This window comes from Camellia sinensis, chromosome 1 (genome assembly GCF_055761805.1).
Source record: "Camellia sinensis isolate YWXY chromosome 1, ASM5576180v1, whole genome shotgun sequence".
Taxonomy (NCBI): domain Eukaryota; kingdom Viridiplantae; phylum Streptophyta; class Magnoliopsida; order Ericales; family Theaceae; genus Camellia; species Camellia sinensis.
This window is the reverse complement of record NC_138961.1, coordinates 2,826,787-2,878,592: the sequence shown is the minus strand read 5'-3', so window position 1 is coordinate 2,878,592 and position 51,806 is coordinate 2,826,787. Positions and strand designations below refer to the sequence as shown.

The following is a 51,806-nucleotide window of genomic DNA, read 5'->3' as shown; positions in this document are numbered from 1 at the left end:
TGTTTCTCTTCAGCATTTTCAAATGGCACTTGATAATTTAATGATGATTACTCAGACACTCAATTGAACTATTAATTTTAGGTTGCTGGGTTATAACTCCTCATGTAAAAAAATGGTAACAATCCTAAAATCTTACTTATTTCTTTTTTTTATAACCAAAATTTTATGTTTACGTTATTACATACCTATTGTTTGTTAGGGAAAATATGCGATTCCCCACAAGTAAATCAATCAATGAGAATAAAAACTAATGCGGAAAAATTAAAACAAAGGCAACACAAGAATTTTTACGTGGTTCCCTCAATGTGAGGTACGTCCACGGGATCGAAATCCGATTCCACTATCAACCAAATAAATTCCAAACGAGTACAAACGAGACACCAATGGTCTCACAAAATCACCCTTAGGTGAATTCCAAATAATCACAAATAAACAAGAGGAAAGACGTCACCAAATAGATGAACCAAAGTCTTCAGAATCAGAATTGAAGAAGACCCAAAATCATTAACCCAAACAGCCGAATCCAAAACAGCCCACCGAACCAACACAGCAACAAGGCATTGAATTTGACCAAGTCAACTTACACAATCAACACCAATTGACAAACCCACCAAATTTGTTTTCAATGTTGTTCTGTATCAACGGCACAGCACACTAAAACAATATATATATTGTTAATCTAGGGTTTTGTAATCAAGCCCTAATTGTATCCAAATTGGATTGGGTCTCCTCAAATATAATATATAAAAATATATTATACCTAAACCAAGTCAAATTAAAATTCTTTAACAAACCAATTGGGTCCCACACTCCAATAAAGAGGTATACCCAACAATTCTCCCCCTACCGACTTAGGTGGAGATATCAACCATACCCACCAAAGTTCGACACTTCAAATGTTTATCCCTCGACAAAGTCTTTGTCAACATATCTGAAATATTATCATCTGTGTGAACCTTTTCGAGTTGTAATAACTTCGAATCTAACACATCACAAATCCAATGGTATCTCACATCAATGTGTTTCGATCTCGAATGAAAAGTAGAATTTTTATTCAAGTGAATAGCACTTTAACTATCACAATAAAGCACATACTTTTCTTGCTTCAAACCTAACTCTTACAAAAATTTATTCAACCATAACTCTTCTTTGCAAGCTTCTGTAATAGCAATAAATTCAGCTTCGGTAGTTGAGAGAGCAACACATTTTTTGTAATTTAGATTGCCATGCCACAGCTCCCCCTGCAAAAGTCATCAAATACCCCGAAGTAGATTTCCTAGAATCAACATCACCAGCCATGTCAGAATATGTGAACCCATCAAGCATCGGTTTACCATCCCCAAAACACAAACACACCTTCGAAGTCCCTCGAAGATACCTTAGAATCCACTTTACCGCTGCCCAATGTTCTTTACCCGAATTAGAGAGAAAACGACTCACCACACCAACGGCGTGAGCAATATCCGGCCTTGTACAAACCATGGCATACATCAAAGAACCAACTGCTGAAGCATAAGGAACTTTCAACATCTCTTCTTTGTCTTTCTCACTTGTAGGACATTGATTCAAACTAAGCTTGAAGTGACCCGCAAGTGGACAACCAACCGGCTTCACTTTATCCATATTGAACCTCTCAAGAACTTTCTCAATGTAGCTTTCTTGAGACAACCAAATCAACCCCTCTTTGCGATCACGAACAATTTTTATACCAAGTATTTGCTTTGCCGGTCCCAAATCTTTCATAGCAAAAGACTTGCTCAACTCCAATTTCAACCTGTTTATCATGGTAGAATCTTGACCCACAATTAACATGTCATCAACACAAAGCAAAAGAATAATAAATTTACCATCTGGAAAATTTTTCACAAACACACAATAGTCCGAAGTGGTTTTAGAAAAACCATTATTCATCATGAAAGAGTCAAATTTTTTGTACCATTGCCGCGGGACTTGCTTGAGACCATACAAACTTTTCTTCAATTTGTAAACAAATTTCTCTTTCCCTTTCTCTACAAAACCTTCCAGTTGCTCCATGTAAATTTCTTTGTCAAGATCACCATGAAGAAATGCGGTCTTCACATCAAGTTGCTCAACTTCAAGGTTCATACTTGTAGCCATGCCAAGTACAACCTGAATAGAAGACATCTTTACAACCGGTGAGAAAATCTCATCAAAGTCAATTCCTTTCTTTTGCCCAAAGCCTTTCACTACAAGACGTGCCTTGTACCTCAGATTCTTGCTATCATTCTTCAATTTGAAAACCCACTTATTTTTCAAAATCTTCCTCCCTTTAGGCAACTTCACTAAATCATAAGTGTGATTTTTAAGTAAGGAATTCATCTCATCTTCCATGGCCTTTTTCCAATCATCTTTCTTTGCATGCTCAATTGCTTCTTGGTAGCTCTCAAGCTCCCCTTGATCGGAAATCAACACAAATTCATTGGGAGGATACTTTCTTGAAGGTTGTCGGTCCCTTGTAAATTTCCTAAACTCAAGTTGTGGTGACGGTACTTGAGTTGGATGCTCTTCCTCAATTTCTGGCTCAACTTCTTTAGGATTAGCATCACCCTCCACATCTTCAATAGGTGGCTGCACATCTCCCCCATTTTCATCATCAACTGAAGATGAAGGAGATGGATCCATGTCAATGAGATCACTAGTTTTTGGCTCCGATTGATCACCTTTGCCAAAGTCTTTAATTGTTTGGTCTTCAAGAAACACAACATCACGGCTTCGAATAACTTTCTTGTCGACCGGATCCCACAATCTATACCCAAATTCATCATGTCCATAGCCAAGAAAAATGCATTGTCTTGACTTACTATCAAGCTTGGACCTCTCATCTTTTGGAATATGAACAAAGGCTCGGCAACCAAACACTCTCAAGTGCTCATAAGACACATCTTTGCCGGTCCAAACTCTTTCTGGAACATCACCATTCAAAGGATAGGAATGAGACAAATTGATCACGTCAACCGTTGTCTTCAATGCCTCACCCCAAAAGGATCTTGGCAATTTAGCTTGTGAAAGCAAACACCTTGTTCTTTCCACAATGGTGCGGTTCATCCTCTCGACAACTCCATTTTGTTGAGGAGTCTTCTTAACTGTCTTTTGATGCCGAATACCTTGGCTGCGACAATACTCATCAAATGGCCCAATGTATTCACCACCATTGTCTGATCGGATGCACTTCAATTTCTGCCCTGTTTCTCTTTCAGCCATGGCCTGAAAATGCTTAAATACTTCTAGAACTTGATCTTTAGTTTTTAGTAGAAAAGCCCAAACTTTTCTTGAATAATTATCAATGAAAGTGACAAAATAAAGTGCACCACCATGTGTTCTAACTTTTAAAGGACCACAAACATCCGAGTGAATCAACTCCAAAATATTTTCTTTTCTAGAAGCAACATTTTTATGAAAAGAAACTCTATGTTGTTTACCCGCCAAACAATGAACACAAGTTTTAAGATGTGTACCTTTCAAACCGGGTAGAAGCTCTTTCTTGAACAAAACTTGCAGCCCCTTTTCACTCATGTGGCCAAGCCGCTTGTGCCACAATTCGGTAGAAGTATCATCTTGAAGTGTATTGACAACACCTTTAAAAAATTTTCCTTGCATCGAATAAAGTGTATGAGTCTTCTTACACTTAGCCACCACCAAATAACCCTTTGTGAGCTTCCATATTCCATCACCAAATTTGTTGTTGAATCCTTCATCATCTAGCTTTCCAGTAGAGATCAAATTGAGGCGAATGTCGGGAACATGCCTCACATCTTTAAGCAACAACTTGCAGCCCAAATTTGTTTCCAAGCAAACATCACCCATGCCGATAATTTTGGACAAACCTTCATTACCCATTCGAACAGAACCATAATCTCCTTTGATGTAGGTAATGAAGAAATCAACTCGAGAAGTCACATGAAAAGAAGCATCGGAATCAATCACCCAATTGCTCTCTTGGCCCACAAAATTGATACAATCATCTTCACAAACGACCATGAGATCACCATTGGTAGTAACTGCCGTTGTGTCTTCTTGCTTCTTGTCCACACTTATGTCACGCCTTTTCTCCTTATTCTTGAGCTTTCAGCATTCTCGCTTCATGTGCCCTTTCTCATGGCAATAATAGCACTCAATGTCTTTCTTTGAAAAAGAACCATCTTTTGATTTATCACGGCTTTGATCACGACCATGAGGAGTTTTACTCTTCCCTCTTGTTTTGCTTCGGCCTCTCACAACGAATGCTTCCGAATGAGAGGAACCTGCTGATTTTCTTCTAGTTTCTTCATTCAACAGGCTACTAGTGACTTGGCCCATTGTGACAACTCCATCGGGCGCTGAATTACTAGGTCCCTCATTTTAGTTTTCCAAGTTACCCAATTGCTTCCATTGAAGCTAGACATACGACCCACATTCCCCTCCATTGATTTACACAAATAAATAAACTCAAATAGACCGTAAGCTTTGATACCAGTTGTTAGGGAAAATATGTGATTCCCCACAAGTAAATCAATCAATGAGAATAAAAACTAATGCGAAAAAATTAAAACAAAGGCAACACAAGAATTTTTACGTGGTTCCCTCAATGTAAGGTACATCCACGGGATCGAAATCCGATTCCACTATCAACCAAATAAGTTCCAAACGAGTACAAACGAGACACCAATGGTCTCACAAAATCACCCTTAGGTGAATTCCAAATAATCACAAATAAACAAGAGGAAAGATGTCACCAAATAGATGAACCAAAGTCTTCAAAATCAGAGTTGAAGAAGACCCAAAATCATTAACCCAAACAGCCGAATCCAAAACAGCCCACCGAACCAACACAGCAACAAGGCATTGAATTTGACCAAGTCAACTTACACAATCAACACCAATTGACAAACCCACCAAATTTGTTTTCAATGTTGTTCTGTATCAACGGCACAGCACACTAAAACAATATATATATATTGTTAATCTAGGGTTTTGTAATCAAGCCCTAATTGTATCCAAATTGGATTGGGTCTCCTCAAATATAATATATAAAAATATATTACACCTAAACCAAGTCAAATTAAAATTCTTTAACAAACCAATTAGGTCCCACACTCCAATAAGGAGGTATACCCAACATTGTTCACTAAGTTTCTTGTTTCTACCCCTAAAGATGTTTTTAGCATAAGTAGAATTCTCGTGGAAGTCAAAAAAGTTGCATCATGTTTATATGTACAAGAGCTATTCAATTAATATCTTTCTTCTTTTTCATTTATTATTTTATTGGCGTGGAAGGGCGGGTGGATTGCATTTGGAGGTGGTGTGTGGAGTATTAGCTATTGACATTAATGTAGTTCTTGATTTCCTTGCATTGTTTTGGCGATGTTCTGGCACAATTTGTTTGTTTGTTTGTTTGTTTGTTTTTATTACAAGTAAAATTTTATTGAAAAAAGCATCAAGAGATGCAGCCTGCATACAAATGCAAAAGCAAATTAAAGAACCAAATCTTTCTTAAATGCATACCAATTGTTCCAGTTCTAAGCTAACCGAAAACATTTACAAAAAATGAATGGTGCTCTGCGCATTGATCCGTTTGTGATCTTTACTGCCTTAGATAGGTATTTGACCTTGTAGGTGAAAAATGAGTGTCAAATTTGAGCAAGTAGGAGAAATTCAAAGCAAGCCCTTCCATTTCGTTGGATTTTCTTTTGTTTCTTCCTTGAACTGTATTTACAAATCAGGTAAATTACAATTAGCTCTTGTAAGGTTTTTGAAAAATACATTTGACAGCTTGAGATTCTAGAAATTACCTCCTACCCTAGGGAAATTCTATGTTCACACCCTTCCATCCCTGTGCACATCATATCTCAGTTCACACACTTATGAATTTGGTTATATGTTATTATTCTCATTCCACACACCACATGTTCCAATTATACCCCTAACTTACATCTTGTACACACACCACCTAAATAGGTTTTCCACACACCTTCCAACCCTTCAGAGGCCCACACATTACTTTTCCACCCACCCACCCACCCACGGTGACTGTTCCAGCAAAACACAACTCCATTGAAGACCCCTCTTCTAGCAAAACACAACTCCATTGAAGACCTATAGTGAACTCCATTGCATTGTTGTAGGTAATTAATGTGTATCTCCCTCCCATTTCGTAGTTATTAGAACAAATTTGGTTTTTCCCAGTTCATATCTTCCTTCCATTTCGTAAGCAATGTGTATCTATCTCTCATTTTCGATAATCGGTTGATTTTTTCCAAATAAAATTGGTTTTGCTCCTTCGATATTGGTTTTCCGAATAAAATAGGCTTATTCAGTTGTTTACTTTCGATTTTTTTTTGAACATTTCAATTCTATACTTCCAAATTGGTTATAGGTTTTCGGTTTTGTACCTTCGAATTGTTTATAGGTTTTCGGTACTTAATTTCTAAATTTTTTACATTTATTCGGTTTTGTACTTTTGAATTTTTTATATTTTGCAAATCTTCCATCAATAAAATCAAGAATGATAGTGGATTCTAATGGGAAAAACGGTATAAACAACGGAGAACGAACCTAGAGAGCAATTCAAAGTATTTTATGCAAGCAATGGAGGACAATAGAGCGTAACAATGGAGTGTAGCAAGCAATGGAGGACAATAGAGTAAGTGAGAAACAATGGAGGAACTAGGTTGTAGTTTTTTGTTTTTCCAAAAAATGTGCACTGAGAATTGTTGTTTTAAAAGATGTGTACAGAGAAAACTTGGATTTTATATTTAGTGTGTGTATTGATGTCCATTATGGTCATTTTACTTCATGGTAAAATTGTCGTTAAAAGTGTCTTTCATTAAATGTGTACACAAAGACAAAAGGATGTGTAGAAATAGAATTTCCCCCTACCCCATGAAGTTTCCAATTGCATTACAAATGCCCCCTTCTGTTAGTCAACTGTTAAGCTAAATGAATGGATTGTGTGATGTCAGCAATTTTTATTTTTTGAAATATCAATTTTAACCTTGTAACTGGAAAACTAGTGTTTCTTTTTCATTTTTTCACTTCTTTTTCATTTCCCAATCTCTTTCAGCTCCTTCCGTCATCATCCTCTGTTTCTCGCACCAACACATGCACACACATAAATATCAAACTACCATCATTAGAAAGAAATTCAGAATTCTATGTTTCTAGCTTCCTTTATCAAATTATTTGTTTACTTAATTAGCACAAGAATTTTTTTTTATAAAAAAAACCTCTTACAAATATTTAATTTCAATTATTTTGTTACTTCTATTAACCAACAAAAACTAACTGAGGGGGAATCTATAGTTTTAGAACCTAATGGGGAACCCCTTAAGAACACAATCCTACTAGGGCTTGTGACAATCAGAAGTGTCAGGGGCATGTCAAAATCATGGCTTGCTCGAAGATTGCGAGAGTGAGATCTGAAAGCAAAAAATACCTCCTCATAGATGAAATCACTCCGACAAAGTGAGTCTGCCTCGGTTGAGACGGTGGGACTCAGGAAGCCCCTCAAGTTTGTTGTGCGGCTACAGTGTGGTTGGTACAAGACTATACTATGACACACACGGGGACATTGAGGATCATGTGGCTTGGTGGCTAAGAGTAGGGATTGCCCAAGTAGTCTTCCTGAGAAGGCCGATCCGAGGGACCTATGAAGTACCTACTCACCACGACTTAGCAGTTAGGGGAAGGAATATTCCCATGTGATCCTTGTGACACATGGCATCACCCTATTGACTATTTGACCTCCTTGTGAACCAAGAATGCCTATAACTATGATACAATTCCCACAACTCGAAAGAGAGCATTTGGGAAAGGAGTCGTCCTTGCCACTTTGAATACCGCCATATCCTTTTGTGATTTGCTAGCCCTGCTCTCACCCAGACAGCTAATCCCCTTCCCTCCAGCTTACTATCTACATCTTCTCGCCTCTTCAGTGATACAAATTCTCGCACTCTGTTTTCAGACCTCTTACACTTGATTTACAGTACTATGCTAGTCATTCTTAGCTCTGTAAATCCATTTGGACCTGTCCTTGTGTCCAAAAGCTAAATAGCATTACTCTACTCATTGGGTTACTCAAACATACAATTTGTGAATGATTGTCTGCACCCACCATTGGTGGTCAAGTTATATGGCTGGTGTTAAAGGTTTACATGAGAAAAATGTTTCCACGAGGATCACTTGGGAAAACCATTCTCACACGTCTACAAAACCAACTCTCTGATTTTCAGGTTACAGAAACATGCTCTGAATGAATCCGAAGCTTATCAGTACTTTGTCCTGCGGGCTCCGAAAATAGCATTGTCCCATGGATATGAAATTATCAACTGGTAAAAATCTTAGGTAGTGTTTGGTTTAGTTTTTAAATTAACATTTGAATCAAAAAATCAAAAAACATGTTTGGTTAATAAATTTTCAAAACTCTTTTCAAAATTATTTTTTCTCTCTCCTCTCTTGTTCTCTTTTTATTTTTTATTTTTATTATTAATAAATAAATCAATCTTTTTTTTTTCTCTCATCTCTCTTCTTTCATTCTCTCACATTTTACACATCAATCAATCAAATTTTCTTTCATACACATTTATTCAACTACAAAAAATAAAAATAAAAAAAAGCACCGCTACATGCACTAAGGCCTCGTTTGGCAAGAGGTTATTTTAGCCAAGTAGCCAAAAAGTTACTAAATTAGCTAAAAAGCCAACAACTCATACTAAAAAGTCAAAGATTCTCTTTTCTCTCTACTTTTTGCACATCTTTTCGTAATTAGCCAAAAAGTCATCCCAAACATACAAGTTTTTTTTACCTACCTTTTTAGCCAAATAGCCAAAAAGTTACTAAATTAGCCTGTTCCCAAATGAGGCCTAAATTTATTTAGCCCAATTCGCCTGAATGAGTCATTCGGGCAAATTTGGGCTAAATAAATTTGGTGAACGAATTATTAATCAAAATAAAACTAGAAATCATCCTAAAATTATTTTCAATACTCATAATCAAACAAATTTTCAAATTTCAAAACTCTTTCAACAACTTGTCTTTCAAAATACAACTCAAAACTCAAAACTCAAAACACTTTTCAAAATTTAAACCAAACGGAGCCTTAAGTTTGAGATTTTGTGTTCTATTTTGTGTTTTGTGTGTAAATTATGCTCACAAAAGAATTGCAGGGAAGAGACCTTCAACAACTTTGGAGATAAATTGAGCCGGAAAACTGTGGTGCACAACTGGTATGCCCTAAAGACGTTCATGCCATCTAACTATTGTTGTTAAAATAGTTTCATTGTGCATCCTATTCTAGCTATTGTTGTTAAAGTAGTGGGACAATTAGGTATATCTTAGGGTTGTAGGTGGGCTCTGAGAGTTGGAAGTTATATTAGCACTAAAGGCAAAGCAGCACCTGTATATCTTTCCCTGTGGAGAGGGTTTTACTGGATGTGAACTCAATTGGATTAGATCCATGTTCTTCAGTTGCTTTTTAGTTTTCAGGCATTAGCCTCAGTGAGTTCATTTTCTCAAATGTAGAGAGGTGGCTTTACAAAAAATGGTATCTTATTTTTCTCATTTGAGAATCTGTTAATATCACCTACGTCCCTGATGTTTGGGGAAATGGCACCTGATCTGAAACCTTTTGAAAATAAGCAGAGGCATCCCCTTGGGGGCTTGGAGTGTTCACAACTAAATACCTTCTGCAATGATATATAGAAAAGGTGAACGAGGAAAACCTTGTCCAATGCTATGAGAGGGGGAGAAATCAACTAACTCTTTGATAGTAGAAGAAGAACCATCAATGAACATGATTGTTGAGTTCAAATGAAAACTATCTACAATAATCAAATCGTGTCTCCTGTGTATGATTATTGTCAGAGCTATTGAAATTTGGGTAGAATCTGTTGTGCTTTCTTATAGAACTATTTAAAGGAAATATGATATTGCATTAATGATGGGGTAATATTAATTGCTTTACTACATTATTTCTTCTACCCTGAGATGTCAGGTAGAAGCACACTGAGGCTGGTGTTGCCATATTGTTCACAATTTGCTTACTGTGTGTGTGGCAGGCTTGGGGGTGGTGTTGCAGAGCGAGTGGTTGCAGCTGGATTGAGGTGCATTGTAAGCAACCAAGATAAGTGGTATTTGGATCACTTGGATACCACATGGCCAGAATCCTATATGAATGAACCGCTCACAAATATCACAAACCCCAAACAACAAGAATTGGTTATTGGAGGTGAGGTATGCATGTGGGGTGAATATATTGACGGATCTGATATTGAACAAACAAGATGGCCACGTGCTGCAGCAGCTGCTGGTAATCTTTTGATTAAAGTGAAAGTTAAATTCTGTTCTGCAGTGATACACATGCGATGAATATAGAAACTTAGGTTATACATGTGATGGGGGAATTCAGTGACACCTTAGAGCTTCATAAGTAATGACCAAATTGGACCATTGATCTCTCTATCAAAGTTCAGAATGATAGGAGGAAATAATCCCCATAATCTTTTAATATATTTCCATCATTCACTGAAAAATATGGGGTGTTAATTATACAATTTTCTATTCCTATGAAGTTTTTAGGTTTAGGATAGAAAAAATTGAAGGAGAAAGGAGGATATTAAAGGGGAAGTAGAAAATGGATAAATTTGACAAAAATAATATATTTTACCAGGATTTGATGTTTCCGGTAGTGAATTTCAATTGTCAAAAGACATTTTTTTTTACAAGTTATTTTTGTGGATGTCTTGTGAAAGTTTTATTTATTTTTTGGTTATTGTTTTGCATATAACCTCTTATTTTTTCCCTAGATGAAGAGAGGCTCTGGTCACCTTATGGCAACCTTGCAAAGGATCCTCGGCAAATCACTGGAACACTTTAGGTGTTTGCTGAATCAGAGAGGAGTTGTTGCTGCTCCATTGGCTGGACCTAGTCGAGTTGCCTCACAAGACCCAGGTTCCTGTTATATGCAATAAAGCTGAAGATTATCTCAACTGCATCAGATTATGCTGTTGTATTCAACCATGTCCAATCTGCACCAAATAATATCCACAAAAATAACGAGTCTCCTGATAAAGTCAGGCAGCTCTCTATCTCTGGTGTTCTAGGCTTTTTGAGCCATGTAATCTTTCTTTGTTTTTCCTTTTTGAGTGATGTCTGTTTGCAATGCATTTGTTCTATTTTGCACTAAAGATGAGGAAAGGCTGATTAATTTATACGCCCTCAATTTATCATGCAGTACTCAAAGATCATTGTATCTGTGAAATGCCTACATAATTCTTCTCTCTCTTATGGGAAAAGTGAGAAAATGCCGCAAGCAATAGCTGAGCTTTATATCGCTCAAACATAATGGGGAAAGTTGGAGGTTGATAGGAAGGAAGAAACTAATTCTCAAAGAGAGTAAGTCTCAGTTCTTTCACCCAATGAGGGTTTCGCGGAAGAGGAGGCGCAAGAAGATCCATCTCAAAAGAAGGAGGGAATTGGGGGTTGTTTACGCAGTCAAGCCAGTCAAAAGAGCAAAATTTTGCCCTCTGGGCTAAGAATGATGGGTTGTACCCTTGTGCTTCCTCTAGGCGACGAGTAGCTTGCACAATCTTTGTAGGCATGGAAGACATGTACCATGCTATGAACAAGTTGTCTTCCAAACTGCGTCGGTGATCAATGGATACATATGGGTAAACCACCGAGCTCCGAACGAAATGAGAGAAAGATGGAAGATCAGCGAATTCGATGAAGTGATGATTAATGCGCTCCCTCAACTTGGATTCCTCAGGTTCTGGCCAGCTTCCCCAGCTAGAAGTCTTAGAAGAAAAAAAAGAAGCTGCAGCCTCATCCCACGCAGAAGGTTTTGGGTCAGAAGAAGAGCTTCCAATATCCATGTTTGCAAACTTTTAGGCTAAATAATTATGAACAATAGGTTCGTAATCCAAAGGTCGATAGTTTGCAAAAGCTTCCATGACTTGAATATAGGAAGGTAGATAGGAGCGACTAATAAATGCATGAAAATTCTTTCGAGGGCAAACATCATTATCTAGCAACTCCTCATATGCTCGATCTATGTCAAAGAAAGTTTGTTTCGCCATGCGAGCTATCTCAGTCCTTTCGAATGCTTAGATAATGGGAAATGTTCAAGATGTGGAAAAGAATTTAATGCAGGCGGTTGCAGTTCTAAGAAGATGTGAACCCATGCACGTCCTAGGACGTGGGTGAAGTGTTTTGATCCACTAATATCACCAAGTATTCGGTATATTAGTGCGGAGGGTAATGTTAGCTGTATAAATTGTAAAAGCCAATCATTATTTAACACGTGGCATGAGAAGGGCAATTTGGAAAGGCAATATAAATCGCCAACCATAGTCAGACACGTATCAACCCATACTGGCAATAATAGGTCTGTATAACACTAGAATGATCAAAGGATATAAGGTGATGTGGCCCAATGGTTACTCACAAGGTTCAAATTCAAAATTATGAGGGAAACCTAACTACAGACATGGCGTAGTGGAGCTAACTGTGAGGAAGCATGATCAGCGATCATGGAGGAATGCTTCAATAGTTAGAAGCTTATTTCGACAGTTATCATTGAGAAATATAAATAGCAGAGAAGGTGTCACGACCCAAACCTGCCCCTATGGGTTTAGCACCGTAACTGGCCAGTAATCCGTGGATTACCGAAGGCCTCTGAACAGATTAACAAATAATACGGGGCTGCGGAAGCAATAATACAAAATAGACAAGGTCCAATGAGCTGTGATGACGTACATGGGACAGAACATTTCAAAACTTACTTATAGATATATAAACGTGCCAGTCCAGATATACAATATTTACAAAATATTTATAGAAATGAACTTCCCAAGATCTGACTTTACAAATAGTTACAGAGACTAGCATGAAAACAAAAGAAAACAACTATGGCATTAGACTTCGATCGGAACCTCCTCGGGAGGCACAACGGTTGGCTGACAAAAATAGTACAAAAGGCCGTCAACTCTGGCCCTGGTCATGTGCCGGGTCACCTACATACATAATATAAACTGTGAGCGAAAGCCCAGTGAATAATAACAGGGTAAAGGGGTTATATGAATGATGTCCAGCACAAGTTAGAATCCAGCATTTAAATTAGAGCATAATCAAACTTCAAACAGAAACAGATTCATATACATTTTCATATTCAGATTTTGCATAAGATCATACGTGGTACACCCATTAGCTATCAGATCAGATTGGTCCAGAGACCCACATACATAGTTAGTACCAACGACCATAAAGGTCCATATCTTGCGCGCAAGTAGCTATGGTATCGTTACCCCCAGGCAAAGGCCACGTACAGATTGGCCGCGGTATTGTTACCCCCGGGCGAGGGCCACATGCAGATTGGCCGCGGTATTGTTACCCCCGGGCGAAGGCCACGTGAACTAAGGGTGCCACAAATACTTTTCAGAAAATTGGACATTCATTCATCGTTAGTAAGATAGCATTTCAGAAAACATATTATACCATACCAGTCAGAAAATACTTAGATTAAACATAACTTTACAGAGTTATTACTCACAGTGGGCTTGGAGACAAATAGACAGAGCAGATTGATCAGACAGGACGTGACACGTGACCTACACGACACATAACAGATACACACTTGAAACACACGTTCTAATTGTACAAAACTTATTTCGTTGGCTCTTAGTGTGTTTCTAATCTCTTATCCTCATTATAGAGTCTTAAACATGGCCTAGGAATGCCTAGGATGGAATGAGGATGCAAAGATGCATTTTAAGACACTATTCAAAATTTTGCTGAAACAGGGGTCCCGCTCGATCGTGTCCTTCTACGCTCAAGCGGACATGCAGACAAAAGGAATCTGCTCGAGCGTGGATTACTCCGCTCGAGCGGACTGCAAGCTACGGTAAAAGTACTGGATACATGAAATTCACACCCGATGGGCGCTCGATACCCGTTCGAGTGTGATACACAAGTCCTCGCTCGAGCGTGCATTACCCCGCTCGAGCGGACTGTAAACACATGCAAAGTACTGGATACACGCATTTCCCGCTTGAGAGTCACTTTTCCCGCTCGAGCGAACTGCATGAACTCAGTATGTACGCTCGAGCGTGGAGTTCCCCGCTCGAGCGTGAGTCCAAAATCTAGAATTTTCATATTTGAACCTCAAGCTCAAAACTCAACTACAATGCATCAAATTCGATCCTTTTGAGCTAATTTTCTGGAAAACTCTTGTAAACTCATAGCATGACATGTTTTGAAGATCAATTTTGTAAAATCAAGCCCATGGGTGAGTCAATTAAACACCATTTCCAAATAAAACATCAAGAATATGATGAACATGCAACATGCATGAATTTAATCAACTTCAAAGCTTCCAAAGCATGATCAAGTGAGTTAATTCACTCCCAAACATGATGAATTCATGGACTATAACCCAAATATGGACATGCATGCAATAGTTCCCATGAAAACAACTCTAAACTTCAAGATATGCACATGCATGCATTATTTAAGCTTCAATTCAACTCATTAAGCCAATTCTAGACTCAACTCACTAAACTTCCATGAACCATGCAATATATGACTTAACTTAACAATTAAAATGATGAAATCCTTACCTAGGCTCCTCAATTTCAAGTCTAGAGGCTCAATTATGCAATTAACCATCAATATCTTCAAGTTTCCAAGCTAAATGCCTAAATGAACTCAGGGCTTGTTTGGTTTGTTTTTGAGAGAGTTGTTTTTAAAAAAAATTTGAGAGAGTTGTTTTAGAAATTTTTTTGATTTGTTTGGTTGTATATTTTGAGAGATAAATTTTTTGTGTGAGTTTGGGATGATTTGATATTTTGGAAGAATTTAGTAAATGTGTGTGAGAGAAAAAGTGATTGAGAATGAGAGAGAAGGGAGAAAAAGTGATTGATTGATGTGTAAGAGAGAAAAAGTAATTTTGAAAATTTTTTTAAAAAATTTTCAAACCAAACAATTTTTGAGAAATTTTTTTCTAAAACTCATCTCTCAAATTAAACCAAACAAGCCCTCAATTTCTCTTATCTCTCTCTCTCTAGTCGGCTGAAGCTCTCAAAATGGCTGAAGAAATGTGTTGTATGATCAAGTGTAATAAGGCTTCAACATAGTCTAAGGTAGTGGCCCACTCAAGGGCAATTTCGTAAATAATTTAACTAATGTAATTTAACGTTATTTAATCTAATTTAATCGCTTCGAATTGAATTTTAATTAAACATACTATAAAATTCTATAGATCCTAACTAGCACATAAATCAAGTCAATTTCTGATTCGGACGCCGATAAGGCTTTCAATTCGCAATTTAAAATCAAAGACATGAACAGATCATTTTATGGAAAACAGATAGGAACACATAAATAATGCAATATACATGCAAATAAATCCAAAATCCTTCCTAAATTACTGTTAAGCATAATTAATCATGAATTAACATTAATCTGAGGTCGGGGTCATTACAGAAGGCCCCAGGAAGATAGACCCAGACTCAGATCCATAAATCAGTTTATTTACTTTATTTTCCTTCCAGTTTTTACATTTCTTGTTCTTTACATTTCTATACTTCAAATTCTTGTACTGCACTTTATTCATAGGAGTAGTTTCAAGTATCTTGTTGTTGTAAACCTCTACAAGGCTGGATCAGATCATTGTAAGTTTTTCATTTTTATTTAATGAAATGTTGCAATTGTTCTTCATTAAATTATTGTTTACCAAATTTTCGTAAACAAAGCCACCAGTAAAAGTCCTCTTCATTGGCCCAACAGTACTACAGTTGCATGTGATGCTCAAACTCCCAACCGTTTTGCTCGATGCCAAAGCATCGCCATACCACCTCTACTCGGTACATGGGGATGTCTGCCTCGTAACCCCACAGTTGTCATCCCGTGATACGCACAGGCATCTCCACATACATCATAATATCACCAAAGTCAACCGTCTAAGTATCAATTAGGTTTTGAGGGAGAGGGACTCTTGCTTGAATGTGATCACTTAAGAAGGCATTTCCTCATAGAGCCATAACCTCTGGAGGTAAAGGTGCCACTACATAGTGAGGACTCACCGCGAGCTGACTTCCATTGTGGTTATGTTTGTACGTGGTTGTTGTTGTTGTTTTTTTTTTTTTTTTTTTTTTGGTGTATTTTTCCTTGTTCTCCTATTCATAGCACCTCTCCTCCTTTTATACTAAGCTATCATACTTGCTTAGCACGTTCTAGGGTGACACGTAGCCAACATGTCGCCTCTCTACGCTACAGCCATCATGATACTCTAGAAATGAAACTTATCCCTCATATATGAAACTTAGTTTTAATAGTTGTTTAATTATCCTTGAGTCCAAATTCTAACATAATTAAACCTTCATAATTAGATTGCATTTTAGCACACACCATTTAAATATTTTTCTAGTGTTTTGTTTTACTTTTTTTTTTTATATTTATTTACTTTTATATATATATATATATATTTTAAAAATTAATTAAACAATTAAGGTGTCACAAATACGTTTTCATTATGTTCATTACCATTGTAATAAAAGTAATGTTAAGGTTCACGTCATCATTGTATCAAATTACACAACCGCAAGCCTCAATTTTTAATTTTAATACAGACATAATGTGAATGTTCACAATAAAATATACGAATGTAAATGTTCACATGAATTCTGGAATATAAATAAAGACACTGGGTTCGTTTGGTTTGTATTTCTGAAAAAGTTTTGAGAAATTTTCTCTACAAATAAGTTTTTAAAAGTAATCAAACTAAATAAATTTTTTCAAAAAAATTCTCAAAACTTGTAAACCAAACAAGTTTTTCAAACAAATTTCTCTCTCACACACATCAAATCAATCACTTTTTCCAAAACTCTCTCTCAAAATAATTTTCCAAAACATCTTTTGGAAAAAACCAAACCAAACAACTTTTCGTACTTTTTATCTCTAAAACACATCTCTCAAATACAAACCAAACATACCCACTATGATTTCAAAGTGTTAATTACAAATATGGAATGGTGATATTAAAGTTCACATCGAAATTGTATTGCCCACAAATCACATTAAGCCAATGATTATGTGCACACAATTGTAAAGCAATTAACAAAAATGTGAAGGTTCACATTGATTTTTTAATCTCTAAAAGTATGACTACATCAACATTGCGTTAACCACAAACCATCATTTATGTGTGTACACAAACATAAAGTATAATTTATGCACAATCAAATTATTGATGTGAATATTAACATCACAAATAAAACATCAAATAAATTAATTTAGTCACATTAAACCAATAGCTATGTGTACATAATTATAAAACAACATAAACCAATATGAATATTAACATTGGCTTTGTAGTAGCAAATATTATGACAATATTCTATTGTGTCTTATTAAGCACAATCAAAATAACTAATTATGGTTTTTTTGTCCAATGTATTCTAATGTTTACAAAATCACAAATGATGTGAGATTCATATTCATCTTTTTCTCACCGATGTAAAATATGATTTTGGATGCCTTGCACGTCTCTAGCATGCATACGACGACATCATTGAACTTCATGCATTTGTCGAGGTCAACTTTACCAGTCCTCAAAACATCAAACAACTGCCAAAATGACGTTTTCTTTAAACAATCTAGCTGAGGATCTGAGAACTTGGTGCTTATCATTAGTTTTCCTAATCCGATGATGTTAGATCTATAGTTGACCTTTTTCATGTTCACTTTTTGGAGGGTTGGTAGTTAACACGACGTATGTTGATGTGGATGCTTCTCTCTATTGACACACTATGGTCTTTGACATGGTAATCATCTCTCTTCCTTTTCATGATAAATTTAGGAGCAACATTTGTTACAGGGCATGCACATTAGTGACTGTTTATGTGAACATTCAAATTGGTTTCAATGTAATTGGTGGGATATCTGTACACATTAACATCATCACATCATTACTCAGTGTGAAGATTTACATCACTATACTATCTACACACATGGACAATATATCAACCAATTATTTTATTATTTTCTCGAAAAAAAAAGGCAAAACAAAAAGTGAGGGTTCATATCTTTTGAATACCATCAACAAAAATAACAAAAACAATCACAAAAATGGGGCAAAAACAATGGTTGTGTTTGGTTTAGTTTTGGAATTATTATTATCTTTTTGGAGTTGTGATTTGAGTGTGGAATTGTGAATTGAGTTTTGAAAATAGAAAATTTGTTTGGCTATAAATTTTGAAAAGTGCTTTGAAAGAAATTTTTGAATTTTGAATTTTAAATTTTGAAAAGAGCGGATTGGGTCTACCCGGTCGTCCACCCGAACATCCTCTCGGGCGTTCGGCCGGTTGAACGGAACAATGCAATTCTTTATTTTTATTTTATTTTATTTTATTATATTTGCAATTGCAGCCTGTTATTTAAAAATATATATATATATATATATATTTGTTTTATATATTTTTAAATACAGAAATTATTTTTTTTTAGATTTTTTATAAAAATAATTTGACAATCACATCACTAACCCATCTTTAACACTATATCATCAAAAGAGTTTTGAATTGACTTTGGAGTTGTGTGTTTGGTTATGAGTTTTGAAATTAATTTTTGAATTAAGTTTTGAGTAATTTTGAGTTGTGTGTTTGGTTATGAATTTTGAAAAGTGATTTGAAAATTTTGCCATTTTGCCTTTGGAATCAGGATTCCAAAGGAAAACCAAACACGACTAATAATTATCACCGCTTAAGAATAAGAATGTCCACATAGTGTCAATGTTCACATGATGTGAAACATAATGAACACAATGAAAAAATCGTAAACATATCACATAAAATCATGATTGCCTTGAGCATAACCACAATGTGAATATTCACATGAAACATGCTAAGAACAAATAAAATAATGCAAACATATTACATGAAACCATTATTGCTACACTGTTCATGGTTGACATAAATGTAAATATGAAATAAATTATCAAGAATGGGGATAGCAGAGTGTGAACATTCATATGATACAAACAGTCACAAAACATCATCACAAACAACCAAATATATGTTGTGAACACTCACATGGATAATATATCAGGTTACTATTTCATTTTTTCTTGAAAATAATCAAAAATTTGGGATTCACATCATTTGAACGCCATCAACAACACTAATAAGAACAACAATCACAAAAATAGAGAAAATAACAATATAATAATATGAAATAATAACAAATTACAATCACTTAACAAACATAATGTTTACATGATGCAAATGTTGACATCACTACATTATCATGGAACATGAACAATATATTAGACACCTATTTCTCTGTTTTTGGAGGGAAAAAAAAGGGGTCAAAAATGGATGACTTACACCAACACCAACAAAAACAACAATCACAGAAAAATGAAAAAAACAACAACAATAATATGAACAACACATGCAAAAGTTCACATTGAACCAAACGATTATTCAATGATTATACAAACAAAAAAGGGAAAAATATGGGCGCTTACGTTTGGTCTGCATCTAGTCGACCGATGTAAACTTTCACAGAGTTGATTCTTCACTTTGGAGTAGGGTTTCAATCACCAACAACGACGTGACGGTGGTGGGATGCAGAGATGATGCAAGTCGTGTTGGAGGATTCAAATGATGAGACAATGAGAACTGCTATAGAATATGAGGTTTTTCGAAATCCTTTCCGTAGATTTTGTGATTTGCTCCTATGTTTTTGAGTTGTGACGCTTGACATGGAAATAAATGCTCAAAAATGTCTAGGAGTGTTTTGGACAAATTACTAGGTATGAGACTTAGGGTTCGTTTGGTATGAAGGTTTGCGTTGGGTTGGGTTGGGACGATTTTAGCCATAAAAAAGACAAAACAGGCTAAAAAGCCAATAAGATAAAATCTCATATCCAAATCATAATCATTTCATTTTTTTTTTTACAAAAGTCAAAAAAGCCAAAAAGTCTATCCAAAATGAGACTTTTTAGCCACAGGCTAAAATAACCAAAAAAACCAAAAAGCCAACTCATATCCCAAACAAAGGTTTATTGAAATAATCAAAAACATTTTGAATTAGATGGAACAAAATACTTAATAAATGGAACAAAATACTTAAAAAGGAGATTTAGGCTATGTTTGGCATAGGCTACTTTGGCTATTTTAACTACAAAAAAACAAAATAGGTCAAAAAGTCAATAAGACAAATGTCGCGTCCAAACCATAATCATCTCATTTTTTCTTTCATAAAAATAAAAAAATAAAAAACCAAAAAGTTCATTCCAAACAAGGCTTTTTAGCCTCAAACTAAAATAATCAAAAGACCAACTCATATCTCAAACGAAGACTTATAAAAAAATAAAATAAAAAATGACCCCTTTAAAATAATTCCCACAAAACACCTCGGTATTATTTTTTATTTTTTTATTACAGAAAAATCCTTCCACTCTCCCACAGGTTTAGGAAGGTGTTCCTGTTGTCCGTTCCAAGAATGAGACTAACCTGGGAACTTAGTCTGACCTCCCAAGACAAGCTCCACTTAAGTTAGGACTCGCGCAACGGTGGAGTATTAGGCCCATACCAAGTGTTTTGGTAGCAACAACTTGAGATTAACTTTCTAACCAACTACGTTACGCCTAAGAGATTGGCGCAAAGGGCTTCGAAGACAAGCTCCACTTAAATCAGGACTCGCATAACGGGAGAGCATTAGGCTCACGCCAAGTACTATGGTAGTAACAACTTAACTTGAGACTAACTTTCTAACCAACTGCGCTATGCTTAGGAGATTGGCCCAAAGGGTTTCGAAGACAAGCTCCACTTAAGTCAGAACTCGCACAACGGGAGAGCATTAGGCCCAAACCAAGTACTATAGTAGTAACAACTTAATTTGAGACTAACTTCCTAACCAACTGCACTACGCATATGAGATTGGCCCAAAAGATTTTGAAAATAAATTCCACTTAAGTCAGGACTTGTACAATAGAAAAGCATTAGGCCCACACTAAAATACTATAATAATAATAACTTAAATTTAACATCCTAACTAACTATGCTATGTGGGGAAGATTAGCCTAAGGCCCCGTTTGTTTGGGGTTATAGCAAAGGGATTATGATTACTAATACCTTGGGACTAGTATATGGGGTGTTTGTTTTGAGAGATAGCCTTGGGACTACTAATACTTTGGGACTAACTAATACCTTGGTATTACTAATACCTTGTTTGTTTTGAGAGATGGGGAGGGTACTACTAATACCTTGGTATTACTAATACCCTTGTGGAGGGGATTCATAGTGAGGAGGTAGAGATGGTATTAGAAAAATAGTAAGGGGATTAGAAATTTTTTTATTTTTTATATATTGAGAATTTTTTTTTAAATATTAATGTTTAATTTTTATATTTTTTTATTTGTTTTATTATTTTATATAAAAATAATTTAACAATTCTTCACTATTAATCCCCTCATTATCAATCCTCTCACTATTAATCCCCTCACTATCAATCCCCTCCATTCTATCTCTGAAAACAAACGACCCTCACTAACAATCCCTTCACTATTAATCCCCTCACTATCAATCCACTTCATTCTATCTCTGAAAACAAACATACCTAAAGGTTTCGAAATTGAATCCTAGGGTCTTTAACCCTCAGGCGTCTACCAAGTTGCCAAACACCGTGGTTGACCCCGGTATTGTGCATCGCAAGCTATACGGTATTAGTGCATCGCACGCTATCTGTTGAGACATTTGTACACGGGTCGGATCAGACAACACGATTAGTTCCAATTACAGAGAAGTTTCAGAGAGAGAGAGAGAGAGACAGAGAGAGACAACGCATAACCTAGACCGACGACGGTAAGCGCTCCTCCTTCATTCTCTCTCTCTCTATATATATATATTGTATATGTGCATATAAATTTATATAATTTATGTGATGGGCTTTGTGAAAAATAGGCAATAATCATACAAGTTGTGGGTTTTAGAAGTAGAATGACTTGGGGGAATATCTTTGACAAAAAATGATTATTTATAATAGTAAAATTTGGTCGCAAGAAACTATCTTTCTAAGGGTTTTCCTGAAGAAAAGTTGGTTTTGTTAAGATTTCAAGAATATATATTTAAATTTGTGTTGTGAAAATGCTAAAGTGAAGATTCTGGGTAATCATTTGTTAATGTGTATGTAACTTCTTTTCCCTATTGTGATTGGTGACAACAAATTTTAGTTCATTAGGTAAAATTCGTAACTTTTTATTTTGTCTTTTTTATAAATTTTAGTAGTCAAGACTTTAAGTTGCATGTTATTGAAATGAGAATGTTGAGATCCATAGATGGGTTTACAAGAACATAGAGAATAAGAAATGAATACATTAGGAGGAAGTTACGAGTAACACTGATTAAAGATAATGAAGGAAAGTTGGTATGGCCATGTCATGTGCAATGTAGAACTAATGCTTAGGACTATAAGGAAGAGTGCATTTATCTATCTTGAGGGTTAAAAAAATATAGGAAGGAAAAGGAGAACATGGGTTGAGGTGGCAATTAAGAACATGGATGTGTTATCACTTGTGTGTCTTCTCTGATTCTTTGTTTTCTTGTGATACCTTTAATTTTATTTGAATTACAGGTTTGAAGTAATGGATGAGGAATGTAGCAAAAAACAGCTGAAGGTGAGTAATCATTATTTATTAAAGTTGTATTGGAATCTTATGTTATAGATGCCTGCAAAAGCTAAATATGAAACTCTGCTTACTGATGCTAGATTTGTTTAGACGTTGAACATGCAAAATGCAGCATTTGTTTAAACATTTGGCATGATGTTGTCACTGTTGCCCCCTGCCTTCACAACTTCTGGTTTGTAACTTAATCATGTATTTAATCAAGGCATTATTACTTGAACATGTTTGTAGTACTTAAGCCTTTGCACTTTTATTTTCAGTAACGGATGTTTCTCAGAGTGGCTAAGAAGGTCTCAAGAGAAGCATTCAAGCGTGCTTTGTCCTCAATGTAGAGCAGTGGTACAATTTGTGGGGAGGAACCATTTTCTGCATAACATTGAAGAGGTTGATCCATCTTAGTCTCTACTACTCCTGTGAATCTTGATTTATTCTTTTGCTTTGTTTTGTTTTGCTTTGTTTTTTGACTCTGGAGCATGTCTTAATTATTGATTGGTTTGAATGGTTTTAGGAAGTAAATACTTGTTGTCATTGCATATAATATGTACTTGCAAAACAATATTTTGCTCATGGAATGCCCCCCTAATGCTTTGAATAAGAAGTGTTTGTGAATTAAAATTATTATTTGTACTTGTGAAAAAATGTTGGACGTATGGAAGGCTCTTTAATGGTCCGAACAGGAATTGCTAGCAAAGTTAGATTGTTATGTTGAAAAATATTGAAAATGAATGACTCAAATATAATTTGCTGGAGCATAAGAGAGCATTGGAACTTTAGCTCTAGAGTTAAAGGAGGGCCCATATTAAATCCCTACGGTCATTTTTATCACATGTATGATATAAAAGGATATAATGAAATACTTGCTTAATAATTCAATATTTTTTGCAGCATTTATGTTCAAGATGAAGTTTTAGGAAATTTGTAGTGCGCCAGATAAATGACTATAAGTAAATTATCTTCTTTTTTTTTTTTTTTTTTTTTTTGGATAACTGAAGACTATAAGTAAATTATCTCGAGAATAATCTAAAAGTACAATTTCAATGGCTTATTAGTTTTCAGATTCCAAAAAGGAACAATAAAAGCCAAAGTGAAAGGATAGGGCTTATGTACTGAAAATTTCGAAGTCGGAGAGAATTGGCTGTGGTCTGATATTTAAAATAGTGCGGATTTTCCCTTTAACTAAATTGAAGGAAAAATTTAATGCTAATTCTAAAATTTGGAGTTTGTGGTTTTTCATATAAGAAAGCTTTCAATAAAAAGTCCGTGGTAAGCAACTCATCATTTTTGGAAGGAATAATTACAAACACCATATGAAATATAATATAGTTAATGTTTGAAGATGTTTTAATTTGGGAGACAGGGCTCCCAGCAGCTCCTCTCTTAAATTGCCCTGAGTGTAGTTTACTTATACTCATATCTGTCGGGCTGTTTCTCCATCATATTTTCAAGTTAAATTAAAAATTCTCTTGTATCAATGTTTGTGTCACTATGGTTATAATGCTTTTCTTTTCAATCCATAATCTGCACCATGTGTATGCGTTTTAGTTTTAATTTCGAACATAAGCTTTGATTTCTTATTCTTAATGTTTGTAGAGCATGTCATGCTGTGCTCTTGTTTGGTGTTGGATTTTTGTTTTTTTTTTCTTTTGTTTTGAAATATATGCCTTGTTCTTGCAGGATATTCTGCAAACTGATTCTTCACTAAAGCGTTCTGATGAAGAAATTGCACTTTTAGATTCCTATGCATCAGTAAAGTCGCCTCTTGTGAGTAGTATTATTCTTCGTTCCATAGTAGTTGAATTAATGATTTATTATTGTAGCATAATTATTTTGGTCAGGACCATATGTTTGTTTGCAAAATTTTTTGTACTTATAAGTTTTTGTTGATGATGGATTTTCATATGCTAAAGTGGTGTATGCTTTATAATATGCCTTAAATTCGAATAACTGCTTTGTTCATTCAATATTGCAGTTTGTGGATTTCTTGTGAATGTTAATGTTGCAGTATTCCAACCATGTTTAGTGTTTTGTGCTTTAATTAAGCTATTTGTGTGTTATTTATTTTCTATTTATTTTATTACAATGTGTCAAATTTATGAGTGACTTTTTTGTCCTTTCTTGCATATTTTGATCGCATCAGTGTCTCCAGGAATTGAGTTATTTGTTTATGGCATATCATGATGTATCTTTTTCAGTTTTAGGCAGAAGTAGGAAATTTTTAGCCTTGTTAACGGTCAGCAGACATTTGTATATATTGGTAAACGTGAAATTTTTTTTATAGCTAAGAGTGATTTTTTCACTCAAGAATGTTTTGCCATTGCACTTAATGATTTGAAATCAATGTCATCTTGTATCGTGGGATATTCTAGTTTTTCTTCTACAATTACAATTTTTTTAGAACCTTCAAATATTATAGCATGACTTTGCGTATACTTTTGGTAGGCTCGAGTTGCCTAATGCTTATGTCCAGGCCCAGCTTGAACTTAACTTGGCTGACAAATTTCAGCCCAAGACCAGCCGTTAATGAAAAAAATTTGTCCAAGCCAGAACAGAAATTGGATTGGGCTTGTGTTATTCGAGTTCAACCTGCTTGAGTTGCAACTTTAATAAAATAATTTTAGATGCTTAGTGATTTTTTTTTACTTTTAATTTTGTTAGGTCATTAGCACTGGGAGAAATACTCATCGGAAGAGGGCACGTTTACCACCAGATGAAGAAAGTGATGTTGTAGATCTACCATGCCCTCAATGTGGTAATCAACTGCTTGATCATGTGTTGCTAAATCCTTAACTAGTTCAATTAGCAAAATATGTTATGTGATATCTATATTTCTGTGAAAAATATACTCCCTCCGTCCCAAAATAATGGTCCCTTTTGGGGAATCCAACTTTTTTTGGTAGTACAATTATTGCATTTGAAAAAAGTTGATTTTCCAAAATTATCCTTTTGATAGTACATTTTTTGGGAATATCAATGCATAATTGTACTTTTTATGTTGTTTATTAATTTAAAAGAAGGGTAAAATAGGAAATTTATATTATTTTTGTACTTGATTTTTGAAGAGGGACTAATATTTTGGGACAATGAAAAATGGAATAAGGGACTAATATTTTGGGACGGAGGGAGTATGTATTATTGATTGATGTATCTTGATTGTTATTGTTGTGTTGTTACAATTACAAGGATTCCTATTATATAGGAGTGTGTTTGGGAGTAGGTGGAGAGTAGGTGAAGTGGAGGTGGTAGTGGTGTAGTGGGTTAGGTTTAGTGGAGTAGGTGAGGTGGTAGTGGTGGTAGGTTTATGGTAAATTCTAACAGCCCCCCGCAAACTCAAGGAGGATAGAAACTAACCAACTTGAGTTTGAAGAGAGGAACAAAACAAGAAAAATACATAAAAATAAAAAAGGATAGGAGACACTGTATGGTCGTGTCAGACCGTTGGTGAAGACACTGAAAGGTGGTGTCATAACGTTGTAGAGGACACTGTATGGGGGTGTCATAACTTTGTAGAGGACACTGTATGGGGGTGTCATAACGTTGTAGAGGACACTGTATGGTGGTGGCAGACCGATGTAGAAGACAGTTTATGGGGTCATGCTGGACCCTTGTAGAAACTAACCGGAATCAATGTCGGGACAGTTTACAGAGTCTTGTCGGACCCATAAAGGAGCTAACCGGAATTAATGTCGGGACAGTTTACAGAGTCTTGTCGGACCCATAAAGGAGCTAACCGGAATCAATGTCGGGACAGTTTACAGAGTCTTGTCGGACCCATAAAGGAGCTAACCGGAATTAATGTCGGGACAGTTTACAGAGTCTTGTCGGACCCATAAAAAAGTTGCACCCTCAAAAGGTGTGCCCAATTTTGTCAAAAGGTGTGCCATCAAAAGGCGTGCCCAATTCATCAAAAGGTGTGCCGGACATGATGGCGAGGCACGTGGGCGCCTTGGCTTGCGCGCCCGTTTGTCGGCTGGTGGTAAGAGGCGCGCGATGCGCGTGGCTGCCTTGGCTATTTAACCAAGGTTGATGCTGAGGCTGAGGCAGAGAAAAGCTGCGAAAAACCTCTGAAAGAGATTCTGTAACACTCTGTTTTCTGAGAGAATGGCTTCATCGTCTTCCCGCGGGGTGCTCACCCTCTTTCCCGACCTCAACGAGTCAACGAGAGAGAGAACTGGTGCGGTGGCACTGGAAACTCAACCAAGCGCCCCGGAGTTTGCTCCTTTGAACTTTCCGATGCGGTCGGTGGAGCAAAGAATGGCAGTGCAGTCGGATGTGGAGGCCAACCAGTATACTTTGAAGACATGTGTGGAAAGCATGACGGCGGTCACAAACTTGTCGAACCGGCTGCAGAGTAGGACAAATGAGGTGCAGCATTTAAACTCCCAGCTGGCTCTGCTCCAACGCATGTATAAGGATGCGCGAGCAGAGATCAGTGTGCTAAAGGCAGAAAACAAAGAGCTGAAGCGGAAGGCCACCGTGATGTTCCGATTTGGAGGGCCGCCATATACTGTAGTAGAGGAGCAGGGGGGAGTGAACGTGCTCGGCGGCGTGGGAAACACGGAGGCCGCACCGTCAAGGACCGCCCAGGACGGAGGCAAAAAGAAGAGACCGGCGGCAGAGTAGGTCGGTGGGTGGCCGTCTGCAGAAAAGAAAACAAAGCTGTGGTTGTTTTTGTGTATTTTTGTGGTGTTGTTGTTGTTGTTGTTGTTTTTTTTTTTTTTTTTTTTTGTGTGTAAAATGTGGATCGGGGTGGATCCCGATATGAATAAAATGAGTGTATTGTGCAAATCCGAATGGCGTGAAGGGACAAGACGGAGCAGAAAAATTAAACTGGAATGAATGTTTTTTTTTTTTTTTTTTTGTTTTGTTTTTTTAAATAAAATAATAATAATAATAATAATAAATAAAATGAAGTGGGGGAAATCAGTGGAATCAATTAAGGCTAGTATAATATATTGGAGTGGGGAAAAGAATGAGGAGAATGTGGAGTATAGAATAAAATAAAAATGGGTATTTGAAAAAGATTAAAAAAAAAAAAGTTTTAGAAAAAAAAATAAATAAAAATAATAGAGGTGAAAGAGGACAAGCCCACGTGGGTGGTTTTTTTTTTTTTTTTTTTTAATATAATATAATAAAAAGATATATATATATATATATATATAAAATAACAAAAGTGGGAACAATGAGTGCACAAGAAGCTTTATAATAAAAAAACAATTTTGGGCGGTGGTGTGAAACCCAAACCGAGGCCGATTTTAAACCAAAACAATAAATTTTTATTTTCATTCTCATATTGTGTGAGAGAGAGAATCAGGAACCAAAGTTCATCTGTATCCTTGAGTGCGAAGGAGACAGGAACCAAAGTCTGGTCGATGAATCAGGACCGCATGAGCAGAGCGTGATTAACAGCTCCTGTTGGTTCGTCTCGGACGTTGCAGAGCAGTAGAGGATCGTGCTCTGCTTGTGTCGACTGGCAGGGATGGTCGTGCGGTGGTCTCGGTCCAGGTCAACGGTGGGGCAGATGGTGGTGGTGGTGCGCCGCTGCCACGGCGCCATGGTGGCGAGGCCCGAGCGAGCCGCCAAGGATGCTCCAAACAGGGAGGAGAAAGTAGAACTCCGTGTCGCCGATCTGGAGAAGGTCTTGGGAGTCGAGCTTGACGAGAGGTGGAGTACGCCTTCGACGAAGCAACCGTTCTTGCCGAGGACTGCGAGGGCGAAGCGGCGGCGCTGGAAGTCGTAGAAGATGCGGGCGTGGTGGAGATGATGGATTGGTTGCTGCGAAGAAGATGAGTCGCAGATCTATTGAAATCCTCAGGAGCCGAATCAAAAAAGAAGAGTTTCTGGTATGTGTTGAAAAAACTCCAGCAGGCAGCGAAGGCAAGGTTGCCGGCCGGCTGCCTGCCGGAAAGAAATGAGTATAGGCCTAAATCTTATGGCTCTGATACCATGTGAAAAATATATGTATTATTGATTGATGTATCTTGATTGTTATTGTTGTGTTGTTACAATTACAAGGATTCCTATTATATATGAGTGTGTTTGGGAGTAGGTGGAGAGTAGGTGAAGTGGAGGTGGTAGTGGTGTAGTGGGTTAGATTTAGTGGAGTAGGTGAGGTGGTAGTGGTGGTAGGTTTATGGTAAATTCTAACAATTTCCATCACTTTCAACCACTTAAGGATGTTCAGTATTTTCTCATAGTTTATAACATGGGCTGTATTTGTGATTTTCATTGGATACAATTCATTGAATTATGAATATTTGTCAATAGAGTTGTTATACTTATTTTATTGTCATTTTTAAACTTCCTTTTTTTTAACTGACTCATATCATATGCATCTCTTAGGCACTGAACTTGCTGGATTCCAGTGCAACCAGAACACTATTCATTTGCAGTGTCAAGCTTGTGGAGGAATGATGCCTTCTAGAAACAATCTAAGTGTACCACAGCACTGTAAATTCTTCTCTACATACTTCTTGTTGCTGTTTATTTACTTATCTACATCTTAGAATGTGTTATCTGTAAGTGTGCGGGCTCTGGAAGAAGTGCTGAGGACATTAGCGCTAGCTTGTCACTATTATTTGAACATTTAGAGCAAATCCAATGGTCAAAACCAAAATGACCTTGCCAAAGCCATTTTTTATGTTTTGCTACAGTTCAAAAAAACCCTTTTTAGGTTGTACCACTCCAATAGTGACTTGTCATTTTGGCACAACCAAGTTTCAAATTACCATCATCCAACTAATTTATACATGCTGCACTTTAGATCAACCAAACCTTTTCTCTATCACTGATCTTGATAGGTCACTTCACGGAGTGGGAGGTTTGGTGTCAAGTCTTTTGTAGGACATTAATGACGAGTAGGATGATGAGCTTTCTATGGAAAGGTGTTTGGAAGGTGGGAACCCTGTCGGAGGTGGCCTTCTTTGTATGGACCACAGTTCACAGGAAGATCCTCACCATTGACAACCCTAATTCGGAGGCAATGGATTATAATCAATTGGCGTGGAATGAGCAAAGAAATGGGGAATCTGTCTCTTATTTTCTCATTCATTGTGAGGCTTTGGGGATTTGTGGGGGTTGGTTTTGGGGTTATTTGTGTTTTCAGAGGGAGGTGGTGAGTGTCTTGTTTGGGTGGTGGGGCAGTAGAGTGGGGAAGCGTAGAAGAAAGGCTTGGGTCCTTGTGCTGCTTTGCTTGATGTGGTTTATTTGGAGGAAGCATAATAGGGGAGGACCTTCACGGGTGTGGAGGAACTTGTATATAGGTTGAAGACTGCTTCTTTGGCTATTTTGTGTAGTTGGTTTTCTAGGAGAGGCATGACTACACTATAAATTTTTTTTAAATCAATTTAATTTTGCCTTGGATCTTTGGGGCTTGTGTTGCTCATACTTCACAGTGAATCCCTGGAATGTTGTAATTGTTATGGCTTGTTTGGTTACATTTTTGTTCTATGGTTTGTGTTTTTATTTTTAAAAAGTTAGAAAATTGGAAAGAAAATTATGTTTGGGAACTGTTTTTGTTTCCAAAAAATGGCAACATTTTTCAAAATTTTAGGAATCAAGAAAAATGTGTTTTCACTTGCTTACAAACAAGTTCCCAGCTACCCCACCTCCAGCCACCAGCCACCCCTTTAGCAATTCAATCAAGCATGTTGTCCTGGTTTTTTCTTTATATGTTTTGCAAACATATGTTTGTACCAAACTTGTTTTTGTTTAACAAAAGAGCAAAACAAAAACATGTTTCTTGTTTTCTGTACAGAAAATTTGGAACTCTCAACTTACCAGACGCCACCTTAGCTTACCACCATGGTCCCAGTTGGTTTGATTTGACAGTGCAATTTACTTTGAAATTTATAAACATGCAGTGTGTATAGTGAAAGTTTATCAGTATTTTCTAATTGATATGTACGGATATTAATCTTCAACCTTCAGGTTTAGGATGTGACCGGGCATTTTGTGGTGCTTATTGGCGTGCTCAGAGCGTTTTTGAAAGTGACTCTCATCCAGTTTGCAGTCGTGAGGCTTTAAAACCTGTAAGCTGTCTTTTAGTTTTCCCTGCTCTCAATCAATAACTTGTTTGTCCGGAAGGACAAAACTATGAAGTTTTTCTTTCTTTATTTCTTTCCTCTGTTTTTTTGGTAGTTTGTTTACCTAATTTCCCTCATGGAGAGGGTTTACCATATGGGCACAATAGGGGTCCAGTCATGTGAATAGTTGATGTCACCAGGCCCCATTATTTTATATAAATGTGTTATCTTTGATGTATATTAGTGTGCCTGCTATGGACTGAAACATGTCATATGTATGCCATGCAGATCTCAGAACATACCATCACTAGAATTCCACAATTGGCTCATGAAAATAACCAGCATGAACAAGATGTATGTGTCTTTCATTCTTTCTGTTTTATTATTTGTTGATGTATGAATACCATTTATGGATTGATAGGACTCACAATTCAATGGGTTTATAGATTACGGAAAGGTGTATCAGTCAGACTGGGAGAACATTGCAGGATGTTATCTCTGATTGGATTACAAAGTTGGAGAACAGAGAAATTGGTAATTATATCTCTTGTCTTCTGTAACTGCAGTTCAATATTTGCGGATGTATTTTTAGGTCAACAAATTTTCTTTCGTTGACATCTATGTTACATGGGCTTGGATATGCGTTTTGGGAGCGAGTATGTCACATTGGAAAAAGGGATTCTCCCTGTCCATGTGAGAAGCAAGAAAACATTCTTTACTACTAAGTAGGAGCTTCTTCTTTTTCTTCTTCTTGCATCATCGGATATTAGAGAATCCAAGTGCCAATTTTTGTACGGTGGGGAGGGAGTAGAAGAGTCTATTTATAATGTTAATCCTGACGTTTACAGCATTCTTTTGGTTTGTCTTTTAGACTATTTTGCTACCAAGACATCCTTGGAGGCTGTGTTGTCAAAGTTTCTATTGTGTCCTTTTACACACAAATTGGTAAATTGGTTGCTAAAACTTCTGTATTGATCTGGGATTTTATTCCTATGCTGGAATTATGTAGCCTTTGAGAACAATAAACTTGAAACCCATAAATGATTGATTCTGCATATGATTGCAAATTTAAATTATCAACGAAAGTCGAGAATTAAATTGATATCAATTGTCCTGGTGTCATACAGAAATGAATTGATTCTGACTTAATGGTACTGATGTGGGGAACTACTAGTTGATAGATGACATTAATCATTTTATTAATTGCTGGTTTTCTTTTCCCTGTAGATCGAACAAGGATGCCGTTGAATCATGCTGAGATGATAACTGCAGCGACGCATATTTGCAGGTAAGTTTTATCTTGAGTTCATGCACTTGCTGGTCGTTCACTCTAACCTATCCACCAAGCGATCTCAAATTTCTTAAGGGCTAATCTGGATATAGTTGTTGGTATGAGGGTACATCTAGTGCATCTCTTTGTCTTCACTTCACCTGTTTTTAAGATTTTAAAATTGGAGTTATCGTTATCAGATCCCTATATCAAAATATTTGCAAGAAAAAGTTTTATTTTGTATTCATGCACTTGTAGATAGTTCAAACCCATACACCAAACATATCTCAATTTTCTTTGCTGCTGAACTTTTTCTGGGTTACTACCATGCTTTCTTTTTTATGATCTTCTCTGTTGTCTTTCAGAACTAGATTCCAGGCCGTATAGTTCATTCTAACCTATACACCAAACATATCTCAGTTTTCTTTGCTGCTGAACTTTTTCTGGGTTACTACCATGCTTTCTTTTTTATGATCTTCTCTGTTGTCTTTCAGAACTAGATTCTAGTCCGTATAGTTCATTCTAACCTATATACCAAACATATCTCAATTTTCTTTGCTGCTGAACTTCTTCTCTGGGTTACTACCATGCCTTTCCTTTCTTTTTTTTATTCTTTTTTTTTTTTTTATTCTTTTTTTTAATGATGTTCTCTGTTGTCTTTCAAAGGTAGATTCCAGTCTGTATATTTCTTCTTTTCTGTTTGTCGTCTTCATTGCTGTTATCTTCGTCTGTTGTTTTTCATTGTATGGTCTATTTTCTGTCTTCTTTCTCCCACTTGTCTTGAACTTTCCTGCTGTTGCATGCTAATCTGTCTATTAAGGTACCATGAATCTTTTTCGCTTCTCTTTATTCTCGTGTTGTTTGTTCTTGTATTTTCAATGAAGTCAAAACATGAAGACCAGGAGTATTGTTTTTTTTTTATTAGAGTGTGAATTGACTGATCCACCTTTTTTAATGCTAGATTTGCTTGGTTGAATTTGCAAGCTAGGTTAGGTGATACAACCCTTGGGAAGTTCAGTGCTGATGGCTGGACAGCTGTCTGCTCAGAAATTCTTTTAATTTATTTAATTACGAACTTCTTATTATCTTAGTTTCTGTTTAATCATGCTTTCTTCACTGTGATACTTCTTTTTTGTTATGTTTTCCCTTCTGCAAAAATTGGCAAGAATGTCTTAGTGTTGCATTCATCTGATTGTTCTTTTCTTTCTGGTTGCAGTGATTGTTATGACAAATTAGTTTCATTCCTCTTGTACTGGTTCCGGATTTCGGTGCCAAAATATGTATGTATTTTCATACTTCCAGTATTTTTCATCACCAATCATCAATGAAACTGTTGATTTCCTGATTCCTGGTTTATCTATGGTCATTTGTTATGCTCATTATAGATCAGCTGCCAGCAAGCATTTAGTTCAATGTTCTTACCATATTTAACTATGGTTTCTCTCGACTGGCGTGTTTTACTTTTTGTCTTTTCTATACTAAACCAAGAACATTAGGTTTATAAAATCTTTAGTATATAGAAAGGTATCATTTAAGTGCTGGTGGCTTTCCTTCAAAACTTGTTCAAGCTTGATTTGCTTACATAATGAACCGATCTTGAACTAGTTTTTAACAAGCTAAACACGAGTTGAGCTAGAGTTACTTTGGTTCGTTTTGCAATGTTTCTAACTAAATCATATAATCCATATTTCTTATCCAACTGACATGTATGAAAATTTTATCTCGATTCTTGATAGTTTCTACATGGTATTTTTTAAGGTGTTTTTTTTTCTCCTGTCATGGAATTGCATTAATTTTGAGTAGTGATGTTATTGCAATGATTAATTTAAAATATATTTACCAAAAATAGAATATGCAATTAATAAAAGATGCTTGATTCTACAAGTACAATCCTGCACATTTTGTTCCATCATATATTGAGTAACCATATTTTTAACCTCATTTGTTTCTACTCTACGTGGGTATTTTGTAGCTTCTACCACCAGATGCAACTCAGAGGGAAGATTGCTGGTATGGATATTCATGTCGGACGCAGCACCACAGTGAAGAACATGCTCGTAAAAGAAATCATGTTTGCCGTCCAACCAGGGGTAGAAATATGTAGGGTGTGCTGTTATTTAATTTATGCATTGTATGAATCTGATATACAATTGTGCAAGTATACATTTATTGCTGGAAAGGATGGATGTGAAGTTTCATGTTAGGTTCTCTTTAGGGTGTTTTCTCCAGAGAGAGAGTTCTTCAGTTAATTAGTATGCATTATCCCTTTTACTTTTCCTTCACTGATTTGATGATCCAAAATAATGCCTTTAATTTGAGTGGTAAGGACATTTTATTGGGACGTTTACCTATATATATATATATATATATATATATATCTATGAAAGATGAAACTTTTCAATTTTAATATATTTAGGCTTTGTTTGGCCTGCAACACTTTTAGCTTAAAAGTTAAAAAGTTACTAAAACAATCAAAAAGCTTGTGACCTATATTAAAAAGTCAAAGATTTTTTTTTTTTTTAATGTTTTGTACAATTTTTTTTGTAAAAAATTAAAAGGTCATGCCAAATCTATTAAAATTTTTTATTTCATATTTTATTTTAAAAATTAAAAAGTTACTTTTTTTTTTTTTTTAGATGGCCAACAAAAATAACAGACAAGAAAAAAACATAATCAAAGAGACGCTTCCCTCCTAACGAGGGAGCGTAAAGAGAGCGGAACGTCCTCCATCCATATGGAAAAATCCTCCAAAGCAAAAGCCATCCGAGCGAGACAATGGGCTACGGAATTCCTTTCCCTCTTCACATGTTGAATAGCCCAGGAATGAAATTCGGGCAGTAGAGATTTTGCCTACTCCACAAAATGCCCAAAGGATGCCAAGGACTTCGAACCGGAGTGAAAGGCGCGAACTATCATTAGGGAATCACCTTCAAAAACTATGTTGTTTAGCCCCAGATCCAACGTGAACTGAATAGCAACCAGCGCTGCAAAAGCCTCAATGCAATCCACCTCCATTCCTGACACCCTTTTGGCGGACATGGCAACTAGGACTGAACCCGTATGGTCCCGAACCACAACCCCAACACCAATAAAACCTTCGGCTACATCGCAAGCTCCATCAAAATTAGCTTTGAACAGCCTTTCCGCGGGAGGAGACCAACGAATTGGCATAGGAACATGCTGCGGCACCCGAACACGAGTCTGAACTGTACAAACTTCTTGAAAATATTCATATGCATACCGAGCGAGCTCCACCACAGATTGGGCCTTGTTATTGAACACCACTTGGTTGCGATGTGTTCAGATACACCAGCACATTACCCAAAACAACTTCCCCGTTACTAAATCAACAGATAAAAAGAACTCTAAAAGCTAGTCGAACAAAGTCCCAATCCGCTGACGATGAGCAATCTGGGCGAGACTGCTACAGGCCCACACCTTGTTTGCAAAAGGGCAATCAAAAAAATAGTGTTGAATTGATTCAGTAGCTCGGTGACAGAGACCACAATCAGCATTAGTTAAGACCTGCCATGCCCTTAACTTGGAGCGTACAGGCAAAATTTCCAAGCACAATTTCCAACCGAAAACTTTGATCTTACCAGGAATACACATATTCCAGAAGTTCTTCCAAAAACCAGCCCAATCCTGCCCACCATTCGACGACGACGCATGCTCAGATCTGCTGCAAATACCCATTTTAAGATGGTAAGCTGACCTAACTGAGAAATGACCTTGTTTGGTATAATGCCACACTAATACGTCCTCCGCCGAAAATGGACAGATAGGGATTAATTTAATAACCTCAATCTCAGAGGGGGGGAAACAAGCGCCCAGCATGCCCTCATCCCAGTTCCCCAGATCATGATCAATCAAGGCACTCACTGTAGCATCAACACCCAAGTAAGAAGGTGGGGAGCAAATTTTGAAAAAAAAGGCCGCGGAACCCATTTATCCTTCCAAATGCAAATTTGAGCCCCATTACCCACTCGCCATCGTAATCCTTCCAGCAAGAGAGACTACGCATTCCAAATACTCCGCCACAAGAAGGGCGGACTGGCCCCCAGAGGTGCATCAAGAATCGAGCCGTGGGGGTAATATTTGGCTTTCATTACCTGGGCCACCAAACTATTCGGAAATTGAAGGAGTCTCCAAGATTGCTTAGCCAGTAGAGCTTTATTGAAAGCCACTATAGATCTGAAACCCATCCCACCATCAGTCTTCACCATACAAAGGGTTGGCCAACTACACCAATGGATCTTGCGCCGTTCCTTACGTTGACCCCACTAGAAACAAGCAATCATACCACTAATCTCACGGCACAGCCCATCCGGCAATTCAAAACAAGACATGATATACGTTGGGATAGCTTGAACGACTGCTTTAATCAGAATTTCTTGTCCCGCTGCTGACAAAGATTTTTTCTTCCACCCATTAAGACGCTGCCACACTTTGTCCTTGATGTAACCAAACACTGCCTTTTTGGACCGACCCACAACAGACGGCATCCCCAAATATTTCCCCGGTAGTCACCAAATGGCCCACACCCATTACAGCTGAAAGACAAACCTGCTCCTCCAGCCGCACATTCGAACTGAAACATATCCCAGATTTGTCAAAATTCACGCGTTGCCCAGAGGCCAATTCATATTTCCGCAACAAAGCTTGAACGGTATTCAACGATGGGTCTGTCACCGTAGCAAACAACAAACTGTCATCGGCAAAAAAAAGATGGGAAATTTGAGGTCCCCCTCGACTAATGGATATGCCTAAAAGGCGTCCTTCTACTTTAGCCCGTCGTATCAGCGCCGACAATGCCTCAGCACACAATAGGAGAAGATACGGTGAAATAGGATCACCCTGTCGGAGCCCTCGCGAAAACCGAAAGTAGTGTGTGGGCTTGCCATTCAGAAGCACGGAGTAAGAGACACTCGATACACAGTGCATCACCAATCCAACAAAAGTTAGTGGGAAGCCCATCTTGATCATAACCACCTCCAAAAAGCCCCACTCCACCCGGTCGTAGGCTTACTCATATCAAGCTTTAAAGCAAAAAACCCGATTCTGCCCAATCTCTTATTCTTAAGGTAGTGGAACACTTCGAATGCCGTCAACACATTGTCGATAATCGCCCGTCCTGGGACAAAGGCACTCTGATTTACAGACACTACTGTATCCAACACCTTCTTAAGCCTATTAGCTAAGACCTTCAAAACTAGCTTATACACAACATTGCAAAGGCTGATTGGACAAAATTGACTCGACAGTTTTGGGTGTTTCAATTTTGGTATGAGAACAATATATGTATCATTAATCACAGAAACATCATGACCCTCATTTAGAATTCCCAACACGGCTCGACACACATCGCCACTCACCAAATCCCAAAATTTTTAGAAAAAAAGAGCTGGAGTACCATCAGGCCCAGGGGCCTTTGTGGGGTGCATCTGGAACAAGGCTAGACGAACCTCGTCTGCGACAAAAGCCATGCCTGCAGGTATAGAGGGAGTAATACAGTTAACTACCTCATCCATATCCCGAGGATTATGGGTGGTAAACAAATCTTGAAAATAGCTGATCACAATCTCTTCCAATTTAGCTGGCTTCGAGCACCACTCACCTCTCCCATTTTCCAGACCAGATATAGTTTTCTTCTTCTGTCGTTGGGAAGCTTTCGCATGGAAAAAGGCAGTGTTTCTATCCACATCCTTCAGCCAGTTCGCACGAGCCCGTTGAGCCCACATCACCGATTCTTTTTCAAGAAGCTCATCTACCTCTAGTTGGACGTGACGTAACTCCGCCAAATCAGCATCACTAGGAATAGGCAGAGCTTGTAACCGTTGAATAGCTGCCAATTTTAAATTCAAACTTCGTTGCACATTACCCAGAACCCGCCAATTCCAAGCTTGCAATTGAGAAGCCACTGCCTGCAATTTACGGGTCACCAGCTCAACACCAGAGAGATTACTTTCCTGATGCCATTCCCTTGTAATGATTCCTTCACAATCATCCTCTCGCAACCACATTGCTTCAAAATGATACAACTTCCGGAGTTTCGGCCTCTGAGCCATCTGAGCTTTAATCCCTTCCAGGTCTAATAATATTGGGAGATGGTCAGACGATGTACCACCCAGATGATAGACCTTAGCCAATGGAAAAGAAGTAAACCATCTCCCATTAGCCACACACCTATCCAAACGTTCACGAATCAAACCACCACCCGTCCAGCCATTACACCATGTAAAAGCCACCCCATCAAGCCCAAATCAGCTAAATCACAATCAGAAAGGACCTGCCGGAAGCAATCCGTCTGCCTTTGACTTCTCACCGCCATCCCATATTTTTCATGAGCATACAAAATCTCGTTGAAATCTCCAGCACACACCCACGGCAGATTCATCTGATCCTGAAATCATCGTAACAGTTCCCACGAATCACCCCTCAAAGAAGCATTCGGGTTTCCATAGAACCCAGTAAACCGCCATGATGTAGCCCCAGACTTAGTGAGGATTATTGAATCAACATGGCCCCTTGAATAGCTTTTAATCTGTATCTGAAGCTCACCAACCCACAATAAGGCTAAACCCCCCGATAGCCCCACACAATCAACCGTAAAGCACCCCTGCATACCAAGTTTACAGCGAATCCGCTCCATAGCTCGAGCATCAAGTTTGGTCTCCACCAGGAAAACCAAGGTAGGAACTTCCTTCTTCAACAAAAGTTGAAGAAAACGAACTGTCTGTGGGTTCCCAAGCCCATGACAGTTCCAACAGATGATTTTCATGGCTGTCGGCGGGGCTGGGACCCAGCCTCCGCCGTTGAATCAGGACCGGCCACGAGAGCACCCAGTCGAGCCCGCTTCTCTTTTGAGTCACCGTCATCGGCCTGTACCTCCTTATCAATCAAATTCCGCTTCACACCCACGTATAGTGCACCAGACCCAGAATCCCCTTTGTGGTTACGAGCAATTTTCTTCCATTTCTTTCCCACCCTACCAGCTTGTGCTAAAGAAACAAGGGGCTCTTCTCTATTCACCAAAGTTGGAGACTGTAGCACCAACCCTTGATCTAAATCCATCAAGTGAGAGGGTAAGGGTGGGCCGACACAGTTAGCCAACCCAGACGAGCCCAAGCTCACAGGGTCCCCCTTAGTCACAACAAACTTGTAGCCAATAGAATGGGCCTTATGGAGAGCATCATGAAATAACCCATTATCCTAAATGGGCTCTTGGGAAAAAGAATCCACTTTTCTCCCCACTAGCCCACAGTCAGTAGGCCCAGAGTTCAAAAATTCAACATGCAGCAACCTGTCCCGCTCAGTCTCCTGCTGAGAAGGCAAGAAATCCCCACCTTCCCCTGTCAACGCCAAAATCTTCTCCTGTTTTGACGCCGACTGATCATCATTTCCAAATAGAGAGGCTCCTTCCAAAGTAGGCGAAGACACAACCACACCTGGATCCTCCTCTCGGCGGAGTGCCGGCTTCGGCCCCGACAACCCAGTAGCACCAACCTTACCCCTGCTCTGACTGGGGCTCGCAACAGGAGACGTAGGGCGAGGTCGAGGCTTTTGAACATCCGCACGCAACCATGGTCCATATTGTACTGTTTTACCAGTTCCAGTCTCTAGTTGTGACAGCAAAGTATTGCACTCATTCTCGCTATGCCCCAAAACACCACAACAATAACAAAAGTTAGGTAGTCTTTCATATTTAAAATCCACCCAAACGGACTCCCGGTTATGAACTGCAAGCTTCATACCCCGGCACAAAGGCTTAGCCACATTAATTGTGACTCTGATGCGCAAATACCGGCCAACTGCCATTCCACCAGGCCCATATTCAACATCCACTATAGAGCCAATCTTATTCCCAATCAAGTAACCCACCTCCTTAGTCATACTGATAAGAGGCAGATTATGAAACTGGATCCAAAAGGTAGCCTCAGAGAGTAGAACCACGGAGGGTTGGAGATGCATATCCACCTCATTCAAGAGAATAAGGTGTTTATCAAAACTCCAGGGGCCATTAAGTAGCACCCGACGTTTGTCCGCGAGGTGGTGAAATTGAAAAAGGAATAGATTCATCCCAATGACGTGAAAATCCATACCTTTCGCTGGACGCCAAACCGTCATGAGCGTAGACTTCATGGCCTCCACATTGAAAGGTCGAGTGGTCAGCACCTTACCCACTAAACCTAATCCAGCCCTCTCTACAAAGGACGTGGTTAGCAACTCATCCACTACCACAGTATCCTCTTCATCCGCCATAAGAGCTAACCGACTGGCAAGATGGGCAATAGAGTCGACCATAGCGCCAACACGACTGCCCCAGTCGTCACCCTAGACGGAGAAAAAAACCTTGCACCGGAGGGCAAGACCCAACCCCTACCAGAGATGCCCTAGAAAGAGCATCGCAAGAGAGGGACAATCAAATTTTAACTTACTTGAATTATACACAGAGCATCGCAAGAGAGGGACAATCAAATTTTAACTTACTTGAATTATACACATTGTGTGTGTCAGTCGCTAGCTGTTTTAGTTTCAGAAGCAATTACACATTGTAGATGAAAATGCTAAAACAATGAATTAAGATCTAAACTGTTCCTAAGTTTTTCTTCTTCAATATATTTCTTTTAGATTCTAAAACATAATGAACTAAAATTTAAGAAGAGTTTAGTTTGTTATCACAAAATGTAAAAATTAGATCATAATACTCATAAAAATGTACTTTATAAATGATTAATTTGAAGAAAAAAAAAATACATTTACTATTAGAAGATTTCTCATTGGTAAAACAAAATTGCCCCTTTTAATATGACGACCTAGACAAACTCCATTCTGATCATATCAAAATTTGAATCATGTAACATGTTACTGGGTGGAATTTAAAAAAAAAATTTCCAGGTGACATTCAAACACCCCGGAGAGAGACTTCCAATTCCTCAATCCTCTTAGCCAATTCATGCTTCCCACAATTCTTCAACCCATCAGTAACCATATCAAAAGTTCTTGACAATGGCGACAAACTCATCTCAGTCATCTCCACCAGATAATTCGCTGCCTCTACAAATCTCCCTCCTCGACTACACATCTTGATCAACATTGTATACACAGGTCGATTCGGTTCATGCCCTTTCACTTTCATATCACTGAAAAAGCTAAACGCATCATCGAATTGTCCTCTCCTGCAAAGTCCCTTCAGAATCGGAGCATACAAGCTCGGAAATGGCTTCTGCCCATCTTCCATTGATCTATGGAGAATCGCAAGAGCTTCATCGACTCGACCAGCTTTCGATGCAGCGGTTATTAGGGTTTTGTACGTGTCTGTGTTGGGACAAAGCCCTAATCTACACACAGTATGGTAAATTTCAATGCAGAATTCGATTTCCCCTGATTTACACAGAGCTTCGGATAGAGAATTGAAGGTTTCGATGTCAGGCACGAAACCCTCTTTGGTCATCTTCCTCACCATCTCTTTCGCTGCTTCGAGATAACCTGCGTTTAACAATCCATCGACGAGAAGATCGCGGCCGCGAACTGGTGGATTGAAACCCTTCCGACTCATCTCCGACAAGAATTCTTGCGCCTCCTTCATCTTACCCGCCGAGCACCACCCATTGACGAGGATCGAGTAGGTTTTCTTGTCCGGTACAACTCCTTTGCGGATCATTCTCCGAATCAAAGCATAAGCGCCCTGGAAATTCTTGACCTCGCAGAGAGCGAAGAGAAGCGAGTTATATATCTGAGTGTTTTGGGGACAACTGAAGGTTTTCGATTTGTTGAAAAGCTCGACGGCTTGATCGACGAGGCCGTGCTTGCCGTAGTGTTCGATGATGAAGAAGATGAGGTCAGGGGAGATAGGGAGACTGTGAGATTTCATTTGTTCGGCGACTTTCCACATGGTTTCCCAATGGCGAGTGCGAGCTAGGGTTCGGAGGAGCTCTTCGAATTCGAGGGTGGTGGGGTCGTAGGAAGGGTGGTGAGAGCGAGCCCAGTTGAAGAAGCGGAAGGACTCGGCGCCGGAGTGGGAGCAGCTACGGAGGACGCGGTAGACGAGCTCGGAGGTGACGGTGGAGGAGGAGATTCGCATCTTGTTTAGGGTTCGCTCCATGTAGATGTCGCGGCGGACGATGTTGGAGATGTGGTGGATTGCTGCGAAGTAGTCGTCTTTTGATGCGCCTCGGCTGCTGCCGATGCTTGTGTTGGTGGGGATTCCATGGTTGGTGGTGGTGGTGGTGGTGGTGGTTAGGGTTTTGAGGAGAAGGGCGGTGGCGATGGCGGTGGCGGTGGCGGTGGCGGTGGCGGTGGCGGCGGTGTTTTTTCGAAGAAGAAAGAGAGTTGCGGAGGGGAGCATTTGGATCTACCCGGCGAGAGGAATTGGTACGAGTTTGCTCCTCTGTTCACAAAACCCAACCCGAGTGTAAACGGATTCAAGAGGAGGAGAGTTTGATCCACCCGGCCCGGCCCGGCCCGACCATAATAGGACTGGTTTGGGGATGGATTGGATGACATAGAGTTGGGCTTGCTAATAAAACCTGAATTGGGTTCAAGGTAGGGTGCCATTGGCTGCTGGCTCGTCCAACCCGCACAAACCAGCTTGATGATTTTAAGATTTGAAAAAATTATTTTGCTTATAGAATTAGACTGAGTTGAAATTTTGTACTGCACCAAACACAATATTTTAATTTAAATTAAGCTAAAAGCTGAAATAAACAGCTTATAAACTCTACCAAACAGGCCTATTATTTGAATGCTCTCGTCAACACTCAAATACTAATATTAATTAAAAAATAAAAAATTGTATATTTCTAAAGAAAAAGAAAAAAAATCAATATTAATTGAAAAATTAATTGGTATTAATTATTAATAAATTCATATTGTATATTTTTATATTAATTAAAAAATAAAAAATTATATATTTCTGAAGAAAAGAAAAATCAATATTAATTGGTATTAATTATTACTAAATTAATATTGTATATTTTTGTAATGAATTAATTATTAATTGATATTAATTAATAACAATTGTTGATTATTAATATTGATTGATACTAATAAAAATTAAATATTAATATTAATTTATACTAATTAATAATTTTAGTATTAATTGAGACTAATTAAGCCATTAATTGATACTAATTAGTAATTTTAGTATTAATTGATACTAATTAAGCAATTAATTAATACTAAATAATTTATAATGGAAAATAAGTGTGACAATAATACTTCCATTCATTTTTAGCAAATGTATCAATTTTTATATTAATTGATACTAATTAATACTAATTATATTAACTTTTATTAATGAAAATTAAAACTGAAAAAAATGACAAAATAATTATTTTTATATCATATAAGGGTAGAAAGGACAATTATACAGTAAAAAGTTATTTTACAGCTTATTAACCAAACACTACTCTGCTGCTTAAATCCATAATTCCACAGCTACACCAAACCGGTTAACAACTTATATTCACAGCTATAAGCCATAATCTGTTAAGTTATAATCTATGATCACTTTTCCACAGTTCTACCAAACGGGATCAATATTCAAGTTGAGTTTGAGATAAGTAGTTCTAGTCCAATCCAGCCTGGTCCCTTCATTTATAAAATATTAACTATAATTTTATATTATGTTAATTATAAAATAAAGTAAAAAAATATTGAACACAAAAAATATATATATATACTTTTTTTAGGGTTTAAATTATTTATTAAAATTGGTATATTTATTATACTATTAAATTTTGTTTAATGTTTTAAATTCAAATAATTTAATATCTATTTAAGATGAAAAAAAAAACTATATTTATTGAATTAAGTGAATGGACTTGAGATTTTAAATTTTAAAAAAAAAAAATAGAATTTGAAACACATATCCTCCTATTATATAGTATAAGCCTAATCCAAACCCGTCTTAGTCTTAGGACATCCACAGTAGATGTGTTAAGTAGTGTTTTAGTATGAGGGACTAAATTCTAGCCAGTTGAAAATCATTTTTTGTGTTGTAATGGAAGTGTTAACATACCTATTAAACATGTCAAATGCCAAGAAGCTGGCCGCAGTTAGCAACTCATTTAGCCAATTGGGAGAGAGAGAGAAAAGAGAAAGAGAGAAAGGGATGCTTGTTGACACAGTACAGTGGGGTAGGGTTCAATGCACTTTTCAACTATTATATATTCTTAACACATATCTTAACACACACTTTAATACATTCATTGCACCATCATTCACTCTTTAAAATTAACAAACTCTTAACACATCTTAACACATTTTAAAATCCAACTTTTATCACTTTTTGTCATATAACACACTATTTTTTAGCCACTCTATTGTAAATGCTCTTAGGTTTGTTGTGGTAAAGTGGTTTGGAAATACTCTTGGATTAAGTTAGATGCTTTTGATCCTCTGATTGCTACCTAAAAAATGGATAAACACTCCGGTCGGGGGTGCCAGAATTAGCACTCCGACGGACAAGTCAGTATCCTCTCAAATTTGCTTCTATCTCAACTTATCTTTTTTGTTTTCACATACCTCTTTTTGGCTGACATTCCCCTCTTTTTATATTACATCTGAGCCCAAGGGTCGGGCCCACTCTTGACCTTGCACATGATTATTTAGTTGGCCTTCCAGTTGAGTGTTAGCTCCCCGTTTGGCTCTTTATATGGCTGATTCGTATACTCAGCTTCATGAGCCTTTGGTTAGGGCCGAATTGTCTTCGACCTGATATCTCAACCGGATGGCTTGGCCTTTCCTCATTGATTTAATTCGGCCTCCACAATTGCCCCCCGAACATCCAACTAATACCAGTTAGTCGGCATATTTGGTTTTGTGTATCGAAAGTCAAAAATACGGCGCTCGCACTTCTACTAATATTGAAGCGTCAGAATGAACACGATTTAGAAATCATTACAACTTCTCGCCCCTTCGTACGCGTTGCTCATTTAATGCGATATGAAACCGCGCTTTCCTTTCGAATATTTTTTAAATGTGCAAGGCTTTCTAGTTGTCTCACAGTATTATTCATTCTTCGCGACCTCTGCGATTTTTGCCTGCTCCCCACTGTCCTTCTCTCTTGACTTGTAAGTTTTCTCCTCTTTGTATTTCTTCCTCATTCCAGCTATAGACACCTCATTTTTGACCGACCTTGAGACTCAGACATCACCAGTTGAGCACTCGGTGATATTGCATATTGTGCTCGTTCAGAAATTTCAGAGTGTCGGCTGCGAGCCTTGCCTCCGGACTTCCGGACTCTTTTGTGCTTTGCCTCGGTTTGCGAACCAGGCTCTGTTTTCTCTGTTTTCTCTTCCCGAAGGGAGGGAGAGGTCTTGTAGATCATCTCTCAGTGGCCGTAGGTTACGTTTCGTGGTCGTAGGCCATTTTGCCCGTTTGGAGTCCGGTTTCCGATTTTTCAGAGCCGTTGGCCGTGTGCCTCGGTTCGGGACCGCTTACCCACCTCTGTTCGCTCCGATTTTCGGCATACATCTTATTTGCTCCCTTTTGAGGGACACTGTGGCTCAAGAAACCAACTTCGTGGTCGAACACCACTCCCGGTGCCTAACAGTCATTTTTCGGGGCCTCGGGCTGCGCGTTTCGGCCCCCGAACCTTCATATTGCATCGGTTTTGGTTCGTTTTTGGCAGGGACCTCTGTTTCATTGGTAAGAAGGTCGTAGAAGGGCGGGAGGCCAACAATTGTTCAGACAACCAGTTTTATTCCTCCATCGCCCTCCGTCGCCCGTTTTTCCTCACTTCAAAGCCAATGTTGACCACCCTAAGGCCACTTTTTCCAGCTCTAAACCACATATTTGTGTTGTACACACCTGAGAGGCCACCAATATCATATGATCGGCTAGTAATTGTGTTTGACCCTTTTGAACCCCTCCTAAAAATGACCTTTTCTCTCTCCTGGTTCACTTTCTCCAGTTTTTGACCACCTAGTTGTGTTGTGCACACATGGGAGGCCACTAATATGGCATGGCCGGCCACTAATCTTCATTGACCTTTTTGACCCTTGGCCGACCGGCCATAGAGGGTGGCCGACCGGCCACCTAAGCCCAAGAAAACTGGCTGGCCATGATCCTCAGGGTTGGTACATTACAAATCTGTATTCCTTTTTCCCAGATTTTGTATCCAGGAGGGGGTTGCCATTTTGGGGGGAAACTTGAATTGTTTTCCCCCCCTTTTCTTCCCCTCTTTTTGCCTATATAAACCATCCTCTAGCTCTGGTTTTAAGGGTTAGAAAAATCACCTTTGAGCTCCCATATTGTATCTCTCTCCCTCTACACTTCCAAGCTTCAAACCTCTCAAGTCCTATACTCATTTCTTCACCAACCCATAGCCTCACCCTTCCATCCTCCATTCCAGCAGCTTGAGGTTGTTCTTCAGAGCCTAGGAGTGCTGCATTTTGGTCCAAAAGGCTGTCAAAGGCATAGTCTTCAAGGGTGAGCTTCCTTTTTCCCTTTTCTAGCCTTTTCTTGATTTATACATTAGCCATACTTTCTTGCTGTTTTGGGCTCCGACCCTAACTGGAACGAGCATTATCTTGAGGTATTTTTCATGTTTTTTTAAGGGCCTCTCACTGTTTGAGGCCTCCTTGTTGCACTTGCTTCATTACCTCCCTTGTATGCCATTTTCTTGTGCAGTATTTTTGGCCTATGTATAAACTGTTTTGAGGCATGCCATAAACTGTAAAGTGGCTTATTTTGAGCCCTTCTTCAACATTGTTGAAGGGCTCATCACTGTTTGAGGCTTCCATCTGCCACTTGCCTTTATATCTCTCTTTTGGCTCCTTTTTTTGCATGATTTGTTAGCCTCTTGTGCTTCTGTTTTTGGGCTTTGGTCCAAACTATAAATGGCCTTATTTTGACCCCCTATTCATGTTTCATTAAGGGTCTTTCACTGTTTGAGGCATCCTTTTTATACTTTGTGTTATAGCTCTCTTTTTGGCCTTATTTTGCATAGCATTTTGAGCATACTTGTACACTGTTTTGGGTCTGGCCACCAACTAAAAAATATCATGTTTTGGGCCTCTCTTCAACTTTGTTGAAGGACCCTCCTGTGTTTGAAGCCAGCAACCCTGACTTTCTTCTTTATCTCACATGTAGGGCTATTTTTGCATATTGGTTTAGCCCTATTTTTGTTCATTGTTTGGTCTTGCTTATAACTGTAAACATGATTATTTTAGGACTGCCTTGAATCTATCTTCATGCTTTATGATCAAATAATGCATGCTTTGTATAGCTATAGGCCATTGCGCATGCCTAGTTTTGCATTTCGGGTCCCATTCCATGCATCGGGTGTCATGTTCCCATGTTTCGGGGCTGTTTTGTGTCATATCTTAGCGCCAAAATTTTCATGTTTGCATACCATGTTCCATGCCTTGCCATGTCTTGTTAGAGTGGCATTCGGTGCCTTAGGATCGGTCCTCGATTTGCGTGCACGTGTGCACGCATCTCGAGTGTCTCATTTTCATCTAATGGCCTCTTATGTGAGTGTGGCTGAGGTCCACTCATGTTGGTGTAAGTCCATTTTGCATTGTGTATGCCATCTCATTTCATAGCATTGCGTATGCTAGGTTGTATGTTAGCGCATTGTGTATGCCATGTCACCTCGTGCATCGTGTATGCCATCTCATAGCATTGTGCATGCTAGGTTGTATATTCGTTGCATTCATGCATGTCATGCATATTGCATCGTGCTTGGGATAGGAGTTAGCCCGAGCACGGGAAACGAGGGACGTTTCGTACTTCGAGTGACGGAACGTGTCTCAATTCCCAGTCGCCGACACTCCGGATTATCCATGATGGAGTCTAGGTTTTGTTTTGTTTTCATATGTGCATTCATTTCATATTGAGTTGCACAATTCGACTCCTCGGCCATCATGCATCGAGATGCGTGATTGGTGGCACGAGGATCGAGGCATGCATACATTCGTGAAAATACATTGCTATGCCTCTTTCCTGCTCTCTGTTGCAGCAAATCAAGAATTAGCAACCTTTCAGAGCTTGGCGCGCTTTCCAAGAATAAGTGCAAAACAGAGGCTAATTGGGGCATCCCAGTGGATTTCCGCGCAAGGCAACCCAAACATACATCATTCATCAAAGTCAAGGCAGTCCCTGGCTTGCATGCCAGTTTATAGCTTTCCTAGATTAATTTGTAAATTAATTAGGATTTTTGTATTTATTGGGACTGTATTATTTATTCATTTGGGACTGTATATTATTCTTTTGGACCCTCTGTGCGAGGGCAATGATGTAATAAGTGTGCGTGTGTGTGATGTATGTCTTCCAACCCCACGTCTTTCTCCATTTTATTTACCCGCTTATGATGGTTAGATTAGGGTATGTTTCAATTAGCATACAGTATGATAGCATGTTTGCATTCATTCATCTATCTTGCATGCACCGGGCTCGGCGCATCATACTAACTGCATTGTATTTTCAATTCCAAGTTAAATACGTGTTAGCTGTAGCATTTCATATGACATGTTTAGAATAGCCGAGCCTGCTATAGTTGCATTTTTTGCATGTGTTGCATTAGGCATTTCTGTATAATTAGGATCATGCATAGATTTCTAATTAGCTTCTGTTTTGACTTGGAGTACTCGGTAAGTTTTATGCTTTAGCATCCTTGCATGCGTGTGAGTGACTGCCATGAATAGCATGCTTACCATGAGGCTATATGCTTATGTGATATAACTGCTTGAATGCCTGTGGGTGAAGGTTGGGTTATTTGAATTGGAACAATTCATCAAATGTGTGTTTTAAAGCCCACTAGATAGTGGCAAAATCATGTTTTTCTAAGTCCACCCGAGGGTGGCAAATCCACGTCTTAGCCTACTTGCGAGTAGCACCATCAAACCATTTCCAAACAAACAAACATGAAATGTTTTGTTCCAATTCAGGCGACCCAGTCTATACTTGTATGCTGTGCGCATCACATAGTAAATCTAGGCTAATAACCGGAATAAGAACGCATAATGTTTTCAAAAATAGATATCATGGTTAGTAGAGGCCGATCTTTGATCGGGCGAGCGGGGGTGCTCACGAAGTAACCTTCCCCAATCCTACCCAAGTTCCCGAGCCGAGGCAACTTTGGTGATGACGGACACGTGGCCTTAGGCAAACGAGTCAGGGTTTCCTAAATTTCCCACAAATAAAACATTTAGGTGGCGACTCTGTATCTGGCAAAGTAGTCCATGTTTGGCACTTCTTTCAAAATCTGTTTTCTCAAAACGATTTGCCGGATTTGGACTCTTTGATTCAGATTTAGAACGGTGACATTTGAGTCCTGAACTGTAGTGGGCCCAATATCGAACGGAACGGGGGGGACTCGTTCCTCGCCGGGGCATTCTGGCAAAGCAGTCCATGTTTGGCACTTCTTTTCTAAAATCTGTTTTCTCAAAACGATTTGCTGGATTTGGACTCTTTGGTTCAGATTATGAATCGTGACACAAATCGAGTCTGAGCTGTAGCAAGGTCCCCCGCGGACTTGTTACACCAGCTCCCATTTTCTTATTCGTTTTTAGTTAGCATATTTTCTATTCCGATTTGAATGGCGAAACACTTGAAAGCTCTTCTTTCTGCGGACCATGTTTTCGCCTTTCGTCGTCATTTCTTAATTCCAGATGACGTCTATCTGTCACTCGTGGCGGACAGCGTAGTTGACATGGAAAGGACTAATGCAAGTACGATCATCTTTCTCTTTTTGTCAATCGCTGAGGGCGGAGTCCGTTTTCCCCTTCATTCGTTTTTAAGGGCCGTTCTTCGCTATTGGGGTCTACTTCCTTCACAGCCAAATGTAAATTTTTACCGAATTATAATGAGCATAATAGAATTAAATCGCCGACTTAGAATTAACCTAGAAATCCTTGCTATTCGGCACTGTTATGCCTTGGCGAAATCTTCCGGTCAGCAGGGATGCTACTTTCTTAGGGCCAAGGACACTGATCACCATTTAGTGACTATGCTTGCCAGCTTTGGTAAGCTTGTTGATGGCGTCATGGTCATTGTCCAAGGCAACTGGAAATTTGGCAAAGGCGAAGATCGCCTAGACCCTGTGCCTAGCCAAAAAAGCGAACCAGGTGGCCGTACAGACCCATTTCTCTTTCGTTTGCACATTTCTTGTATGTTTATTCGGCTTCGATTCCATGTACTTATCTTTTCGTTTGTGTAGGTAACGATCTGAAGAAAACGCTCACTTCGGCCAACGACGTTGTGCTTGAGCAAGTCAAAACCGCACTCAAATTCTTTGGCCCTCATAACCTTCAAAAGTAAGGGCTGGCTGCCCACGTGCTACTGCGATACAACCTAACATATTCGACTTTTTCGACTGCTGATCATATCCCAATTCCAAGGGGTAAACAACATCTTATGGTATTCATTTTCCCAAACTTCAAGAGCCTTAGGGACATCGGTCTTAAGGGTCCAAATTCAGACCCAGGCGATGAAGTTAGCGATCAGGTCACTAAGCAGCCAAGGTAGTTGAACTCGGACGAGTCTGAGGGTCGCTTAGGGGAGGAAGTTGACGCAACTGTTAATTTGGCATTTCAAGAAGTCGGCTTCGAACTCCCATCTATCTCAGGCTGAATTGAAACGTCTTCTTTAGAAGACGACATTTTCACCGATCTAAGAGATCTACCTGGCATAGATCCTGAGAACATGGCTGGAGAATCGCTCGTACAGATGGCTAAAGCGAAAAATGCCGAAAAGATGGCAGCTTGAAGGAGGGCCGAAATCGCTAGATCAGTACCCAACCATCTATTCCTGTTGAGGAAGTGGAGCGAGAAACTGTTGCAGCCGACTCGGTCATTGAACAACAATCGGGCGATTTAGGTGTCGAACAAAGGGGGGAGAAACGCCCCGCTGAGATAGAGGTCGAGTCTTCCGAAGAGTTAACCGATAAATGACCTCGAATAGAAGAGTCTCAAGACTTGGCAACGCCGTTTATCGTCCAACCTAGAATAAAGAATACGCCGAAAGATCCCCTCGTGGCCCTAAATGTAGCTTCGTCGATTTCTTTACTGAAAGACAAGGTTACGTTCCGTGCAGAACCAGATGTGGTTTCAATAGCATCAGCTGCACAGTTGGCAATATTGGTACGTAATTGGCAAACTCCATACTTCGTTTCTTTTGTATGCCGACTAACTTTCCTATGTTTTGTTTCAGGCGGCAGGTAGGATCGCCAAAATTGGCCACCGTCACTATGATGCCATCGAGCAAATCGGCGTACTGAAAGCCAAGATTGAAACCGAAAAGGGAAAAGCTAAAGAGCCGCTAGTCGAGTTGGCAGTGCCGTTTCTTGGAGCCGAGTTTGTAGCTAAAAATGTGAAAGAGGAGCGAGCGAGGGCCAACCCTGAAAAAGAAAAGGCCAGACCCGCCGATCTACTCCGGGTGGCCGCCGAGCAAAAAGCGAATATGAGTGATAATGAGCTCAAGTTGGCCAAAAAGGCAATTGCGAAGCTAGAGGCCGATTTGAAAGAATCGAAGAAGGCGAAAGAACTCGCCGACTCAGAGATTTCCAAGGCGTTCGATGCTGGAGAGAACACGGCCATGGAGAAGTACGTGGAGGAGGTATTGAAGTTTGAGAACCGAGGCTTCAAACATGGCTGGCTTAAAGCCCTAGCGGCCGCTAATGTGACATTGGAGCAACCGATTCCATATGAGCAGCTGGAGGTTGAGCCGTTGGAGTCTATCCCTGAAGAGTAAATAATGTTAGTGTAATTTTGCTTCATGTTAGGTATCTTCTGTATGTAGTTTTTGTAGGTTTTGCTCATTTTGTTTAGAAGTCATTCGTAGGGCAATTTTCATGTATAAAGTGAAGGTTGTTTGTATTCATTTTATT

At 38.6% G+C, this 51,806-nt stretch overlaps 3 protein-coding genes, 1 long non-coding RNA gene and 1 pseudogene across 5 annotated transcripts; 3 read left to right on the top strand and 2 right to left on the bottom strand.

The window, feature by feature from the left end:
* Window positions 1–8,210: 8,210 nt before the first annotated feature.
* On the top strand, window positions 8,211–11,280 carry LOC114301677 (uncharacterized). The gene is made up of 4 exons (XR_014330512.1): window positions 8,211–8,327; window positions 9,162–9,221; window positions 10,053–10,303; window positions 10,800–11,280. It is a non-coding gene; the product is annotated as an uncharacterized LOC114301677 (long non-coding RNA).
* A 10,315-nt stretch (window positions 11,281–21,595) lies between these two features.
* LOC114301688 (RING/U-box superfamily protein) lies at window positions 21,596–34,251 on the top strand. 2 transcript variants are annotated; one of them, XM_028246652.2, is made up of 13 exons: window positions 21,596–21,857; window positions 22,627–22,669; window positions 22,762–22,853; window positions 22,939–23,062; window positions 24,353–24,439; window positions 25,334–25,427; window positions 29,018–29,125; window positions 30,605–30,705; window positions 30,988–31,053; window positions 31,146–31,233; window positions 31,927–31,987; window positions 33,186–33,249; window positions 33,942–34,251. In XM_028246652.2, exons 2-13 carry the CDS (start codon window positions 22,637–22,639, stop codon window positions 34,071–34,073), a joined length of 1,050 nt encoding a protein of 349 aa, XP_028102453.2. In that variant the 5' UTR covers window positions 21,596–21,857; window positions 22,627–22,636; the 3' UTR covers window positions 34,074–34,251. The 2 variants fall into 2 exon arrangements, with proteins under 2 accessions (XP_028102453.2, XP_082726585.1); XM_082870459.1 differs by lacking the exon at window positions 33,186–33,249 and having other exon boundaries at window positions 21,614–21,857.
* LOC145806374 (small nucleolar RNA U3) lies at window positions 27,992–28,178 on the top strand (annotated as a pseudogene).
* Window positions 34,252–39,181: 4,930 nt separating the features above from the next.
* On the bottom strand, window positions 39,182–40,273 carry LOC114301689 (uncharacterized). Its single transcript, XM_028246653.2, has one exon. The coding sequence runs from the start codon at window positions 40,271–40,273 to the stop codon at window positions 39,182–39,184; it is 1,092 nt and encodes a 363-aa protein (XP_028102454.2).
* Window positions 40,274–40,677: 404 nt separating this feature from the next.
* Window positions 40,678–42,694, bottom strand: LOC114301682 (Pentatricopeptide repeat (PPR) superfamily protein). The gene has a single exon (XM_028246646.2). The coding sequence runs from the start codon at window positions 42,315–42,317 to the stop codon at window positions 40,875–40,877; it is 1,443 nt and encodes a 480-aa protein (XP_028102447.2). The 5' UTR covers window positions 42,318–42,694; the 3' UTR covers window positions 40,678–40,874.
* Between the last annotated feature and the right edge of the window lie 9,112 nt (window positions 42,695–51,806).

What these genes read in the sequence shown, in the direction of transcription:
- LOC114301682 (XM_028246646.2), bottom strand. Translation starts at nt 42,317, where the DNA reads ATGCTCCCCTCCGCAACTCTCTTTCTTCTTCGAAAAAACACCGCCGCC.
- LOC114301689 (XM_028246653.2), bottom strand. Translation starts at nt 40,273, where the DNA reads ATGGTCGACTCTATTGCCCATCTTGCCAGTCGGTTAGCTCTTATGGCG.
- LOC114301688 (XM_082870459.1), top strand. Translation starts at nt 22,637, where the DNA reads ATGGATGAGGAATGTAGCAAAAAACAGCTGAAG. An exon ending in TCTACCATGCCCTCAATGTG is followed by an intron (nt 25,428 to 29,017) that starts GTAATCAACTGC and finishes TGCATCTCTTAG; the next exon opens with GCACTGAACTTGCTGGATTC. An exon ending in ATAACCAGCATGAACAAGAT is followed by an intron (nt 31,054 to 31,145) that starts GTATGTGTCTTT and finishes ATGGGTTTATAG; the next exon opens with ATTACGGAAAGGTGTATCAG.